This window comes from Salminus brasiliensis, chromosome 1, assembly GCF_030463535.1.
Source record: "Salminus brasiliensis chromosome 1, fSalBra1.hap2, whole genome shotgun sequence".
In the NCBI taxonomy this organism is placed as follows: Eukaryota; Metazoa; Chordata; class Actinopteri; order Characiformes; family Bryconidae; genus Salminus; species Salminus brasiliensis.
Genome location: NC_132878.1, coordinates 65,776,083 through 65,848,171, shown reverse-complemented (window position 1 = coordinate 65,848,171; position 72,089 = coordinate 65,776,083). Strand labels below are relative to the sequence as shown.

Genomic DNA, 72,089 nt, shown 5'->3' with positions numbered 1-72,089 from the left:
CACAGAGTCGTGGCTGGAGCTCAGTTCTGACTCACACAACCTTCAGGTGTCCATCACTGGGGAAAGTGGACCAGGTCGCCTGCAGGACTACCACGGTGATGAACGTGAGTGACCACTGTCCGCTGTTACTGTTTACCTGCTTGTTTTTGAGTGTGTCCTGAACAACTGACCTTATTCCTGCTCAGCTTTAAGATCAGAAACGCTGTACTTAACAAAGTGCATACCCCTGCTGTCCAATGAAAAACATGCATGTCCATTTTTGTCCGTTTTTTGTAGTGTCTTCTATTGTTTGAAGATTTAGAATAAGCTTTTATTTTACATTGACTTCAATTTAAAGTTAACATGTTTCCCTTCTGTAAAGTAATCATTTTGGAGATGCATGTTTTGCATTGGACAGCGACGACATTGCACTCAGAATCTGATTCTGCTTTTAATATGAAGTTATCATAATTGCATCATTTTTTAAATGAGACAAGAAGCAGACTGAAAGAGGGTTTGAGAGTTTTAGCAAGAAGTAGGTATTGGTTATGGTCAGAAAAGCACTTTTTCTGACCATAAATATGCGTTTTAAAATATGACCCAACTGTAGTCCTATTGCTGCAGGTCCTCCAACTGATGAGCTGGAGATGCTGTATTTTGACCTCAAACATGCCAGCCTGACGCCGTGTGGTGCATTGCAGCCTTTATCCAAGCGGGATTACAGGTCATCCTTTATTAGACGCTGCAAAAATGACACCATCAATGAGAAATTGCACCTGGTCAGGACACTTAACAGCACTTTAAAGGTAGGACTAGAAAAAGTGACCCACTCCTTTATTGGAGTATATATAAGTGACTCTCCTTTATTGCTCTCTTTTAAGTCCTAAGGTTTCATTTCCGAAATCAAAATAAAGTGTGTTCTGCTTTAGGCTAACTGTCTCTACTGTCCATGGATGGCCTGCTACTAGTTTTTGGAGCATTGCTGTGGGGATTTGATTGCATTCCACGACAAGAGTATTAGTGAGGCAACCCAAAAGTATTGAATGAAACCATCATTCCAGAGAACACTGCTCCACAGCTCATTGCTGGGGGGGCTTTATACACCTATTGCATTTGCCTGGCTTAAGACATGGTGCTAATAGGTTTATGTGTATCTGCTCCAGAGAGTCATATTGTATTGGCAGTGCTTCTCTACAGGGACTAGACAAGCTGTGTGTGTGCGTTTGCACATCTGTGTCAGCAATGGGTGCAACTTAAAGTAGCTGAGGGCATTCATTAGAAGAGGTGACCACAAACAAAAAAATAAAAAAAAATAAATCTATAAATAAAAGCTAAATGTATAAATAAATTAAATGAATCATACAATCCAGTATTGTAAATGGACTGTAATTGGGGGGGCTAATTTGATGAAAATATGAATATGGACCCTTTAAGGTTTCAAGAAAGGTGGAGTGTTCTGAGCTTTCTGTGTGTTGTTTTCCAGGCCAAAGAGGCTGACCTGCTGGCTATAGAGCAGGTTCTGGCTGATTCTGCTTTGGACGCAAGTAAATACCGTCAGTGGAGGAGTGCTAATGTGCTCTTGCTGGAGGACATCAGTCAGAAGGTTCAAACTGCAGAGGAAACACCCCAAACCCCACAGGTCGACCTGCCCGTTCAGACACATCCCCAGTGCTCCTCTCCAGCTGTATTCGCAGAGACCAGTCTGTGAGTGCAAAGACATTCTGGATGGTGGCTGAATTTTAACAGCTGCCTTTGCTATAAGGACCATTTTAACATTTGCATTTTAAGTTATATTTGAGCTTCTTACAGATTTGTTGTTTTTGAGTGTTGCTCTTGAAAGTGTCTTTATACAGGTCCTCTATTTATTTATTAAGTAAAGTTATTTGGGGCTCAAGTATTAAGTGATCCCTGCTTGGTCTTAAAGGTTGGAGATGTGGTCCGAGGCAGACAGCAGATGGCAGTATTGAGATTGTGTGGATGCTGAAAAAAATCTTCGCTGGGCGTTCACACTTGAGAATTGAAATATCACTGATTATTTACTTTATCCCAATAGATATTTAAATGCTACACTTTGCAGTTCAGATTCAGAGCAGCGTAAGCCATCCTGCACTCAAGTCCTATAAGGAGATACACATGCTACCTATCATTAAATGCTAATTTCAGAAAAACACTTCATCACGGTCACCTTCACAAATCTTCTGCTGTACTTGTGAATGCACAGTTGTGTTTGAGACATGGACATGGGCATTATTTGTGTTGTGTATAAGAAAATTAAACTCCAGGCCTAGCAGACTTGCGTTGGTTGACAGTCATGCTTAAAAAAACGGTTTAGCCTTTTGGACAGTAAATGTGTGACAGGCAGTGGGATGAGTGGAATTCTTATGAAACATAACTGGCAGAGAAAAAATGCATTTCTGTTTTTAGAATTTTAAATATGTGTTTTACTACTGTGAATAAATACTTGGTGTATTATATTCAGTATGTTGCTATAATGTATGTGGATGATTCTGCTGGTTTTGTTGACTTTTTTTAGTTTGTCTTTTAAATGCCTGTCATTGTGTAAAATAAATATTATCTGCTGATGACAAATATTAAATAATCCAGTTATAACCTTATATTGTGATCTATGTGAATGTCTGAAAGATGTTAGTGTCATTTCTACTAACACTGGTGGTGAATGGAACCAAATGTGTGAAGAGTTTAATACCTCAAATCTACAAAACAAAATTATTACACCCAGTGATAATGAATAATCTGCCTGATGCCTTATTTACGATCATTTTGAGAAGCAATTGACTTAAAGTGTATTTCTAACAATCATGCTGGAGTTCCTGAACTTATTAATTACTTAAATTATTAGTATTATTATTATTTTTAGTAGTAGTAGTAGTAGTAGTAGTAGTATACACTGTTATATAAACTGTGTATATAAATATAAAAATGTGTGTTTTTTTTGTAGTGGCCCCAAAAAGCATTTGGACACCATTTAACCACTGGAAGATCTGAAAGCGTTTTAGGTTCCCTCATTAAATGTTTAACAAAATGTATTTTGGGGAAAAAAAAAATTTTCATACAACATTGAACCACCGGTTTCCCAGACCAGTATTAAGCCTAGTCTTGGACTGCAGAGCATTTTGAATTCTGGTTCTTTAATAAAAGTCAAATTTTGTCTAGGACTAGGCTTAATCCCTGTCTGGAAAACCAGTCCTTTGTGTTGAGAGAGCCTGCAGAAGACTTCCAGCAGGACAGCACTGAGGGTAGTGTAAAGCACAGAGGTGGAAACATCGAAGCCTGGGTTTTTTATTAAGAGTGGTCCACGCACACTTGTGTTTCCCTTGATGGGATCATGAATATTGAACTATTAATATTTGGAATTGCAAAGGGAAAGCAGAGAAACTGATCAAATAACAATTAACTTCAACACACCAAGCCCAAATTAAAAGATCATTACATTTTTGTATTTCATATTTATCTTTGGTTTCCTTAAAATGTTTTTTAAATCATTTACCAACCCCTTTTTCTTAAAGACTTAAACAGGCCTTCTCTGCTACTAATGCAGTTAATAGGCAAAGTCACTAGTAAAATAGTTTAGCATTAGTACTCAGCAGCACTCAAACTCCTTTTTTTAATACGTTGAGGTAAATCCTGTATTTTTACTCTTTAAAGTGTGGCAGAAATTACCATGTACTTTTTGGAGTATATCCTCTCTGTCCAGTGAAAAACATGGATCTTCAAAATGGTTTTACTCCAGTTTACTCCAAGTGTGATTTAGAGCATTTCTATAGGTCTGTTCAGCTAGAGTTAGTTACACAGGGTACAGAGCAGCTACAGGGTTCAAAAGTTCAAAAACTGAAAATGGATTTTTCAGTGGTTTTGGGTGGTAAATAAATGGCTAAATTTGTTTTGTAGCCATGGTAGCCCCTGGTTCCTGTCACCCCCACTGTAAAGAAATCTGTGATGGTAAGTTTCTCTAGAATTGACCATTTCACACCAAACCCCCACTCATACGTATGTTTTAATAAGTTGCAGTAAAGTGACAGATTGATGAATGCTAGATTCCGCTGAATCCCAGGTACTCTGTGTAATGTTATGAAGTATCTGCAGTTATGGGATTACCATTATGACTTCCATAATAGATACAAGCTTATGCAGCAGTGCTTTTCTCATGGTTTAGCATGAGTCTTCACACAGGCCTTTCTCTGGAAATCTTTCTGAGCAGACAAGTAGATACAGAGGCCTTCTCAAACCATTACACAAAGCCAGTATGCACACCCAGTCCTCTGGTGGCCATCTGCAAGTGTGAGCTGAAGAAGAATGAATGGAAAAAGATTGCATATGAATACCCCAAAAAGATTCATCAATGGTGAGCTGAGGAACGTGGCTCTAGCATGCAGATCATACCCAGCCATCTGTTGCTGCCTTTTGTGTTGCAGCGAAAAGATCACTAAGCCTGGGCAATGCCGCTGACACTGATTTGAATGAGAATAGCAGTAGTCTGTGCAGTAGATGGCGCTGTGCAGTATCCTAGGGGTTTAACTGGTAGAAACAGTGTTAATGTGATGCTCACTTTGCCTTTTAGAAATGACCTCTGAGCTAAGAGGGTTTATGGGGAAACCCAGTCCTGATTAGGACCATCTACCGTGGGGTCGATCAGCATGACACAAGCAATCCTTAATATTTGGTGGCGTGTCCCACTTTTGCTTTAATGGCAACTTCACAACTTCATTAACTTCACAGGTTTGTGGAAAAGCCTCTAATGAGAAGATCAGACCCCCCTAATCTGAGAGTCACCTGAACACAAGCTTCAGTGGACGACATCTAACGCAGAACACATCTGTCCATTCTCATGGTTACACGTTTTATTATATTTTAATACTCACCCAGAGTGAATATTTTCTGTTCAGTCTACCTGTCTTCAATTTCTGCTGTATTCCTTTTGATGGTTTAAATAGGGGGAAAAATCCATCTGAGTTTTGGACCCTACAGACTTTGTATTTCCCACTGCTTCACCATGTTGAGTAACATTATCCCACCTCATCTGCTGAATCGAGTGTAGACAATGTGTGCAAAGAAAACAAGAATCATAGTCCTTGATCCACTGAAGAAAACTTGCACTGTTACTGGTACACTGGCCATTTTATCAGAAACACCTCCTGTATTCTGTAGGTGTAGAGTTATGGACTGTAACCCATCTGCACAATTTATCACTTATTATATTTCCTCCTGCATTATTATTTATTATAACCTCCAGCTCAAATTCACATCAGTGTAAAATTTAACTACTCACAAGCAAGAAGCACTACTACCCAACCAGCACAACTTCATACACAAACAAACCTTTAATTTAATTTTTACTTTTATACACTGTAGTATGTTTAATTGTCATATAGCTCATTATAGCTTTGTCCTTTTACTTTCACTTCAGTAGGATTTTGACAGCTGTCTGTGCTATTGCCACCTCTTCATGCCAGCGTCACTGCATGTAGGCCTCATTTCACACATGCTTACTGTGTTTAAGAACTCACACACACTCCAGGCCTTGCACAGCGTCTTTGGTTGTCCATCGTGGTCAGTAGACTACCACAGCTTTAGACTAAGCTAAACTGAGAGTGGCTTTCTTCTGTGGCACACAACAATGTGCAGTGCAGCGGTTCCAGGTCTGTGAGGGAGGACACGTTTACAGCCACTGTGCTACATTATGTTTCTATTTGTGCCTTTAGCTAGGGGTTGTCTTATCCGATCCTACGAAGCTTCCTTTCCCCATATAACTCTTAACCTGGAGCATCGGACGGCCGCCTTGCTCCCCAGTCTGGAACGTACATCCGTGGTTATGGAGCTGGAATTAGCTCAGCACTGTGTCCCCAGGGCCCAGAATAACAGCCTCTATTTACACTGGGGAAGCTAGTCGCAGGCTAACATGTGGCGGTGTTTCACACACAGTAGGGGTCAGGAAGAAGACAGTAGTGCTTAAACAGTGTTGTGTGTAGGTATAAAAAGGACTGTCACCACCGATTTCATGTTTACACATTTATTAGAGCAGGGGCGATTGTAGACTTAGAGGTTTAGGGGTGCACCCAAATGAATTGTCTCTACACTCATTGTCCGTTTAATCAGCTCCACTTGTCCTACAGGTGCACTCTGTAATTCTACAAGTACAGACTGTAGTTCATCTGTTTCTCTAGTTTCATACTTTATTATTCTCCTTTCACCTGTTTAATTATCAGGACCCTCACAAGACCACCACAGAGCAGCTATTATTGTGGTGGTTGATCATTCTCAGAACTGCAGTGACACTGATGTGGTGGTGGTGTGTCTAGATCAGACACAGAAGAGCTGGTGGAGGTTTTAAACACTATATTAGCTCACTCTCCATCTATACATCTTTGTAGATGTAAAATCAGTTCCTGCATAGTTTGCGTTGATCATCTTCTAGTTCTTTATCAGTGCTCACAGGATGGTGCCCACAGGTCACTGTTGGCTGGATAGTCTTGTTGGACCATTGTTTTAGTAGTGACCAGTAGTGACATTGCTTTTGTGTTTAAAAACATCAGCAGCTCTGCTGTGTCTGATCTACTCATACTGATGCAACACACACTAACACACCACACCCCCCCCCCTCTATTTTCATTCCTCCTTCTTTTAGCTGCTGAACAATTATCAAATACAACAATGAAACAATGAGTAATTTAACACATTCTCTCATTGAATATTGAGCTTCTGTGGGCTAGGATGACCAGATAAGAATGAGAAAGTCAGGGCATGAGACAGATTCTGAGCATATGATCAAGATCATGTTTGTCTTACTCTCTCACCTCAACCTGCCTTTTTTCTGGAAAAAGAATCAAATATCCATCCTGACTGACTGGTCACACACACGTTATAGTATCATCTCTTCTATCTTATCATTCTGTAACATTAATTAGCTAATACACATACAGACAGCACTGCTCTAGCACCTTTGCTTTAATAACATACAGGCCAACCAATGGCACAGCAGCTATAGCTTCTCTCACTCCTTTTTAAACAGTAAACAGACCAGCTGCATCATTAACCTGCTAAATATAAAATAAACCTGTCAGATTAAAGAGTGCGTCAGAAATATGGACTGCTGATGATGACTGCACTGTGTTGGTTCTGAGTGATAATGTACAAAAAATTGGTTAAATAATTGGTTTAACCATATCCTCTCTATAGGTTTAACATTTCCAGCTTGTCAGAGACAAATTAACTAAATTAACTTTTAATTAACAAAATGAGAGTGCTGGGACTCTTAAAAAAGGGCTAAAAAAAAAGGGGGGCTAGCTACGCCCCTGTATTAGAGTGTACAAAAAAGATGTTGGCTTGAAACTAGAGTGTTAGTTCAGGCCACTCTAAGCCATAGCTTTGGTTTAAAATATTGCACTTTTATTATGTTTACTGTTCAAATAAAAATAAACATTATCTATTTCCTTATTTTCTATATTTTCTCAATTATAAAATGTGTGTAATCGAGTTATTTATTTTAAATTCACATTTAAAGTTGTATATGTATGTATTTTTCCACGGCTATATTAACACCTAACCAAGGTAAATACTTATGGGATAAGGTAAGAATATTTAACATCATATACATCAAAGTTACAGCAATACACAAATATGTGATTGTGTTAAAAATAATTGGTACAGTATAAATCTGTGTGTGTGTGTGTGTGTGAGAGAGAGAGTTCCACCATCAATTTTTGGACAAAATCAGTCTAATCAATTGTAACTCGATCCACTTCTTTCAGTCCCTCACAAAGTATTGTGTGATGATCACACGGACATGAAGCAGATGGACAGAAGAGATCTCCTCATGAAGTTGATGGATGACCTCAGCTCTGTGGCTTTTAGCCAAAGCAGCAATAAAGCAGCCAAAGCAGTAAAGGCTCGTGTAACATACACTGCAAACATGCCAGACTAGCAGAGCAGCAGCTATGTTCAGTAGAGGACTTTACATGAATTACACCAACCTACCTACCCAATAGTTTTTTCCACAGTCAGCCACACTCAAAACACCCATAACTCCCCGAGTGCTCTCTACTCTCTCTCTCTCTCTCTCTCTCTCTCTCTCTCTCTCTCTCTCTCTCTCTCTTCTCTTTCTCTAAACGGCATGACAAACACTGTGTCTGTGCTGAAGAGGTTATTATTATTCCTCCCTGGCCTCATGTGTCCTGCAGTAGTGCAGTATTGTATACACACAGATAGCAGGAGACAGATGTGCACGTGACCCTCCTCGACTGTAGTTATATCACTCGAGAGTCTGGAGGCCCTCTCATCATACCACACTGTTATTTTTAAGCTTAAGGACTCACACACAGCCTTATTCTGGAATCTTCTTTGGCTATTCTTAGAAAGTCATATTAGTATGGAAACTTTGGGGGAGTAACATGTGTGTGCTGTTTTTTTTTAGGGGAGTGCACGTGATGTTATGCTGCACTACTGATCTTGTGCTTCTTACCAAGAGATGTTTTGCCTCCAGTTTAAGAAGCAAAGGGATCCCTATGACTCCACATTAGGGGCCCACATCCCACCTTTGTTGGGTAGTTTCTTCTCCCCTACAACTCCACTTAAACTGTCCCTTTAAATGGGCCTGAAAACGTCCAACTGTATTTTCCTGGGCATAGTTGATTCGTGAGAATTTGGTAGATGGAACTGACACACCATGAACCATAAACACTGTTTGACCTACACTGCTGTGACCCTGTCTGTTTCATATTAGCGAGCTTTGTCCAAAACATTTACAAACACCTAGCCAACTTGCAAAAGCCATCATAAAAGCTGGTAAAACCGTCAAATGCAACAGCAACAGGAGAATACGGTGTTGTTGATACTAGAGAGCAGCAGATCACCATTAGACTTTGCTAGTTAAGAGAAAAACAGGTTCCTATGCGAACCAAGGCCTCATTACCGTGACTTTTCCTTCGCCAGCATCCACAGAAGGGGAACTCAAACTCAGAACACACTGAAGAGAAAGCCAAGGAGAGCAAATGAGGCCAAAAGCTAATGGTAGCAAATGCTAGCCTTTATTATCTCTTCTCTTCATCATCTGCTGCCTTGAAAAAAACTGGACTACCTTAGCTGACAGCTGAAACACACATCAGAAGGAAAAGTACTAGCTCTTTTTACTGGTGAGACTCAGGAAACAGCAAGGAAAGGATAGCAACACTATCCGGCTGTTATATAGTGAAAACTATGATTTAATTTGTGGCTTTCACTTGTTCCATAAACTCTTTTTCACAAGCTCTCTGTACAAGTAAAATAACGGTAGTAAACAGACTGGTGAAACTGCATCTGAACTTCCAACCTAACCAAAGTCACATACTTATATTTATACATAATGCTTAAGACAGGGCACCTTAAAGACTAACTCAAGGACTCTGTTCTGATTGGATGCCCTGCATTGGGCCTAGTTAAAAAATCAGTCTGGGCTGAACACGAAACAAGATAAGATCAGACTGAAATCTAAGGCAGTCACTTCTTTCAGATGTGTGGAGGGCTGCTTCCTGACAGTTACTTAAACAACTCTGCTATAGACTGTCTGCAGGAACAACACTCTACATTACTTCAGCATGAACTTGCAGAGCTAATGTGCTGTAAGCTGAATGCTCAGTCATATGTGTAGTAGATATGTTCATAATTCTGACAACATAACCATGTCTCTTTCAGAATTGGCTAGTTTTGTAGCTGTTTCCATAAATGGACTAGAGCATGAAATGAACATTTTGAAGCTTTAACTGTTTACATATTTTAAGAATTTAGCTGTCCATCACACAGGGCCTTTAATAGAAGGCTTATTGCAGTATTGACTAAAATAATATGTAAATACTTTCATTATTGTAAGATGATTTTCCACCTTAGTTTCCATGTATGGACAGACTGGGGACTGAATGGTATGTCCTGGAACTATATTCATGTTCACATTATCAACAGCAAAGCCAACATCAAAGGAGAATTTGGGTTCACCAGTCTGATATTGGAGCCTTCATCTGACTAACCTCAAAAGCACACAGCCTGGCTCTGGAGCCGGTGAATCTGGGGGACGCCTTTCAGACTCTCGTATGGCCTGCAGAAAAGTGCACTTGGGTCTGAACCAAAGACTCTGTTCCATACATTCCTCAGGGTGACTGTGGTTTCTGAGCTGTGCTTGGACTGCCTGGAAGCCGCACAGAGAGAAAGCAACATAGAGAAGATTCAATCTAGCGGCCTTATCTTCACTTCAGAGCAAGAACAACACTCCTGTGTTTACTCCCATTAAAAAAAAAGGTTAAAACACAGCCTGCTACAAAGGCCTGTTGTTGCCATCTGCTAGTTTTGTAATGTAATTATGCCAAGAAATCATGTGATGGGTTGTGTTTGAGTTTGTGGAACCTCAGAAACAGGTTATAGGTCGATCACAGTTCCATAATATAACAAATAACCATCTATATGGATTGCTCTAAGTAGACAGACAACTGTAAAACTAATGAAAACTGTGGTTTGAATTGAAAAAGTGTTTTTATAAGGGGATGTCTCCTGGTCTCAAAATTCGTACCTCTTGTAAAAGTGCTATTGTCTTTGGATTAATACAGGCAATTGTATTATGTGAAGCTCTAATGTCTGTAGAATTGCAAAGAGCTTATGTGTAATGTATGACCTAACAATGCATTAATGTGCATGTAAAAAAAAAAAATAATAATAATAATAATAAATATATATATATATATATATATATATATATATATATATATATATATATATATATATATATATATATATATATGTATGTGTGTGTGTGTGTGTGTGTGTGTGTGTGTGTGTGTGTGTAAATATATATATATAGTGTTATTTTACAATGTGTTTTTACAAGAATTTACAGCACTAATCTCTTTAATGTCAAAGTGAAAACAGATTTCTACTAATGCAATGGCAATTAAATAAAAACATATAATGTAAAATAGTGACTGCATAAATGTATAGCCCTTTAAACTGAGAGGTTCAGGCAATTGGTGCTAGTACACTCACAGTTAGTGAAATGGAGATCTCCTGAGTGTAGTGAAAGTGCCTTTGTTTATTGTAGTATGAAGGCTCCTGTGTGGAAGGTCCCGTCACTTAGTCAGTGTTCCTGGCTACAAACACACCATGAAGACATAGTGTAAATCTGCCTAAAGCTGACCGATCTCACAAACTGAGTGACTGAGCGCAAGAAGGAGACTAGTGAAGGAGACCACCAAGACACCAGTGACTACTACTTGTTTACATTATAAATCAATACAGTCACTACAAAATGACCTAAAACAAGGTATCAAATTCTTTTTTTTTTTTTACATTAACGTCCATTTGTTTATACATATTTAAAAAATCCATCATAATTTGATAAAATCATATTTTTGTGATTCCAGTCTTAAGGTTTATCCCACTCCCATTGTTCTTAAGGCACAAATGAAGACACTGAAAAGTACTACAAGTCATTTTTCAGTTATTCACTTCTGAGATGTTCTCAGTGAGAAGAAGCTGAAACATTTCCTCAGACGTCGCAGAACAAAAGAAAAGCTGGGTATCTTCATCTGTATCCTTGAACTCTGTTCCTTGTCCCAGTGTGCAAATTCCAATCTGGCTTTATCCCCACTGTCAATAGCCCTCTTGATGGGTTTTCTGTGCCTCAGTGGACCAGTGTGAATAATAATGATATTTGGCCAATGGTGGCAAGTCTGTCTCCCCTGAGCATTCTCTCAGCGCTTCCTAAAGAGTGAAATGATTATATATCCCCCCTGTGTGGATCTCTAATACCAATGCCCCTCAGCTATGATTATGTAGAGTGAGCGCCTGCTACTTGTCTTCAGGAAGAGGTTGTGGAGGAGATGTTAATGGCGGATGGACGGGGATGAATGCACAGAGGAACTAAGGTGCTAATAGTGTTTGCCAATGTGTTATCTGCTGCCAGGCCCTGAGGCTAAAGCTGGAGGCTACATTTTGAGACATACTTGAAAGGGTCTCATGTAGCTTAAAAAGGGTCTCACGGTGGCCGCAGGGCAGCCGCAGATAAAACAGTGACCGGTCATGAGTGACATCAGTAACAAACTAAATGAATCAAACACAAACTGAATGAACCCAGAATGTCTGACTGGCTGATTAGCTTTGAGCCTGTGTGAGACATTTAGGTCAGGGTGCTCCAGGAGAAACGTGTTAATGCTGGTGTGAGTGTGTGTGTGTGTGTGTGTGTGTGTGTGTGTGTGTGTGCGCTTGCCTCGGCTGATAAAGTGGATCAGGTCAGGGCAGTAGGACACTGTCTCCATCATCTCTCTTTCTACACCACCTATATTTTCTTTCACAGAAAAGACACAAACACACACATAAACACACACACACACACACACACACACACAAAGAGTTTCATTTGCCTCACCTTTACTAACCCGTGTAACGAGGCAATAAAGGTTCAATATATCGTGCTAAAGAAAGCTTCCTTTGATACATAACATTAGAGAAGCCAGTTCCTCCATTGGAGATCCAACACTTGAAAACAATGAAAGTTTTACATGGATCTTTGAGTCGTCATGGCCCTATTTAGAACCAATACCTTTACTAAAGAACCCCATATGAATAGTAAAAGGTTGACCTTTTTAGCACTAGATAGAACCCTTTTAAAACTCCACCATCCAAGGACTGTTATAGGTGTAGGGTTTGGATTTGCCCAGCCAGGGAATCGAAACCCTCAGACGAAGGTGATGTTGTTAACCACTATGCTACACCAACCAGTTTCTCCATCAGAGGGAGAAGAACCATTTAACCAGTGTGTACACGTTTAGTCCCACAAACAGTCCTCTGTAGTATAATACCAAAATGGGGCTCCCATCACCATTGCTGAACCATTATAGGTGCTATGTAGAACCACTTTTTTGGTTCTTTTAAGAGCAATTTACAAGATGTGCTTCTGGAGGAGGTGTGGCAGTTAAACTTACTAAAGAACCCCTTAAAGAACCCCTTTTAATTTACATATTGTTACTTCATAGACCATTTACTGATGTCTTTCACATTGCTATAAAAGTAGGATGATTACAATTTTTCTTTTAAATGTATATTAATATAATTGCATTCGTCAAGTCGCATGGTAAGATAGATAGACCTCACTAGTAGCCAAAATAATAGCAACCGTAAAATCTGTGCTTTTCAAATTCATGACATTTGAATGCTGGATCTTTAACTGAGCTTTCCTTCAATTCTTTTACTGTAATATTAAGTCCCCTGATTTCATTCCTACACACAGAATGTGTGAACACATGGATTGACTAAAAGGCTTCAGCATTTCCAGCTTTTATTAGAGACAGCCAGACAGTGCAATGCTGTTAGAAAGAGATTTGGAGAAACAAGACGAGTAGTCTTAGAGTAAATTGAGATCAGGCTCATGTGGTTATAGAAGATAAAGAGCTAAATTGTGTTCACGGGGAAGCACAGAATGTTCCTGCCTTAAATAGGGTTGAGATTTAGATATAGTTTTTAATGAAGAAAGGTCTGTAATGCTGCAGGTTTCATGTGTAGAAGCGTACTTATTTTAATTCTCCCCAATTTCCCCAATAGTCATTTCCAATATCCATCCACTATCCAAGACTCCACCTATCACACGGCACTACCAGTAACTGGTAGGATAAAGAATAGCCTGTGCTTCCTCTGAGTTGTTTTAAAACTGCTAATGCACCAGCATTGCACGGCTGAACGTGCCTTTAGGAGAACATTAACTGCCAAATCTTTTACGGTGACCAGCATTGCTAGTGGGAGGAGCAATATTTAGGCATTTCTGACTGCTGACTAAAGGTGCAATTAGCAGGCCATCTACTATTCATAAGGAAACAATGTACAGGCGGGCAAGCTGACATCACAGGGTAGTGGAGTTATTTTATGTAATTGATCCAGTGAACTGGATCTTACTTGATATTGCCTTTGTTCACTTTAGTTGTAGGTCTTATCTTTAGGCAGACAACAGTGAATCGCTCTTTACAGACACTACAGCGTGACAGCCCTCCCTCTTCCCCATCACTCAACCTGAGGCTAACCAGTGTTGGCATCTGCTAGCTGACATGACAGAACTGTAACAGAACTGTAACAGAACTGACAGGTATGATTCTCCTCCCAGCTTCAACTGCAGTTTGAAAAAGACGCAGTGCTGCTTAATGTGTCTCTGAGGAAAAATGTCTTAGCCCTCAGCTCCCCAGTGCTTGCAACACTTTGTATATTAGACACAATAAATTAGGAATTAAATAAATGATAATAAAAATAACTAAAGCTTTTATTTTATAAATTATTTATAAATTAATTGACCTAAAGAAAGATCTAGCCTACACTGTAACATAAACATTTTCTAATTCCAGAGTCTTTTCAGGTGGGGTTGCTGTCCTCCCTGGGTCCTCCTGGTGTCCAGTCGGTACGGCATGCAGTTAGCTAGCTGGAGAGATTGTGGTAGCATGTAGTCGAGTGCCCGGCTAGCACTGAGTTGCTTTAATGGCTTCCCCTTGAAACATGGCTCTCCATACTTTTCCTATGGTCGGACCTTCACCAAGCAGCGCTTCATCCTGGTAGACTAGCGTTAGCTTTTAACCTTTCTTGCCTCACTTCCATGATCGCTGCGTTTGGCTACATTTGAATTTTTATTATTATTATTTTTTTCTTTATTATACTTATTTGATGAGGACAATACACCAGCAATGGAACTGCAACATACAGTTATGCATTAGAGCTAGATGTACTGTGATTAGTGTGATAAGTCATTTACACCGCTTTTCCTTTAGCCACAGTTTAACACATCTGCTAAAAACAGTCATCTTGAACTGCAATTTTAACAGTGTTGCTACTTTTTTACCCATTAAAAAAATAATTTAAAAAAAGATTACAAAATGGCTGTAGATTTATAATCCTTTACTTTTGTCAATTAAACATTACAAAGAAAAGATATTAACAATATAAAACCCCCACATTGAATAGTTAGACAATTTACTCCCTTTAAATCCACATCTTAGAAGTATATCTCAATTTTACCAATTTACAAACAGCCAGAGCATTTTATTTTTTTAATAAATCATCCCCCCCCTTTTTTTTTTACATAAAGCTCTGTAGTAGCGAGCTCACAGGCAAGTAGTGATGCTATCGCTAAATGTGATGGCTGTTGCTGTTCTTTATCTGAAACATGCACACAGGTTTTTGTGAGGGACTTAAAAGGTTAAAAACAATAAAATGATAAATGATGTTGATTTTACAGTCAAAATGAGCAAAAAACACTAAACCAGTGACCAAGGTTTTAGGCATCCCTGTGCCTGAAGTACGAAGAACCGTTCAGCTGAACACCCAATGCAGGAGAGTCGGTTCAGTAACTGAATCAATACTGCCATGGTTCAGATGTCTGTGTGTGTGTATGTGTACGAGGGGGTGTGGCCTCACCCCGGGATTGAATCCTGCGTGGCGGGCAGGGAGTCAGTGTCAGCGGAGGAGACGGGCAGCAGAGGCACTGACTCGGTTGAGCGTGTATGGACTAATAACGGAGAGACACTTCTGCCATCCTGCCTGTATTCAGCTTCCAGCAGCTGGTAAGCAGAAACCCGGCCTTTTCTCCACTACTCTCTTCTCTGTCGTGTTGTGTTTGGGTTGCTGGGAATGTAGAGTTGTAAGTGTAGCTGCCTCCCAGTTTCTGTTTTTCTTGGTGTGAGTGCAGCTGTGAGTCTGTGAGAGTTTTGCGTGGCGGTCACTCTGAGTGCTGGCCTCAGAGTAAGACTCTTCAGGTTATTGAGTTAGTAGTGAATGCTCTGTGATCTCGCTGGGCATTTCCCCTGGTGTGTAGAGCACTTCAGTCTGACAGGGCAGCGCTGCATCTCCTGTGGGATCAGTGGGCAAGCAGAAACGAGCATACTCCCATCTGAAGGTTAGTAAGACGCACAGGCTTTCCATGTGCTTTTGGGTAATATGACAGGTAAGTGCACTTCCTTAAAATAGGATAAAGTGCAGCCTGCTTCTCTTAGCAGCTCATTAGTATGGGGCTACCCCAGTCCCCTGTGGACTGTGGACCAGTTACAAAGCAGTGAAGACCCACAGAGCCTGACCTCCCCCCATTCATTCTTTTGGCTCAAGAAACACCTGCTACTCTCTGCATAATCATTTTACCAATACAGACCCCTGTATACTCTCCCTGTCTCTCTTTATCTCTCACACACAAACAAACCTATCTATCTATCTGTCTATCTATCTATATATCTATCTATCTATCTATCCATCTATCTATCTATCTATCTATCTATCTATCGATCTATCTATCGATCTGTCTATCTATCTATATATCTATCTATCTATCTACTATCTATCTATCTACAGTGCTCTCTATCTATCTATCTATCTATCTATCTGTCTATCTATCTATCTATCTATCTATCGATCTGTCTATCTATCTATATATCTATCTATCTACTATCTATCTATCTATATATCTATCTATCTACTATCTACTATCTATCTATCTATCTGTCTATCTATCTATCTATCTATCTATATATCTATCTATCTACTATCTATCTATCTATCTACTATCTATCTATCTATCTATATATCTATCTATCATTCTATCTATCTATCTACAGCACTCTCTATCTGTCTGTCTGTCTGTGTATTTTATTAATCTCATTGATCATTGTGTTTGCAGTATTTATATAGCACCACTCTCATGCAAAAACCTTATATCTTCAACATGGCAACCTTACAGCAGCAGGGGAGTTTTTTTTATTACATTTATTAATTATAAAGTAATTCTGTCATTTCTATTGGTCCAATCATCATGGAATTATGACACAATGTAAAACACAAATGTCAGATTCACATCATATATAAGGGCGAATTGGCGAAAAGTTGACTATATATGACATCTAATTAATCATCTAACACCTAAATTATAATCAGCTCAATATATACAAATAAACAAATAAAGAAAAAAGCATTAGAAATGTAAACGTGTTGCCCTAAACATGTAGAAATTTCAGCTATTAAAATAACACACACCTTCTCAACCATCCTCGACTGTTTCCTTGCCTGCTGAAGTCAATGAACACCAGGATTTTAATGCTTCCAAATACGTGTTTTACACAGCGCAAAAAACACAGCCTGTTGCCCATAAAGTGCCCTCATGCATCTTCATTGTGTCTCAAAGTGGCTTCTATTCCCCTTCCCCCTGGCCATGCGCATGTGTGTGTGTGAGTCTTTTGTTGTGCTCTGGAGGAGTATGTGACACAGCAGGTTGCTAAAGAGTACACAAAAGGTTGGCTGGAGTCGTGGAGTGTGGCGCTGGAGAGTGGCCCAGAAGGTAAAGCTGATCTTAGATCAGTTCCAAAGCAGCAACTTCACCCAGTGCTACTGCATATGGCACAAAGAAAGCTCTGTTGTGGAAACACTAGCCCATAATCACCAGTCTCTCACTCTGCCTTCACCAGTCCCTGCCTCTACATATGCCTGGCCCTTTTGATCAGGATGGCCACATCATGGAGGAATGCAGTCCCTGCTGTATTTTCTACTTCTGCTTGGAGTTTTGCCTACAACAGCGTACACTTGAAATGCTATATTTGACCAGTCCGGACCAGTCCAGCGGTTAAAAACGGAATGAACTTCTTGTGTGTCCTCAGGATGCTGAACGGATATGGAAATGAAGACCTCCATGGAAATGGTCATAAAAACACACAGAAGCAAGTTTAAAACTTGTCTAAAGGAATATCAAATGTACACAGTTTTCCCCTTTTCCTTTAATGGACAGCCAAGACATGTTTGCCGTCTGACGTTGCACAGTGCTAATTGATGCTGTTAAAGCAGAAGGAGTCACCCAGAGTGGGGCATTGGTGTGAAATGGCTCACTCTAAAGAAACAATACATTTCTACCAGGCTTTGCCATGACTACAACTCAAATACATCCAATTTATATACCACCAATGGATCTACATGTGTCTTCTGCGTTTTACCAAATACCAAATATCAAATTCACCATACCAAATAACCACAAATCCATTTTATGGCCAAAATCTTATCTCAAAACTAGTCTAGTAGTTTTTTTTGGTGAATGTAATATTTTTGTTTTTCAAAAATAAGACATAGAATAAACAAACACATTGACGCACCACAATGAGGCTGAGAGAGAAAAATATAAATGTATATAAATAAATAAGAATACACTACATGAGATCCAATTTTACACCACACACAGCTTCATGTCTGATTAGACAAATCTCTAACAAAGTCAATAGCCTCGGATCACAGTTGAACTGTGGCTGCCCCTGATATAAAGTAATATAAAGACAGTAATATAAAGAAAAAGGAAATCCCTGATTCAGCAGAGAAGATCAGAGAAGAGTGTTACAAAACCCCCAAAATTGTTTGATTGGAGGATATTACCAATTGTAATAACTTTATGTGATGTAGCTTTTAGCTTAATGGTTTAATTTATTCACAAATTTTAAAACATCAAGTTTCCATTATTTTTTAGCTACATTAGCTTCTTTGCTGACTTTTGGAGTATATAGGGAAAAAAACGATATATATATTTTGTTGTTGAACTATTGCTTTAACAGAAGCCACCTGGCACAGGACGTGCACTCAGCACTTTGCACAATCTCTTGATTGCAACAAATCAGCCTTGCTGTTTGGTTTGAAGGGAGTGCATGCCTATGGTATTTCCATGCGCTTATCTGGCCCAGCGGTTTGGCAATGCCAGGTCCAGCCGCTGGTGTTAGTCCACCTGGTGAGTATTGTTAGACTGCAAGCACATGGAGCTAAAGCGTGGCTGTGGAATGCTGTGTTCAGTCCAGCGTCTCTGAATCTGAGTTGTGTCCAGAGCCATTAGAGTCTGTGTTTTCTTTATGCTGACGAGCTCTCCCGGAAAGTCTCAGCTTTCATATGGGAACCCATCCTGTCTGTGCGGGAGCAGGCACTGTCTCTGTTATTCCATGGTGCGGTTTCGGTCTAGTCAGTTCATATGCTAATTCTAATCAAGTCAAAACGTAAGCGTGTTTGTTATGTCTGCTTCTTCAACCTGACATTGTTCAAAGAGGCCTGTTTTGGAAAGTGAAACCAACCAGCAGGACCTGAAAATGTGCTGCTGTACCCTCAGCCCTCAGCGAATAGACCTACAGGTTAAAAACGTTAGGATTTAGTTTGAACGCAGTGCTGTCCAGGACAGACACATCTGGCTTCATACTGTCACCTCGTTCCATCTCCACCCTAGTCCAGCCTGTTTCACGTGTCTTACCTGTATCTGGTCAGCTGGTCAGCTGGTATAACCCCTACGTATTTCATGGTTAGTCTCAGTGTGCTTATACCACAGTCTCTTTGTTTGGTACAACCTTATGTGACCGTCTGTTCGTTCGCCTTGGTTGTCTTACCTAGTCAGAAAGTTTTCTTACCTTGCCATTGATACTCATTGATACATTTTTATTTTTAAACTAATATTTTATATGTATTATTCGCATCATCTGTCTGTAGCGTTTATTTCAAGACCCATGGAAACCAAGTGGCATTATCACGTATCCTTTTAAGCAGCCTCTTGAGACCACACCCCATAGCCTACCCTTCTCAAGGGACTATAGATGAAGTGACCACCCTTGCGTTCCAAAGGTCACAAAGCGACCATATGGCCAATAGACAGCCCAGTTATTGTTTGACTGATTAGGGCCTACACCTAGTTAAGCTTTGTTTAAAACTGGCTTTGTTTAAAACAACTAAGCGTAGTTTCAATGGGTTTACTCTTTTATGACTAATTATAAATATGACACATTTGAGACCATGAGAAGGCATCAGAATTAGGTGATTATAATTAATTGACCTATCCAGCTTGTACGTTTTCTCAAAGCTGGCTCTCGAAATGGTGTCCAGGCTTCACAGAATATCCGCTAATGAGATTCTGGTGGATTTTGGCTGAAGAAACCCCTCAGAAGAAGCCCCTCTCTGGATATTGTGTATCAGACTTGCCTCTAGCTGCATCTTTATTGTAGAAGATATGTGTAGCTTGATTACACACCGACAAAAGCAGCCTGTAAAGTGTGACCTTTCACAAAATTAAAAACAAATTCACACAAGTTATATTTTTGTTTCACAAACATAATGTAGTTTGAAATTATTAAATTGATAGATTAAATTAATCTGGGTTTTCTGACAAGAAAAGCTGTGCTACAGTTTCCTATTAGGTATATTAGGTTAAAAAGGATTTTGGATTTTGAAGTGTTAATGTAAATCTTGTCCAACTTTGCAATGCACTTAAATAGTGACAGTGTTTCTTAAAATAGACACATTAACTAATAGTTTAACTCCAAATGAGTTTGCAGCAGGTTTCTACTGAGGAAGTAAGAATGCTAGCTACTGAAGTGTGGATTTCCTAATAATATCATGCAACCAGACATTTGTCATTTAATGTAACCAGTTAATTCCCATTCAGATCTATATTTACATGTTAAGTTTCTAAAATCTTTAATCAAAATATATTTAACTGAATTTAATTTATTTGTCCACTAAGAGTGATTCGTACTGGGCAATGCTTACTTAAGGTGATGGATCCATAAAATACAAAAATGTTTTGTATGCCTGTTTTTGTCTTCATTTTAATTTTTGTTTTGTTTTAGGTCTCTGGTAAACCAAAAAAAAACAGCGGCAGAAATTAGTATATTACTAATATCATTTCAGAGGTATGAACTATTGTAACAACAGCATCAGTGTATGCTTATGTGTTGTTGGTCATATTAACTTCTGGTACGCAGAGGTAACTCGAGGTAAAGATTTAGAACGAGATATGATAAGGCTAAGTGACCTGCACTGCAATCGCGTTGACCAGCATTCATCTAAGTAAGTCTTGGTGGTTCCTCCTCTGAACTGAATTAGCAACGGACCTGCTGTCACAGCTAGAAAATGTGATGCAAAGAGGGCTGAGCAGTATGACATTAAACAGCAAGGGTGTAGTTTTTGTTTTAGAAGTGTGGGTGCACTATGAAGATGGAGCGTTGCCATGGAAATGGGTGTAGCCCATTGGTGTAAATCTATTACAGCCCATTGTTCTGTTTTTTATTAGCCAGGGTGATGCATATTAGTTCATATGAATTTAATATCAATCTCAGCTTCTAAACTGTAGCGTGGACCAGTCATTACTGCATTAGAGCATAATTGCTCTTGTGTTGCATCATTTTAACTCAAATCATAAGCTTGGTAGTCAACAGCTGGTGAATGATATAATAGTAATATAGCTAACAGTAATATAACAGTAATATAGCTAATTTATTAGCTAGGCACAACCACCAGTGAATGTACACATGTCTTCTGGGTTTTATATGTAATGTTGATGACAGCAAAATTCTTTATGGACTATTTTGTCTTTGCCCATCCTGAATGTACCTTTTTGCCATAAATTGGATTTAAAATGAGCAAAAACTACTGTAGAAGATACAGAAAACATATTATTTTCAGAATATTTAAAGATTTTTTAATACATTTTATTTACACACTAATTATCATAATATGATGACATGCAGATAAAAAAGCAATGGGACTGAATGGGACATTTGGTTCCATTTATCAACCGTGTGAACAATTCTGTAATTTGCTCAGATAGTTTCACACCAAACCACTCTCAAACATTTAATTATATTAATAATTTTTGGTGGAATACCCCTTTAAGCCGTGTTCATTCTCAGGCCTAAGAAATGGAAAACATGAAGTACTGGGACAGGCACCAGTGGCCTTGACGTTACACTGAGTCATATTAACGATGCCCTGTTGGTGTTAATCTGCGTCTGCAAGTTTCTTTTTTTCTGTTGGCCATCTCCTGTGGGCAGAGTGAGGCTCATCGTGCATGAAACCAGGGAGAGTACGAGAGAAGTAAAGAAGCATCACTGGTCTACTGCGTTAATTTTTTCCATTGCTGGTCACTGTTGGCTTGACTACATCCCTAATCGAGTTCTGAAAGTGCCTTCATGTCTTTTGTGGGCAAATGTAGAAGAAGGGCCTTCTGTTTCCAGCTGTCTGAACTGCTGCCGTGCGGAATTTGCGGTGGATTTTCTACCTAATTAACCTCCATTTTCTCGTGCAAAGGGACGCCTTTTTTCAGATGGAGGAATGTGATATGGCTTTAGTGCTCCTTGCGTTTGGTTATTTTCTCTAAGCCTGGCTCACGCGCAACATTAGCCTGCTTGTTTGGGCCCAGCGGAACCGTGTAATTCCACAAAGGCAGTGTAGACTCTACAGCTCTGGAGATGTGGAGGGGGCTGCGATAACATCTTCACAGTTTATTTTAGCCAAACTCGACTCAATTCGCCGCACTGCATGCCAGCGACCTGCACCACCAAAGCAAAGCCTTGGTACCTGAGGCAGCAGAATGTAGAACATTAGAACCATTTTTGCAGTGATTGTTGTTGTTCTATCTATGTGTCATTTGTAAGTCGTTTATAGTCATATTATGTTATAAGCACTTTTGGTTCCATAAAGAACCGTGTTTGTAGAAGAGAAGAGTGTGAGTGTGGTAAAGAACCTGTACATTTAGTGATGCACTCACACATCTCTGTAGGGGATTTTGAATAGATATTCAGTATTCACTACTCAACATTTAGTATGGGAGGGACTGTTGATTTTCTCATATGCAACACAATAGACATGCAGGGAGAACCACCAAAGAGATTACTAATGTGAGCTGGATAGAAGGATGAATTCATTCATAATTAACAGTGCAAAATACTCTTTTTCACTTGTATGCTGCTACATGTACACTTACTAATCACGTAATCTAGGGGAAAAAAGTGATCAGTATTTCAAACCAGTATTTGATTTTATTTCTTGAACTACTGAAGTTGAAACAACTTTGAATTTATTGTTGCTTCAGTGATTGAAAGGAGTCCAGGCCTTAGGGCAGCAAAGCAGCCCCAAACCAATGCTCACTACACCATGCTTGACAGTTGGGATCAGTTAGGATGAGGTGTTGGTGTGTTCTTTTTCCTCCAAACATAGCGCATTTGTGCATTTGTGCTATCTATCCATAGATTATTTGGAGCATCCAGGTGGTATTGGACAAATTTGAGACAGGCCACCGTTTTTGGACAGCAGCAGATTCCTTGTTTAGTCTTGTTTGGTTTGCTAATAGTGGACATATGAACAAAGGTTTTTGCAGATACCCTTGGGTTCTCTCTCACTTCATTCAGAATTAACTATAGCAATTTATTTTCATTTGCAGACAGTTCCAACCAGGGATTGATGTAGTTAGCAATGATTGGCTAGCCTTTTGTATTTCTTAAAAGGCAGGGTTTTTATGGCTTTATGTAATGGGCAATACCCATGTGAAACCCACATTTCCAAACCTGTTATCTACATTATGTAAAACTAAGTAAAAGAACTTTAGGCACCAAACCTGCCTTAACCTATTGACAATTAGGTTGAGAATTACCTGCCTCTGGTCAATGTAATATTTCAATAAGGTTACTTAGCATTGGTCTAAATATTCTGTTATTATTGCTGCTATCGCTGTCTAATAAGTGTCTAAATCTGTAGATTGAAACAGTATTAACTCAGCCAAGTTGTTGTACAGCTGTTCTCTATGCTATGTGTACACCTGTGTGTATGTGTGTTTATGAAAAACATGGCACATGCCCCCAGCTGCTCAGCTGAAAACCCACAGGTTGGGAAAGCAAAGAGCCACTAAGCATCAGTGCGTTTTTGCTGCTGAACGTCAGGCCACAGAGGAAGGGAAGGGTCCTCACTTGGAGCAGACATTCACCCAAAATAAACAGAGCCTACATTGTCCTTGGCAAGCCCAACACCCCCTCTCCATTTTTTAACTTGAGGAAAAGCCAATGTGGATTTAGCTGAATGTGCAGAGTTGTAGGTCTGGACTCGGCCCATGCTAAGGCATCAATTCAGAAGGTGCTACTGCAACTGACTAACACTGCTAAGACTGCTAAGACTTCTAAATTCATTTTCCTCTGTGGACGAAATGAATGAGTTTCCTCTCTGTCTCCAGCTGTGCTCTGAAGCACTTACACTTAGTCTCACTTTCAAGCCTTGCTATAATACAGGGTACAGAAGGAATTGGTCTTTTTGCCTCACCATTAATAGGTGGCTAAATATCAGTTCTATATGAACAGTTCTGATTACTACTACTAAAAACATTTATCATTATGTATCATGTATATTTGTGAGTATTTACTGTCCGTTTTGTTGCTCCTGGATGGAGCTTTAGCCTTTTATTTCAGGCTACAAAAGAAGAAAAAAATCTTAACACTTCAGTTCTAATGCTGAGAGATGCTGGAAGTACCAAGAAGTTCTGGCATCTGTACTTCTTTGTTTTGCTGCGTATGTGAATAGTTCTGCACACTGACTCAAATTGGTTTTGGGGAGCTATTTCTACTTGAGGCATTATTTTAGTTACTAGGCTTGGCATGGTTTTAGGCTACTTTTTTACCCTACTTTACACTATAGTCCTATGGTCCACTTGCCTCTTAGGACATAGTCGTCTCATCTTCAGGAAATAGGAAACTTTCAGCCCAAAGCAAATGATAAGTGCCCACCACTGTAACTTGGTGACTCGTACTTCTGTATATTTCTACTTGGCTAAACTTTGAACTGAAGGGGTCACATGCTGGATTCAGAACAGGCACTATTGTGTTCTACAGTTCTACAGACTGCTACACATACACATACAGGTCAGTGCTAGTCCATTACTATGTGCACTCATGTTACTGGGTACAGCAATTAGGTAGCATTTTTGTTTAGTTTAGTGCTTGAAGTATTGTTCTAGACTTCATACAGGGATTTAGGGGTTGTGTATGCAGAACATGAATGACCTCTCATAGGCTACCATGGAAGATAGATTGAGAATGTAATACTACCCCACTTTATAACATTTGGTAATGAACAGAATATGTCAAATTGGGTCTGTTTAATGCCCCTTCCTGTGGCAGGCCGGTGTTTGATTCCCCATCCAGGCAAGAACACCATACTTCACCAATAAAAGCCACTGGATTAGAATCTTAACATGTTGAACATTACAACAGCAGAAGAGCATGCCTTGTTCTACCTCCGTCAGAAAAGAACAGAGAGCTGAGGCTGTAGCAACCACAGGCTTGCTGAAACCTGGCAGTTAAAGAGTGGAAAAACATAGCCTGGTCTGATGAATCCTGATTTCTGCTGAAGCACACAGATGATAGGGTCAGACTTTGACACGAACTTGTTGGGTTAACAGTCCAGGCTGATGTAGGTGGTGGAATGGTGTGGGGAATGTTTTCTGGACACACCTTGGGTCCGTTAACACCAATCAATCATGGCTTGAATGCCACAGCCTGTTTAACTGATGACCTTGTACGTCCCTTCATGACCACAATTCTCCCTTCTTCTAACGGCTACTTCAGCATGATAATGCACCATGTCGTAAAGCAAAAGTCATCTCAAACAGGTTTCATAAACAACGACCGGTGTTCTTCAGTGGGCACTAGAATCTAGTAGAACACCTTTGGGATGTGGTAGAGCGTGAGATATAATTAATGGGCTCTTAATGGGCAACGGGCATAATTCATACTGGGTGTCATCCTCCCACTGATGCTGAATACGCCTCTTCTGTGAGTCATGCTGTTTTCAAGCACTGGACAGAACAGAAAAAAAAGTTGACGCCAGTTTAATTGCTTGCTTTCTTCAGTGCGTCTTCAGAGAACGGCCACAGACTGAGATCGACTCAGTGCCAATCCCTCCCTTTGGTTTGGTTGGTTAAGCAGGCACTTTTTCCTGTTTGTTTCAGAGTGACTTTACAGTTCAGTTCACTGCCCATAGCATGATCTTTTTCTTCACGATAACCTCCTCATGACATCACCCTGCTGTTTCTTCCCAGGCATTCCCCTCCGATAATGAGAGGCCTTGTCCCACAGCTGCGTTTAATTGCAGATACTCCTCCATTTCCGTGTTTTATTTCTCCGTTGTTCCCAGAAGAGAGATATAGGCCTGATGCACTCTTTCATCAGTGCAATCACTTACTTGCACATTTAAAGAAGACGCAGTCGGCACAGCATTTGATGTAGAGTCTTACACACACACATTTGATTTGTCATTGAGTATTTGTTTTTATTCAGTTTGAGAATGTTAGTGATGTCAGAATGTTGGGTGATCACCACCCCACCTTATCACCAACTCCTCAACTCATCCCAAAAGTACTGGGTGAAACACCGTCATCATTCCAGAGAACCACAGTTTCTCTGCTCCACACCTCAATGCTGGGGTGCATTATTCCCCTCTAGCCCACGTCTGGCATTAGGCTTGGTGCCAATAGGTTGATGTTTATCTGCTCCAGAGAGCCATGATCTATTGGCAGTATTTTTCTACAGGGACTAGACAAGCTGTGTGTGTGCATTTGCACATTTATGTCAGCAATGCATGGAATTTAAAAAGTAGCTTAATGCGTCCCCCACATGTCTCACATTGGACATACAGTGTATATAGTTTATACACAGGATACTGTGCTCTTATGTATAAAATATATAAAAGTATCAGAATGCAATAAGAATTTTCAAAGCCCATACCTATTCTTAACCTCAGGAAGTGAAAGAAATGGTTGTACCGTCAGTTCAAGAAATCAGTTGTGTATAAAGGACTTTATTATTGGTTCTTTAGGTTTGGCCTTTTTTGCCTGGAACAAGCACACGCACACTCTCACATACACAATTCAGTTTACTCATTTGTGTTTTCCTGTGAGGGATCCATTCATTTCTCAAATGTCCCCTGTAAGAGATGTGTGTTTAAACTGTGTGTGTATGAGTGCGTGTCTGCAGTAATATGCCACCACTCGTAGACATTGCTCAGCCTGTGTCTGTAGGGGAGTAGGCTTTATGGGGTAAATTGTAAGCGGCTTGAAATCCCTCACGATTAAGGCTTTAACATGCTGAGAACACAAGGCCTTCTTTTCCCAAGGCTTTATGTGAACTTCACTGACCTATAATGCATTTCCCTCTTACGTTTGGGCACTGGGAGATGATGGGATCCTGAATGTTTCAGGAGCTATAAAAGCAGTGATGGATGCAGATGTTTTCTTTACGAGCGTCTGTGCGTTAGATGGAGGTGGAGGCAGGAATAGCTGGAATAATGGCCTTTAACTGAGATGAGAAGACTTTCCACTAGATGTGTGAATGTTGCTACAGGGATTTGCTCCTGCTCTGCCCTGAGAGCATAAGTGAGATCAGTATTGATGATGGCTGTACAGATGTGGATCAATAATGGAGCCCCAACACATGTAAGAAGCTTCAGCATTTCAACTAATCCCAGAGGCTTTTCCACAAAAATCAATTACTCAATCTGTGGAGTAGAACTTCATCGCTTTAGAAGTGTTCAGTAAAGAGTCATCACTTCAATTCACTCTAGAGGTGTTCAGTAAAGCGTCATCACTTCAGCTCACTCTAGAGGTGTTCAGTAAAGCATCATCACTTCAGCTCACTCTAGAGGTGTTCAGTAAAGCATCATCACTTCAGCTCACTCTAGAGGTGTTCAGTAAAGCGTCATCACTTCAACTCACTCTAGAGGTGTTCAGTAAAGCGTCATCACTTCAACTCACTCTAGAGGTGTTCAGTAAAGCATCATCACTTCAACTCACTCTAGAGGTGTTCAGTAAAGCATCATCACTTCAACTCACTCTAGAGGTGTTCAGTAAAGCGTCATCACTTCAACTCACTCTAGAGATGTTCAGTAAAGTGCCATCACTTCAACTCACTCTAGAGGTGTTCAGTTAAGTATTATCACCTCAGCTCACTCTAGAGGTGTTCAGTAAAGCGTCATCACTTCAACTCACTCTAGAGGTGTTCAGTAAAGCGTCATCACTTCAACTCACTCTAGAGGTGTTCAGTAAAGAGTAATCACTTCAGCTCACTCTAGAGGTGTTCAGTAAAGCGTCATCACTTCAACTCACTCTAGAGGTGTTCAGTAAAGAGTAATCACTTCAGCTCACTCTAGAGGTGTTCAACTCACTCTAGAGGTGTTCAGTTAAGTATTATTACTTCAGCTCACTCTAGAGGTGTTCAACTCACTCTAGAGGTGTTCAGTTAAGTATTATCACTTCAGCTCACTCTAGAGGTGTTCAGTAAAGAGTCATCACTTCAACTCACTCTAGAGGTGTTCAGTAAAGCGTCATCACTTCAGCTCACTCTAGAGGTGTTCAGTAAAGCGTCATCACTTCAGCTCACTCTAGAGGTGTTCAGTAAAGCGCCATCACTTCAACTCACTCTAGAGGTGTTCAGTAAAGAGTCATCACTTCAGCTCACTCTAGAGGTGTTCAGTAAAGCGTCATCACTTCAGCTCACTCTAGAGGTGTTCAGTAAAGCGTCATCACTTCAGCTCACTAGAGGTGTTCAGTAAAGCGTCATCACTTCAGCTCACTAGAGGTGTTCAGTAAAGCGTCATCACTTCAACTCACTCTAGAGGTGTTCAGTAAAGCGTCATCACTTCAGCTCACTAGAGGTGTTCAGTAAAGCGTCATCACTTCAGCTCACTCTAGAGGTGTTCAGTAAAGCGTCATCACTTCAGCTCACTCTAGAGGTGTTCAGTAAAGCATCATCACTTCAACTCACTCTAGAGGTGTTCAGTAAAGCGTCATCACTTCAACTCACTCTAGAGGTGTTCAGTTAAGTATTATCACTTCAACTCACTCTAGAGGTGTTCAGTAAAGCGTCATCACTTCAACTCACTCTAGAGGTGTTCAGTAAAGCGTCATCACTTCAGCTCACTCTAGAGGTGTTCAGTAAAGCATCATCACTTCAACTCACTCTAGAGGTGTTTAGTAAAGCGTCATCACTTCAACTCACTCTAGAGGTGTTCAGTAAAGCGTCATCACTTCAACTCACTCTAGAGGTGTTTAGTAAAGCGTCATCACTTCAACTCACTCTAGAGGTGTTCAGTAAAGCGTCATCACTTCAACTCACTCTAGAGGTGTTCAGTAAAGCGTCATCACTTCAGCTCACTCTAGAGGTGTTCAGTAAAGCGTCATCACTTCAACTCACTCTAGAGGTGTTCAGTAAAGCGTCATCACTTCGGCTCACTCTAGAGGTGTTCAGTAAAGCGTCATCACTTCAGCTCACTCTAGAGGTGTTCAGTAAAGCGTCATCACTTCAGCTCACTCTAGAGGTGTTCAGTAAAGCATCATCACTTCAACTCACTCTAGAGGTGTTCAGTAAAGAGTCATCACTTCAGCTCACTCTAGAGGTGTTCAGTAAAGCATCATCACTTCAACTCACTCTAGAGGTGTTCAGTAAAGAGTCATCACTTCAGCTCACTAGAGGTGTTCAGTAAAGCATCATCACTTTAACAGAGATGCTCCATCACTCCAGCATATTTGAAGCTGATGGGTAGCTGCTGATGTGCATGTATGCAGTGAGTGGGTGCAGTTGATTGAGGCTGATAAAGCTGAATTCCTTAATGAGAAACAATGTCTGGATAGTTTTGGACACATGGTGTAGATTTCCATGCCTGCACACATACAGTGATGCATAAGGCAGCTCTGCCTGTGGAAGCTTTTGTCCATCATTGTTTTCCATGTGCTCCGGCGCTTGTGAGCCTCTCCCACTGTTGCATAACAGGCATGGCTCTTAAATTCCCGGTGGTGAGATCAGTTTCTGTGGCACGGAGCTGAAGTTTTGAGCTGAAGTTATGTAAGAAAGCGAGGAGTTTGCTGCTTTCCTCCTGTTTACATGATCCTCTGGCCTGGAGGAAAACGTTTTAGGGAGGAGAATGACTGACTTTCAGAACAACTTCTGCTGCTTAAACTTGGAACTGGATGGGCGGCTGGGCAGTGGCAAGCCTGGGTGTGCCTGCAAATCTCACGCCTTTATGTATTTCTGTGGTAAACATGTGCCAGATAGGGAGCCAAAATGGGAGGTTGAGGTGGATTTTCCACTGTTTGTGTGTCTGTGGATGTTGTCAAGGCTTGGGGTGGAGATTGTCTCTTGTACACTGTAAATAAATTGGTGCCTTATCTTATCTTAAAAAAGTTAGTAAACTGGTTGATTGACTGTCCTACACGTAGCTTGGCTCTTGGTAGATGTGGGATGGGCACTTGGCAGTGCTAAATGGCAAGCGCAGGAAAGGGCTAAAGAACAATACATGGCCAAAGGAAACCACTTTTCTTAGCAGATTTATAAGAGTGCATGTGTGAGAAAGAGCCAGAATAAAAAGGGTGGAGAGAAAGATGGAGGGATGCTGATAATTGTCCAGTTCTTCTTGCATAGTCATGGCCATGAGTCAGACGGTGTGTTTTTTTTCATCGGCGATCAGGCAGAAAAAACATTTCTCACATAACCATCATTTCCAGTGCTGTGGGCTCCAAGATGGAGCACTACTGATCCTGCATCAGTTCTGCGTTGTAAATTGGTTGCTAATCCTTACCACAATTTCAGTGGTCAAAGTCAAAGTGTTGCACTAAAATTAGGGGGGAGTCCTTTAGGCATGATGTACATAATGTCATAATGTTACATGCATTTCTGGACGAGCTGAGCTGAGCTATATAGAAAAGCATATGGTAATCGCAGTATGTGTGCATGCAGCCCTATCTTGCAGTAGGCCAGACCTCACAGTCTGAAAATAAAACACTAGCAGCAACAATTGGTGGATGTGGCCCGGCTGCTTTTGGCTGGGTGGATTTATTTTCTTCATACAGTTCACTTTTAAGCTTTCACATTCCTTTCAGGGAGCACATCCAGCTGAACTTTGACACATTCTATCAAGCATTAACTCCTACAGGCTTGCTATTTTGCTATTAATTTAATTTAAGCTAAGTGAGTAAGGGTTTAAAGTGTTAATTGTACTGCTGTCAATGAATTGTGTAATGTCTGTTCATGTGTATGTATATATATATATATATATATATATATATATATATATATATATATCTTCCACCAAGACATAAGGAGCAGATCTTTAAGTACTGTAAGTTGTGAGATGGGACCTCAATGGATCGCATCAGTGAGCCTTCCTTGGAAAAGTGTGTCCTTCTTTGGACCAGTACTGTAGGTACTGACCACTGCATATCAAATAAACCCCACAAGACCTTCCTGATGTTTTAGAGATGCTCTTACCCAGTCGTCTAGCCTTCAAGAATTGCCCCCTTGTCAAAGTGGCTCAGGTTCTTATGCTTGACCATTTTCCTGCCTTTAACACATCAAAGCATCCAAAACCTCAGAAATACAGAATGAGGTGGTTTACAGTAAACTGCAATGATTTTCTTTGCTGCAGTGAAGCTAGCCAAAACCTGTTTATTGAGTTTAGGGATGTCCAGCATTAAAAGATCATATCATATCAAGACAGGTATGATCGCAGGCATTGCAGGTGAGTTTCATTTTCTGCAATGCTGTGTGATTACTGGGTTGTGTGACACAGACCCTCTGGCAGCTGCGTGGGAGCCTTTATAGGATTACAGTAAAGTTACTCTTTCTATACTAAACCTAATAAACTCAGACAGCTCACCTTTTTAATAGAACATTTAAATTAGAGAGGCTAAATTGACTATTCCTTTTTGTGTTTGAATTATGTTTGAAAATATTTGTTATGTTAATGTTTTCCTTTTCAGTATATTAGGCAGTTCATTCTAATTGTAAACATAAATAAAAGCTGTGCAATGTAGTGTCACAGTCTAACGCTCTCTCATGCTATATGATACAGTACAGTACTTTTGTACAGCATTGTTGTTAGATCCCTCCGACTTTGATGCACAACACAACCTGTTCATTCATCTTCACTGTAGTCACTGGGGATCCACCGATAGCACTTTTTCCTTTCCAATACCAGGGTTTCAAGTATATGCCGATAGCGATACAGACACTGACTTACATTTATAGGTTGTACTTTTATATATCTTATATCTAATTCACATTTCAGATCATGGGGAAAAAGTTCCAATAAATGTCTGTTTAATGGTAATAACTATTTATGACGGACTTTTACTAGTTGTTTAAATGTTTGGTTTCATAACAAAGTATGCAAAAATGAAAGTAGGGCGTCAGTAAGCTTCATAGTATTGGTGCTCTCTATTGCCGATCCTGGTTTGGTGTCTAAGTGCCAGTATCAGCGCAGATACAGATGCGGTATTGGGATCGTCATCAGCACCATTTATCAGTCAGTTCACTCCAGTTCACGTTCAGACCTTATTCAGCTCTTAGCGTGGCTTGTAGCATAGCTCTATAAACTGGTTTGTTTGTGTTGTAGCATGTGTCTGTGTGTGCAGTTTGTTTGTGGTATTGGTGTGTTTACTCAGGCTTAGCACTAACCGCAGCGTCCTGCCCATTAGTGGCCAGCAGATGCATTTACGTGTGTGTGGACATTCTGGAAGGAGGCCGGTAATATAAGCAGCACAGGCTCACTTTCAGCTCTCACAGGTAGAAAGCATCAGCAAGCTGCAACTGCACTTCAAGCTGCACTTAGACATACAGACTGTCAGGTGAAGGTGTCATTAATCTGCTATTGTGTTTTTCCTTCACTCCAAGGGTCTACTTCAGGGAATTCTGTACAAACTGGTGGGGCTATTCTTTGGTAATAGAAGTTTGTAATAACACTCGCCCCGCTGGTGGGCCATGGGCTTTTATAGGCTGTTATTAAACAGCTTGCTAAATTTTGGGTACACTGGAAATGACTGACTGTCAAGTCAAGTCAAGTCAGATTTATTTGTATAGCGCTTTTTACAACTGTTGTCGACACAAAGCAGCTTTACATGAATAGTTATTAATAAAAGAGACAGAGACAAAGAAAAAAGAAGAAAATAACGTAAGACATGAAGGACTATGTGTAAATAAAAAAAAAACTTGCCGGATGCTGCAGCCCCCTCAGCACTTCCCGTATCCCTGCATCGAACAGGCTGTTTACCATCACTTTTCTTTAACATGCCTTTTCTAGGATTAGATCTTGTTGCAATTTAACTTGACTCAGCTTGAACAGTTACTGCAAACAAGGACAACATGCTCACATACAATAAAAACATACTGAAAAAAAAAACTGCCCCCAAACTTTTGATGGAACTCTCCGCATGCTGAGAGACAGTGCCCCTCCCAACGCTGAACACAGTGGCGCTGCTGTAGCATCTCTGCTGGAGTTTAATCTCGTTGGCATTGATGGATGGCTGCCGGACCAGATCACCTGTGTGATGCGGGGGCATCTGGACGCTGAATAATCAGCCTGCGCCGGGCACTTGTCCTGCATTGTGCTGTCTCGTCCCTCTCTTGTCCCTCTCTTTCCTGAGGAACAAAGGAGCAGAATAAAAGAGCGTGTTTCGCCGGGGGGACTGGATCTCCCAGCATGAGTGACAAGTTTAGAAAGCTGTGACAGCTAAGCAACTAATGTCTAAATCTCACCAGATGTGAATCAGTAATGAGCCGTCTATTGAACCACGAATATCCTTCAGAGTAGACTTTCAGTTATCCTGAACAGCCCTCTTCCAGTATGAATGAAGTTTGTTTTGTTTATTGAATGTTAAGAATAGACACTGTCACATGCTTTTTTATTCAGTACACTACCTCCACCATCTGCCCACTGTTGTGGCCAAACCCAGATCAAACGTATGCAGTTAAAGAAGAATCCCAGACCCAATTGAGTGACTTTAAAGTCATCCAGAAATCAGAGTAGACCTTTTTTATCAGTCTGTTTATGTCCTTGGAACAGTCCGCTCTCTATTAACGGGCTTTGACATTTGGTTACATCACAGTGCATCAGTGACAAGGAATATTATAGCAACTAATCATATGAACTAAGCATTTTGATTAATACAGTCAAGAGTTTTTCAGTCAAGTCTTAGTCAAAGAAGATTTTCATGCAGATGAAATAAATGACCAAAATAAAAAAATACACCATTCATACATTTGTTCATAAAAAGCCTATGTAGAAGCTAGCAGATGGACGCAATACAGCTGACATTTCGGCTGAATTACATTAAGAAAGTTGCCTTGCTCCACATACAGCTGTGGTGATTACTATACAACTAATGCTGTATGATTTTATGTACAATGAAATAAGCCCCAAAATCACTATTTAAAATCACTAGACCCTCAGGGCCTTATAGGCCTTCAAAGAAGACCTAATGATTCCTGAGAAAGAAACAAAAAAGATCTGTGCGGTTGTAGTTCACTTTTATTCATCCATTTGGGCTCATGACATTCCCACAGGAACATTACACCAATTAGCCATACCTTTAAAATCATTTCCATAATATTAAGTGGGTTCCCTTTATTCCACCACAACAGATCTGACTCGCCAAGGCATGGTCTCCTGTGCTTTTTGGCACAAAAACGTTAGCAGTAGATCCTGTAAGTCCTGTAAGTTGTGAGGTTGGATCTTTATGGATCACATCAGTGAACTTTAAATGACCATGACCCTGTTGTTGGTTCACACGTTATTCTTCCCTGGATCACTTTTGGTAGGAGATCTGCCGTTTTGGAGATGCTCTGACTCTAGCTATTACAATTTTTTCTTTGTCAAAGTGGCTGAGATTCTTACGCTTGCCCATTTTACCTTCTTTTAACACAAACTTCACCTAACTGTTCACTGCCTAATATATCCACCCCTTGACAGAAGCCACTGTAGATAAGATTTTCTAATGTTATGGCTGATCAGTGTAGCTAATATATATATATATATATATATATATAATAACTGGAGCTAAAATATTCCTTGGATATTAAAAATTTATTATCTAGCTTATGTCTTACAGTTTAGTCCTACAGTTGTTGCAACAAAAAAAGCAGTACTAAATCAGGAATTCTGTCAAAACAGTGAGGCTAAGAGAGACAGTGTCTCACTGTACTGCTTAACATATTAAACACTCATTTAATGTGGAAATGCCCCTCTAAACTCCAGTGTGCTCTGTTCTGTGGACAAAGAGGAACAAAAAGACCTTTCAAGGTGCTTGGTCTAGTGTTCATGTTTATGGAGGAAGAGGAAAAAGCCCATAGCACCACACGGAAGCAGCTGCAGGGTCACACCCAGCGCTGTTCTGCTCCCCACCTGAAGTAAGCAGAGCTCCACCCGTCTGAATACAGCAGGAGTACAAGGGCTCCCCTCAGGCAGCAGGAGAGAGTCAGGTCAGCCTGACTTCCTGTGGTCTACACTGCCATTTCTCACATTCCCAACACGAGGGTGTACATCTCTGACCTCACCACTGTTCAATCTGGTTACGGTTCTATTCTTTAGGAAATGAATCAGTGCCTCATGACATCTTAAATTCCAGCGGGATTCGATTCATATTTTTTATTTTAGATTTTAAAAACTTCAGACACAAATGCAAGTTGAGGAATTGTTTATGTATTTATTACGGGAATTATTTATATAGTTTTATTTTTTATTTATTTTAAATATATTATAATTGTACTAGGGCCAAAACAAAATACTGTATAAAAGATCTAATATACCGCACGTATACCTACCTACTTTTGTAATTTACTTGAATTTAATTAAAAATAGCCTTTAAAACCCGGCCAAAAAACAAGCCTGTCATAATTACAATTCCTCAAAATCACATCTGAATTGAAGCAGTTGAATCACCACCTTTAGATGTGCTTTTACACCCCTACTTATCACAGCTTCTTTGTTCCCATGGGAAGTCTCTGCTCTACATCTGTAAAACCAGCCCTTGGCCAGACCTTCCTGTGGGCCGGGCCAGCTATACCTCAGCTGCCCCCCAGCATTCAGCTTTTCCTTCCTCTCCGGATAGTTCTGTGACGCATGCGGCCAACTTTCCTGTCGTGATATGATGAAGGAGTGTACAGTGTCAGCTTTTTGTTTTCCAGTTGTAAGATCAGTCATTCTGAGATCACTGGATCTCCTTTTTTTTTTAGTTTGCAATCTATATAAACCCAAATATTTCATGGAATTTCAGGTTTGTAGACACCTTCTCCTCTAGTACTTCTGAAATCAAGAGTACCCCCCCTTCATAACTGCCTCTACTCTTATTGGATGTCTTTACACTACATATTGGTGCATTGTGGAGAGAACTTGATGGCACTAAACCAAGTGTAGGGTAAATGTGTAGCAGCTCCAGTGCTTCAAGCCCAGTGCTGGGGGGAGATCATGCAAGCTGTATCAGCAATGTGTTAGACCTGTATGGATACTTTTGGGTATACACTATTTATTGCACATTGCACAACTTGCACACTACCGTCATTATTTATTATTCTCTGGTCTGTACTGTGTTGTGTTGTCTGTCCGCACTTGTTTGTTTGTGTTGCACTTGTGTTCTGTATGCACTGTCTATGTTGCACCATGGTCCTGGAGGAACGTTGTTTCGTTTCACTGTGTACTCTGTATGTAGTTGAAATGACAATAAAACCCACTTGACTTGACTTGACTTGAGCTGGGCAATGTGACAATATTTTATCATATTGTGATAAATTTTGTTATGGTGATAACAGTATGTATTTCTAAGCATATGAAGGATACTGTTAGTGCTTATTAAACACTGATCAGCTAAAGGTTTCATTCCTAACAGTGTAATTAGACTGATTTAATTGGATGAAGTGCAGCAGATGCTGAAAAATCACTCTGAATAGTATGTGAATAGTTGTTTATAAGAATCTAATGATTTAGTCTGTGATTACATGTATCGTGACAAATATTATGTATCGCGAAAAAAGTCTTTAAATACTTTTGGTATTTTGACCATATGGTATGATATTTTTTACCATATCGCCCAACCCTAGTATACATCATAAATCAGTGCTAGGTTGCTAGAGCTACATCACAGCAACTTTGAAGCTTCAGCTGTTCTTTCCATTAGTCAATAATTCAGTAATATCTTCTTTAAACTGCTTACTTGTCTTGAATACTTCTTTGCATGGTTATACAAAGGACAGTTTGCTTTAAGGGTGATCAATATTAATAAAATAACAACTATTTGTATAAAATAATGAAAAATTATAAAACAAATGCCTTTAAATACATTTTTGCCTTATTTGCCTCACCCCAATTCCCCCCAAATGTCTTTGCCTGTGGTTTATCAATGTGATCTGCTGTGTTTGTGTTTTAGCATATGCAGCCTGTATGTGCATCAGCTTTGAAGTATTAGCCACCACATGAACCTTAAAGTAGTTCAGCTTTTAGTTTTCTGCCTTTAAAACCAGCAGTCTGCATGTTCTCTCACTGGCGACATTTAGCATTGCCAGTTAATGCAAGCTAATGCCAGGAGCAGGAGAACTGTCCTTGACAGTTGTGAAGTCCTGTGGGAGTTGAGAGGTGTTTCTGTTTTCCTCTCTTCATAATGTATCTTTTTCCTTTTCCGCTCTCCGGAGCTCCAGCAGATGCACCTCTATTTTAATCTCTCCCAGAGCTCCATCATCTTCATACCAGCACTGATTTATTCCATTTTCCAGCTACAAAAGTCACTAATATCACATCTTTTTCCATTTGGATCATGTTTTTCCTTTACGTGTGTTCAATAAAATAGGTAAATGTAGCAGCTTGGTGGATAATCACTTTCCGAGATAAAACTCTCCCACCAGATTTATCACATGATTTATTATTTGATACCTGCTTTACCTGTAGCACTGTGTTAAAAATCACATCATATCATTTTAATAATATGTTATGCTGAAAGAAAACAATCCTGTTAACCTTGTACTGACCATAGAAGTCATGAGACAGTTGCTGAATTCTATGAATAAATGTTTGTGGTGTGTAAATGTGTAACATAAATATGAAACTACAGCCAGTATACCCTCACTGTACACATTCAGGATGAGAGAGACATTTGAATGTCCTTTAAAAAAAGGCCTGCTACGTTCAAGACTGGAGCAAAACTGTAAACAGACCATTCCTGTTACTTTCACTTTCCCTAAGGCCACCCACACCACTATGCTAGTAAAGTGCAACATAGATTTACAGCTTCATTTATAAATACCATTGAGTGAAGAATTAATTGACATGTGCCCTGAAATGTATTTATTACACTTTAATAAACCAGGAAAATCTCATTGATATTTAAACTGTGTTACAGCTATTGAGTATCCTGGCCAAGACAGGCAGCAGCACTTTTCACAATTAGTTCCAGCATCAGCAGGACTAGCATTAGTAGCAGCATCCCTTAAAGTGTGTTTTCCCAATTCTGGACACACAGTAGGAATCTTAACAACATACACCTTTTGAGAAATGCCTCAGTAAAAAATGATATATTTTATAAAAATACAGAATGCAAAAGAATAAAGCATGACAAGGAATTATCTAAATAGATAGATAGACAAAGAACCTACCTTAATAATACTTACTTCACATTAACATTGATTGACAGTAATCAGCAGCTGTCCAATAACGTCTGTTACAAATGTGTTTTGATTTTTTTTCTTTTACAGGACACAGAAATATGTGATGAATATATTGTTTATTGAAATCAACCATACACTACAGATGCAACAGACAGTGCTTAGGTTGGAAAATGGTGGAGTACATCTTCAAACATATTAGAAACTACTTTAGATTATGTTAATTGTGCCAGTTACAAAATCAACAAAAACTTAGATATAAGAATCAATAAGAGATTCTTATGCAGGTTTGTGCAGTTTATTCTGACATCAATAAATAAAATTATTAAATGTAAACCTGTTGATACAGTTTTTAGAACAGCAAATATGTGATTATTTTATTCTCATCATTTTAAACCTTTATACTTGAACAAGTGCTTCTCAATAGAGACAACAAACGCAAAAAAGGTCTCTTTCCATTTAAATTCTGACACACAGAATCTCAGACATATCATCCTTGTCCAGTCCGTAATGATTTCATTGGTTGAAATAAGAATGTGGCACTTTTAAAGGCATCGCAGTGCATCCAACAATAAAGGCAGCATGAAGCTTTTTTATACGGTGACAGAAACACTAAGAAAGCTCCACTTCCCTATGCTGATCAATTTTACTAGGACTAACGTGGACATACAGCTCACACACTACTCTGGGGGCTCATGAAAACAAGGTAAAGAAGACAAACACCCTGTATGGATCACCAATGAGATGTTACGTGTGTAGAACTCTCTCCATGCTGAGGTTGAACTTGTCATATATGGAGTAATAGCACACATATGCCACGACTGGTCTCTGCGTTAGAGTTAATGAATGAAAGTCTGGAATCAAGAGCAGATGGAATTCCAGCACACACACACACACACACACACACACTGCAAAGAAACTCAACAAGTGCATTTGACCCATCAGATGGGGTCTGTCCAGGAGTGTTGTCTCATTTTCTGCACGGCTGCATTCCAGTGCAATATGGCACTCTGGAAGTTCGGAGGTCAGGGGTGTCAGAGCACCTCTCTGAAGCAGCAGATGGCCACTGATACCAGCACACACTCACAAGCGCGCACACACACAAGCACACATGCACACAAACAAAAAGGACCCGCAGACCGAGGCGTATCCATTCACACCATTCAAATCAGCTTGTTGGAGACCATAGAGACAGACGTCCCACAGTGCACTTGTTCCGCCTCTGTAGACGTTCGTGTCTGAAGCACATTTCGCCTGATTGGCTGCTTCTGCACAGCCCTCTTCTGAAAAGCTCACTGTTGTTCATCGCATCGTCCCGCCTGCTGCCGATTATCATAATGAACCAGTGATCCACCCCCCCCTCCATTCACCATCACCACCACTGCCATTCACAATTAACACAGACAGATTCAGATGGACTGACGATTTACTAGATGATATTTAAAAGGGATAGATGCACAGTGCTTGTATTATGGAATGTTACCCAGTCACTGCAACCACATAAGTAAGTCTATTAGAGATGATTTATTTAGACATTATCCAACCAGACATTCAAAACTCTCTTCTTATGATGTATCTCGAAGGTGGGCGGAACTACAGCCGCTCTGAGGTTCCTGTGGAGCAGTGGAACTGTGTTCTTTTGAATAATGGTTCGCCATCTCATACTTTTGTTAAGGATGAGGTGGGGTGGTGATCCTCCACCATCCTGACCTCACTAACGCTCATGTAATCAAATCCTCACAGCAATGCTCCAAAAATGTAGTACAAAGTCTTCCCTGGAAAGTAGAGACAGTAACTCATGTTTAATACCCTTGATTTCAGAAGAAACTGTAAAAAAGCAGGTGTCCTAATATTTTTGTCCATATAGTGTAGTCTCATATCACTGCAAAAGAGGTAGACAGAATTGGACAGAATTCCAACGATTTTCTTTAGCTTGGAGATAACCAGAAGTGTAGACTTCAATATGGCCACTCATGTTTATGTCTTACAGTAATTTTTACCAAGATTGTAGTCAGCTTACTAGCGATTAAGCAGTAAGGCAGCAGTATCTGAATCACAACAGGTAACGCTATAAAGCTATTCCCTATTTTGTAACATTATAATAAGGTATAATTATAAGGTATTATAATGGTTTCATTACTCATGCAACCTACTGATATTAGTGTAGCCTTACGATGGATATTGGTCTAGCATAATGATGGATTGTAGTGTAACCATGGAAACTGCTGCAGTATAGCCATGGAAATGGGTGTAATGTAACTATTTAAGAGGGTGTAGTGTAACCATGGAAATGGAGGCAGTATAATCATGGAATTTGGTGTTGGGCAGTCATGAAAATGAGTGTACTGTAACCATGGATACTGGTATAGTGTAACCATGGAAATGAGTGCAGCAAAATCTTGGAAAGTGGTGTTATAATAGAAGTAGTTATATGAAAACTGGGAATGGATGTTAATGTAACCATGGAAATGAGTATAGTTTAACCATGGAAATGACTTTGACTAACCGAGGACATTGGTGTAGTGTAGTTTTCAAAGTGCAGTAGCTCACAGATGAGGATTAGGTCGGTGATGAGGATTAGGTCAGCTGAGTTTTTTTATCTTAAGATTTCTTCTGTGTGTTTGTGTGTGTATGGTTGTAACCAGCTGCCTGTTTCATTGGATACACAGAGGGCTTTTTGGTGTGTGTGTGTGTGTGTGTGTGTGTGTGTGTGTGTGTGTGTGTGTGTGTGAGTATATAATGGCTGTAATAGTGGCTGTATTCAACTCTGGACACCTCCTTTCAAATTCTTTGACCCTCGTTTCAGGGTCAAAGGTCAGGGATGTGTTTCATGGTGGTGCGTATTGAACCCAGGAGAGGATGGGTGTTGATGTGTTTGGCTGCAGCTGTACCCTGCTGGCCCCCACATTCGCTCAGTTACAAGATATGAAAACTCCCCAAGCAGCCTGCATGACTTCTTCCACTGAAGACGTGTCTAGTTGTGCACTATGGAAACAAGTTCTCAGATAGTTAAATTATTTAGGCTCAGGTCTGGCCCACATTTCCCATCACCATCCTCCCCACTAACCACATGGATTGGCGGCGGTCCATTCCCGGTTACCAACCAGTACACCCCACATATACACCACAGTCAGGCCACATACTGCATGAAGTGCAGTGGCATTTTTACACAGTGTAGCTTCCACATAAGTGTGCACACCTAAATTAACATCCAAAAGGCACCATATTATGATATGATATAATATAATTTTGACTTAAAGAAACTATCATTCTAAATTAAGAGGTTTTAGTCACATAGACTAATAGCTGTCCCGTCAGATGTCTTCAGGAAGGCTTTCACGTGGAGTCTTGTTTGGACGTATCTTGTTACCTTTTAGTCATTATGGTTACAGGCACACGAAAATGAATGAAAATTGTTTGGAATTTCCAAAGCTGAAAATAAACAGCAGGACAGAATGAAGTCTGCTCTTGTAGAGCCTTGTTGCGGTACGTCATGGAACCGTGGAGCAGCCAGAAGGAAAGCGTGAGTGCTGTTTGGATTTGGGGAAGGAGGGGGGGGGCTTCCCACCACATAGCACACACACACACACACACACAAGGGCTGGCTGTGTTTCTGACACATGCCCCTCCCTCTTCTGTTTCCCTACAGATGAGCAAGAGAGACCACAGAACAGCTAGAGAGAGAGAGAGAGAGAGAGAGAGAGAGAGAGAGAGAGAGAGAGAAAGAGAGAGAGAGAGATCGTAAGTCTAGAAGTCCTCACAGGACCAGTGAAGTGAAGGATTGCACAGAGGAGGATAACAGAACAGCAGCAGAACAGCAGGACTATCTGAACACTGCAATGAGGAATATGAGGAGTTACTACTCTTGATCCTGAGGACCTGAATAACAGCTGGTAAATACACCTACTGCTACTAAAGAGTGCTTGTGACAGAGTGAGCAAAAGAGAGAGAGCGAGAGTGAGAGAGAATGAGTCTCAGAGTGAGTGAGAGAGAGCATTATGAGAGTGTGAGTGAGAGAGCATGGGTTAGAAGAAGAGTTTCTGCCGAAATGTTAACTTTTACTGTGCTGCTGATCTCTTCATGCTCCGTCCACAAATGTGTTCTTTAATAGCAACAGTTACTAGGTTGGACAGTCTTTACAGAAGATTGCTGCTAAAGTCACTGAAGGTAGAAGGGAACCAAGGTGGTGGTACCAAACCTCGAAAAGGGGAGGGGCAATGTTGACTGGCAAAACTACAACTGCAACTGATATTTATGAAATCAGCATTACCTAGCAAGTTTACCTTTTAATAACAGGTTCATATCAATATTCCACTGAGTTGTAATAGGCAGAATAGTGTCTCCTAGCATCCACTCCTGTAATATTATACTCAGTCCTTCTTCCACTTCACTACTCTTCAGCTTGTCAACAAATGTACGTGTACAGCTGTCCATGAGATGTGCTCAAAGCATGGTTTAGATTCCTGACAGTGGTGGAAAAATCTATTACACTACACAAAGCAATGAGCAAAAAAACAATGGTGCACCCCAATTGTGTACTAATTAATAATACTAACTAGGTTTATAGTATGTATTATAGATAGAAGTTTCAAAGTTGAGTATCCTCAAAAGTCCATGATGCACAGTTAGAACCTTTTGTTTTTAAATATGGTTTTAATGGACATTAGTGTTGTCCCACAATACAATGTGAAACCGAAAGGGAGAAGCAACTCACATCATAGCAACGTTTAATTACTTTCTGTTAGTATGAAATGAGTTAGCATGTTCAAATGTTGTGTACTAACCTGCCAAGCCTACACTATTAAGATTAGTATACACTATATATATATATATATATATATATATATATATATATATATATATATATATATATATATATATACAGCCAAGATCAAATCTTTACCCTAAATTATATTTAAAAATTAGTACCAGTTTTTCAATCCTGGACGTTGTTCTCATTGGAAGTTAAGAGAACAGTTATTAGTAATTGATTGGCCATTTAGTGTCATACCTACCAAGGATTACCAGGACTACCCGGACTGGAAACTAGATTCAAGGCCTAGATTTGAAAGACCTCTGCCATATAGTATTAATGTGCAGTACACAGTTGGGATGCACCCCAATTCTTGTATAATGCTGCTTTAACTTTCACACAGTGTGGAAAGAGAACATGGAGATATTGATTGCTTCTGCCACTGAGTATGACAGGGGTGGGGGATCGCTACAGTAGTTTGAAAAGTGTCCTTGTTATTCTAGAGACCACTTACTGTATAGTAACAATACCGACACTGACCCCGTTTACACCTGGTCACTTCATGTGACTAGTGTCTGGATTGTATCTAGAAAAAAATATTTTAGCCACATGCATTTACATTTCACAGTCTCCGGTTAGTCAGAATGAAATTCAGTCGCTGTCTGAGACGGAATATGCAAATTTGCTAGTTGTGCTGCGATTGGTGTTTCAGTTGTACTGGAGGAGCATTGGTTGTCAAATGCGTGTTGAAGAGATGGATGCATTTACACTGTTGTAACATGTGGTTCAAATGCGTCTCAGATCACCTCCTGAAGTATTTGTATCTGTCTAAATGCATCCTGGGTTCGTTAACACTGGCATTTTTTATGTGGTTTGGTCTTGTTCAGATATAATCCTGGTACTCATGACTCATGATAAAGTGACCAGTAGTAAATGGGTCATTAAAACTTAAAATGTATTTTTGTACAAGGATACACAGTGTCATTGATGCAAAGCACCAAAAGCTTTTTGGATACCCATAGCACCCCTTGTGGAGAAGTGTCAGTCTGTTAAACATGAGTGAGTAAGTGAATGAGATTCTGCTAAAATACGTTAATTTGGGGTGTGTTACTCAATTTCATAAGAAGAGTGTCATGAAGATTCACTTTTTAAACCCTGATTGATCATATATCATTCATATAGTTTCCTCACTAGTTATAATACTATTATATCAGTTCCAGTCATTGCTGATGGACCTCTTTGTTTGTTTCTGTTTGTGGTCACAGATCAGAATGGGGAACACGGACAGTCAGTACAGCAGCTTCATCATTCCCAGCAAGTCCCGGCCCTGCTCTTTGAAGATAAACCCCTCCAGAGAGGAAACCCTGTCCCCCCACAGCTGGTGGAGGAGTGCAGGAGGAGGTGCGCCGACCTATAAGACCCACAGCTCCTCCAGGAACAGCTCAAACCAGCACAAAAATGGCCAGTCGTACACCTCGCGCCACTGTGAATACATCAAAAGCAACAACAACAACAAGCAGCAGCAGCACAGCTCCATGCCAAACAACAGCAAGCTGGACTATGAGTGTCACCTGGCTCAGCAGAACGGCTGCTATGTGTAATTATGTCTATTTATTACATGCTGTTATTACAGACATTTTATGCCACTTTAGCCTCTGTATGATTAATGAAGTACAATGAGAACAATGATGCATTTAATGTGAGGGATGCAAAGCTCATAGAAATGAGCGACATTTTACTTCTAATTTTATATTATCTTTAATTAATTCATATATAACAATTCATATATTACATATTATGACATTCATAAAAGTCCAGCTCTGAACCCCTTAACGCAGCAAGGCTTATTACACACTAAGGTGTGTTATTCAGTAACTACAGGGACTTCTGTACAAACTGGTAGGACTTTCTTTGGTAATAGAAGCTTGTTATAAAACTGTCGGCCCACCAGCAGGCCATAGGCTTTTTAAGGGTTTAAAATGGTATGTAAATATAATCATTAGGAGTCTAGTTTAAGCACTTTTATTAGTATGGAGGAGATGTTCTTGTCTGGATGCGCAGTGTTCTGCAGTTTGTGAGGCCATGTTTGATGTTATCCATGGTGGACATTGTGGTATCGTGATCCATTTCAGTAAGTTTTAATGGAAAATGAATGGAAAAACCCACCACTTGTGGCTACCTTCTAAAACATAGCACGTCCATAAAACAATTACCTTTGGTTCCCTAAAGAATCTTTCAGCTGATGCTTCTTTAAAAAAACACAGTTGAAACCACTTAACTAAAGGTTTCCTTAGGGGACCAAAAGTGCACTGCTCCAAACCTTTCTGGTGCATTGATTTTTAGGTGTTTATAAATGTGAGTGTATCTATTATTGGCTGTAATTATTATCTGTAATTCAAATATTATAATTACAGACTTAAATTACACATCAATTAGAATTACATCACAGGTAACATTCATGTTTAAATCTTCATGTTAAGATTGTGCACCACTGCTAACCATGTGTTCATACTTTTGATAGCCAGGGCAGTAGTCCCCGACCCTCAGCCAAAAGCTCTGGCTCTGAAGCTCTTCACAGCAGAAGCAGTCCCAAGGTGCTTTTCAGGCAGGATGGAAGCTTGAGGGTTGAATTTACCAACAGCAGATCAGAGCTGGACGATGTCCCTAAAGACTCTACGCTGAGAGACAGCAAAGGCAGCTCCCTCAGCTCTGAGGCATCCTGGTACGACTCTCCGTGGGGCACTGGGACAGATCTCTGTGATAACGTCTTTACCACTGGTCAGCCTTCGGACAACAGCAGCGGCTACACCACTCTGTCCTCCACACGAACTGACGACTTTGGCTCCTGCCCTACAGCCCAACTGGATGGACATGTGACTGATCTCCTCCACCAGGTAGAGCTGCATGATGATGTCGTCTGTTTATCATATTGCAAAAATACTCATATTACAAAAGACTGCAATATGCAGATGCATAGCTTCTATAGCCCTATTGGGACTGGGTTAGTTTCACCTGAGGAGATCCGGTATGAGTTTGCAGAGGTTATTTGGGGCTATCGCACTGTAATTAGCTAAATAACTGTAATGTGGCAATGTATTTCTTTTGTGCAGCCCTATCTCCAGGCCAGGATGAACAACAGCCAGTACAGCAGCAACGGCTACATAACCAGTTATTCTGGACGCACTGAGGAGGACAGCGGCATTGGGGACTCTGTCTTGCTCTCCATAGAGCAGAAAGACTTTGGATTGACCTCTTTCACTGACCTCTACACTAACCCAAACTTAACCGGGCCATTTCCCACGACCGGAATACTGCCGACAGTTCAGGTCCAGGACATGCCTGACCTCCAAGAAGAGAGTCCAGAAAACCTAGCGTTTTCTTCCCTCACATTACCTTGCAGAAAACCCATAGCTGACAGCAACAGCAGGAAGGACTCGCTCAAGAGCCGCATACGCCGCCTCAGCGACTGGACAGGCAGTCTAAGCAGAAAGAAACGGAGGCTGCAGGTGAGGAAATGACAAAAGGGGCTGATGCGGGCGGACACAAGCCACCACTACCAGCGTCTCTGTGCCATTGTGCTATTGTCCGCGTCATGCAAAACACACATGCTGCTTTCACGCCTGCCTGACTGGTATCAGATGAATGCAGGCTTTTGAATCTTGCTTCACATCTGTGTGTAATTTTGCCATTAGCTGAGTCTCTAAGCTCTGCTCTGCTTAGGTTTGGATGTCTTTTCAGTATAAAATGACAAGATGAATATTACTCTTGATTTTCTAAATAGATTGTATATTTTCCTTAAACTTGAGGTTTACTTCCGTAGTTTCTTGGCTGCTACCTGTTAATCTCAGGTCCTTTTGATTTTACTTATACAGACAACAGTGTCATTTGTAGTAATTTATTTTTCTAAGGTTTGACCAATATGTCTAATACTGATTAGCCAAAACTGATATTGATTATTAGTACACCGATCATGGTAATTTGAAATGTAAAATGTGGACATTTATTATTAATGTTTAATAACATACTAACTCTGAACAGTTTAAACTGAAAAACAGTACAAATGTGGAATTAAAGATAGGAAGACTTTTTAATACACTAAAACTAAGCATTTTAATAAACTCAGTAGACCCCAACTCCCCAGAATTAGGCACAGAGCGCATGAGAGGCTTTAATTTAAGCTATAAAGTGTGATTAGCACCTGAATTTAGCGTGCATCAAAGCCTGCCTTATGTTTCTCTTTTTTTTTTTGCAGTTCTGACAGGTTGTCAGAACCTAGCTCATAATTGGTTGCCCCCTAATGTTTTCACGACACCACTGTTTAACTGAATTTACAGATGTACTTGACCTGCCAGCACTGGAACTACAGTGCTAGTGTGGATAGCGAGTAGTAGCAGCTTGTACGTGAAAACAGATATTTGGTATTCTTGGCCTGACAGCTCCTTTGAGTTGCCTTTTAAGGGGGAATAAAAGAAAGTGTGTAACAGCACTTAGAGCCCTGTTGATGCAGTGTTAGCTTGGTAATGTGAGTGTGTGTTAATGTTTACTCTCCTCTTTATCACTTCAGTGTGTATTTCTGCTTCTTTCCTCTGTCAGGAGCCGAGCACTCTGGAAGCCTTCGAGCCATTCAGCAGTGGAGTGGATGGCCTGCTGGGGGACTCCAGCCTTCAGCTGGGTGGCGGCCCGTATTGGAGCAGCCTCGTATGCAGCCAGACGCAGTCGGCCTGCTCTCTAACAGACCCGTACGTGCACTGCAAAACAATCAAGTGTTCCCCATGCTCAACAGCATTCAAAGCAGCGGTTTACACAGATCTTTTTACATCAGCATAATTTTGCATTAAATAAAAAAAAGAAAACAAAACAGAGTAAAGAAAAATGAAGAGCATAAAATAAATGTTGTTTCAAATAGTTTATATGGTTTTAATATTTGCAGTATTATGTTACACACTTCATCCAGTAATGACCAGATAATGAACTACAAAGATAAATGTTATTTTTTATATCACTTTTTCTGTTTTTTATATATGGTAAGGTATGGTAAAAGTTCACAGCTCATACATTTTACTAATGTATTCAGTTAAATGTAGTTCAAAAAGTAAGTGAATCCTTTGGAATTACCTGTATTTCAGCATTATTTACTAATGAAATCATTGACAAACTATCACACAACCAGTTCATGTCCAGTGCATTAAGTAAACATCCAGTAAACAAAGAAAAATGCTCAAAATACAAATCTATTGCTCAAACGACTATGTATGAATTACAGTGTGCAGCAAAGTCTGAGACAGAACGTCTATGAGAACTTCAAGCAGGAGCTGGAACCAGGTGGCGGTTGCAGCACTACACTGTCGGATGCTCTGCAGGCGTGGGAAGGTGATGGGGAGCAGGGTGAAACCAGCAGTGGCTCTCTGGGTTCTCTGGAGCAGATGGAGCTACTGTTTGAGAAAGAGCAGGGCGTGGTGCGCAGGGCTGGCTGGCTGGCCTTCAAACCGCTCATCAGCCTGCATAAGGAGCGCAAACTGGAGCTGGTGACTCGCCGAAGGTGGAGGCAGTACTGGGTCACACTTAAAGGTGAGAATGACTCTACTGAATGCAGTTCTGGTCCAGGAGTAGCTCTGGCCTGCACATTTTAGTGCTTTCCTGCTTCAACACACCTGACTCAAGTAATCAGCTCATTAACAAGCCGTTCCTGAGTTGAAGTGGGTGTTTTACAGGGAAACGCTTATAAGTAAATTGTTGGTGTGGGGGACCACTGGTGGGTGGAGGGCTGCAACTTAGGCTTTTACTTTTACCCAAGGAAAGTCTTTTTATCGTTGTTCCGCTCCTGCAGGTTGTACGCTCTTGCTGAGTGAGGCCAATGGTAAAGGATGTCCAGAGCAGGAGGCTGGCCCACGTTACGCCCTGCAGGCTGAGGACAGCATCGTACAGGCCGTCCCAGAACACCCCAAGAAGGAGCATGTCTTCTGTTTGAGCAATGCTTATGGAGACGTCTACCTGTTTCAGGTTTGGATCCAATAACTTCATGTACTACATTCTGAGCACTTTGGAGTGCTTACCTCAAACACTCGTCGATCAGCCAGGACTTGTTTGATGATAGAAGTTTAAATTATTATGTTTCAAGCGCTGCTGAATTGTTAGGTAATCTCAAATAGTCTTGCTTGCTTAGACTTGCGTTGGGTCTGAGGTAAGTGTGTGATATTTCAGAATGCAGTTCGCACAGTGCTAACTGGTGAGGCGTGAGCTTTCCTTACTTGGGAGCTACATTATCCTCGTAACTCCAGCCCCGAACTAACAAAGCAAACATCTTTTTCCAAACTATTCCTTTAACACAGCACTTGTCCCCTCTCCCCCTGCAAACCTAGTTCTATCTCCTGGTTAAACAGTCAGCTTTTCCCAGCCCTACCACAGAATATGAAGGATTTTGAAGTCTTATATTATTCCCAGTGACTGTCCGCTAACTTGTAGCAGGATCACGCTCGGAAAACCACTCTGTGCTTCACAGCGTATTTTATTTGTTGCTACTCTAGCTCATAATGACTACGTTGGTCTACATAATATGTTCTCTCGCTGCCAGTTTCATAACGATGTCTTGGTAAACTCTGTACTGTAATGAAAAATTGGCTGTGCGTGTCTCAGCTGGAGGGATGTGTGCTCTCATGTTTTGTTGGCCTTGTTTTTCCATGGGAAGAGAAGAAAGCCCTGTTGTGCTAAGCGTCAACGTTCTGCTTTAAATCATATAGCCCTCTGTGCTTCATACATGCATGCATACACAAAGTGCAAAGGCAGCCATTGCAATGGTTAGAGCAGCAGTCTCTGTGCTCTATGATGTCCTGCTGATTCACATGTCACGTTTCGCAGACAGAAATCATACCACTGGTTCACCTCCAAACATCACCACCACAGAACCAGGGCAGCTTGCCCTACCATAGTTCCAGTTGCCGTCCAAAGAGTTTGCAGCAGCCTGGCTTTCAATGCTGTGTTCTCTGTGGAGATGTGTGTGTAATTTTCTTCATTTTCCAGACACAAAAGTCCTGACTTTGTATAAAAAGCAGAGAAACACAGGACCAAAACAATGCTTAAAATGTAGTAGTGCTTTTAACAAAAACGGTTTAATGTTCTAAGACTGAAAGAGCAAAACCATATCTGTCATGTTACTTAGGTTGGTGTCCACATGATGTAAGGGCTGTCCACAAACATTTGGACATCATCACTGTCCTAAACATGACTACCTCATAAAGCACACTCTCTTTCTCCGGCAGGCTGCTAATCAAACAGACCTGGAGAACTGGGTGACGGCCATCCACTCAGCCAGCGCATCGCACCTGGCCAAACGTCAGGGCAAAGAGGACACGGTGCGGCTGCTGAGGAGCCAGAGCAAAACCCTGCTGCAGAAAATCGACATGGACAGTAAGATGAAGAAGATGGCTGAGCTGCAGCTGACCGTCATTAGTGACCAGAAGAACAGGAAAGCTGTGGAGAGCCAGGTGAGGGCCACAGAGGAAACGCCAAGATTCTTTTAGGAAGTAGAGGGTTTTGGGTGTGTGTGTGTGTGTGTGTGTGTTTTCATAGGAAACTTACTTAGTTTTTTATTTTTTGTGTGTGCAGATCCAGCAGTGGGAACAGAACCTGGAGAAGTTTAATATGGAGCTCTTCCGCATGCGCTGTTACCTGGCCAGCCTGCAGGGCAGCGAGCCGCCCAACCCAAAGAGCCTGCTTGCTGCCGCTGGACGCCCGTCCAAGATGGCACTCAGTCGTCTGGGAATTTTCTCAGTGTCATCCTTCCACGCCCTGGTAAATAATAACCAGCACTGCCTATCTTTCCTTGTTATTGCAGTGCTGTACAATAGAGATCTACAGGCAGACTTCTGTTACACTTGCTGCCATGTAAAAAGAAGATTTAGCAATGCAGATATGTATATGATATATTCTGTGATATGATTAGACTGTATTGCAGTGTATTTTCAACTTTGTAGTCCACTCAGATGTCATTTGGCTGTATGAAAATGTTCTCTGTCTGCTCCTTCCATGTTCTGGTGAATAGTAACCAGCACTCACTTATTAAAGTAAAGTGACTTTCCTTAAAAACAGCAGCAGAGCTAATTAAGAGAGAACCCAGAGCTCAGTATAGCAAGCTGATGACATTCCCATGAAATGTCATTGGGCTCTAATACAATTTATCTCATATCTTTCTAAATCTGGCTCTTAAATATGTTCTAAAAGTATGTCCTAAAATTGCATTCTGTGTGTGTTTGTGTGTGTGTGTCTTTCTAGATGTGCACTCGTGACGAGGCCACTCTGAAAAGGCGCTCTCGCTCTCAGTGTCGGGGCGTACGGAGTAAACGGGGAATTTTCTCCTCTCAGAAAGGGCTGGACAGCCTGACAAGACGAAACCATGAAAAGAGACAGTCTCTGTCCCAGGTAGGGCTTCATGTACGGTTAAAAGCTGACACTGAGTCCCTGAGTGCTCCAGTGGATTAAGGCGCAGACACTATGACCAGAGGATCGCTAGTTCGAATGCTGCTGACCACCGGCAGCCAGGGCCCCAAGAGAGCACAATTGGCCTTGCTCTCGCCAGGGTGGGCAGATGGCACTTTCTCCCCAAATCACTCCAGTGCAATGCTGGGCAGCACTAGCATCTGCTGGCCGACGCATCTGAGCTGGGCGGTGCTTTTCTCAGAGCATGTTGGCTACCCAGTTACGTAGGCAGTTCAGAAAAAAAGAGTCGCTTGCTCCCAGAACCAGGGCTGGTTTCCAGTGTCGGGAGCATTGCATGTGATAGGAAAGAATATGTATGGGGGAGTTAATGTACAATGGTCATGTACACTTTCAGAAAAAAATTAACTGCTTTTTTTTGTTGTTTCTTAGTTTTGGTTTTGGTCTGTCAGGTTGTAGAGGAAAACTCTCTTACTTTGCCTTTTTTACCTATATAAACAACTCTTTATGAGTGTGTGCCTGGCCCCTGGCGCAGTAGCACATTTCTGAAGCCCCTCTGTTTGAAACAGAGTGCCTGGCTGATAAATCTTTTGGAAAACACAGGTTTCTGGAATGCGCTTTAACACTCTTTATAAGGCGTGACCTGCAAATCCCCCCTGCCCTTGCTGTTTCGCCAATAATCTTTTCATCTGTCTAATTGCTAAGCCATTGGTCATGAGTGTGTTTGGGAGCAGTTCAGCATTGGGAGTTTTGCTCTGTTTAGGTATTGGTGGCTGCCTGGCTGGATGTGTGACTGGTGTGTATCATATACTGTTGTTATTTACAAACGTGGACAAACCATATAGTCTAATAGTCCAATAGAGACTGATGAAAAACTTAATCCTAAATGTGACAATATTTATGAGTTTGCCTGATGATAATTTGTTAGTGGTGTCTTTACTGACCAACTACATGGTCAGTAAGAGATTCAGGATAAGACTGTGTAAAATTATAGCATCATTTCTAGTTTATTTCAAAAATATAAACTTGCATAATCAACTCAATTTACTACACTCCTACCACAGTGTGGTAATACAGAGATGTAGAGACATCTGTTTTGTCCACTTGTTGCTCTTTTACTTAGGACTACAGCTGCTAGCCTGAGCTGGCAGGTCAGGAAATGCTATAACCCCCGCAGGGGTATTACAAACTCCCACCACTTCACTCACCAGCACTCACACTGGAGCTCAAACAGTAGGAAAACACAAGAGCGTTGTTCATTTCAGCTCAAAGCTCCAAATCCACACACATGATTCCTGCCTGACTCACGTGCGATTGAAGGCAATTGCTCAGCTCCTCCAACCTGGTAATGACCCAGAGCAGCTTAATCTCGGCCAAACGACCCCTAATAACACACCCCCTCCAACAGGGCAGTTACCATAAGCCACATGTGGTTAATTGCTGCAAGCTGGAGAGAGCAGGAGAGAAACAGAAGGTTTGTGTAAAACCACGCTGTCCACTTAGATATCACACAGCTGGAAAAACTGCCCTTCTGTCGTCTGAAGTCTGCCCGGCTCTGGTCAGCAGTAGACACGGCCGTGGGGAATTTGAGGGTCTGAGTCTGTGTGATTATTTCCAGAAGGCTTTGATGACTTAGTTGAGTCGAGTTAGCATCAATGACCCCCAGCAAGCAGTGAACTGCTCCAGATGCTGCGCCACTTCATCGGATAAGCTAATGCTAATCCGTAGCAACTCGAAATACATTTGTTGCATCGCAGTAACACACTTTATTTTAGCTTTTAAAACTTATCTTATCTGCACTAGGTCTACCTGACTAACCCAGCAAGATGCCTTTCATACAAGTCATGACATTTACAATTTATTACAACAAGAATATCCCACCAGGCTCATTTAAAGGGCTGGTATCATAAAAGACTCCTCAGTTTTTGCAAGTTTAATAGAGTTTAGAGTAAATAATCAGTCTTAAAAGCACATTAACGAACCAGTCTGGGATGGGTTTCATTAAAAGGTCAAGTGAGCATCATACTGAAAACTCTACCTACCAGATAAACACCTGAAGTGTGAACAATAAGAACCTCAAGGGGAAAAATAACATACAAGGCAGATTTAATTTTTCTTTATTTTGATTTATTTATCTCTCTCATTCGCTAAATAAACAAATGAATGAATTAAATCAATTAAAGGTTTGGGGACATCTAGTGTTTCTGAATGTTTTTGATGCAAAATAATGCAGTAGCTTTATTAGTTTCACTCTGTGCTAATAAAGTTGAGCCAAGCAAGACACTTTTCTGAGCATGAAGTGTGAGTGTTGAATGGCACACTGCTGGTGCTTTTTCTGACTTCATTGAAAAGTACCAGTGAGAAGATTCTTATTTCAAAAGAAAGCAACGTTCAGTGGAAAGCGTAGAAGCTGGTGTGAGCTGTGTGGTCAGTGTGCATCTTTCTGAGGTGCCTTGGAGGAGGATGATAGTGGCTGATTGAGGACAGACGGGCGTCTGGGTGAGGGAGACAGTGGCTCGTGCTGATGAAGGCTGCTGCATTAGGCTGCCCACACTGAGCTGTAATTACAGCATCACTCCGAGCTTTGATTATTTCCTTCCAAACCTCAGAACCCCGCTCCGTTCCGATCCGGGGGGAAGAAAATAGTATCAAAGCTGCTGACTCAGATGTTTGGGTTGTAATTAAGGGCATAGATAGAAGCTGTGCTGCTTTTCTTGGACATGGATGTTATGCTGGGTGTATTCTAATGTTTGTATCTGTGTGTCTTTTAAATGTTGCAGATATTTGAGGGACAGCCCCCTGGAACTCTTTGCCACCCAGCAATGCAAAGCAGCTCTGAGGTACTACACGAGAGCCTTAAGAATTACGCTTACTTTATTGCTTTATTGTTTATCATTTTTTGCATCAGCTTTGTACAGTATGTACAATTAGATGATTTAATAAAAGTAGTCCAACATTACTTAGATTAAGTCCACGTCCACACTAATATGTCTTCATTTTACACATGCAATCTCAAACAGAAGCACTCTTCATCCAGACGAGCATTTTAACTTCGTATTAGAGCTTATCTTCATCAACAAGGGCAACAAAGCTGTTTATTCAGTATGTATGTTGTGTTAATCGCTGCGAGTCGATTCTCTTTGTTTTCATATGGAAAATGATCACATGATAGAGGCCAAGAGTCTCAGTTTGTGCCCGTCCACACTAAAACACACCCAGCAGTGTCTCACCGGTGTCACAGTTTTCAAAAGAACATGTTGTAGTGAGGACATAGCCTAAAGCAAACACCAGAGTTATTGTAGTATGTTGAGATGAGATGGCGGACATTAGTGGAAAGTGCTGAAAAGAATGAATCTAATTGGATCTCATACTTATATTGAGTGAAGAAACAGCTCATTTGAAGAATTACTAGTTTTTATAGTTTCCCCCCAATTTGTCTTTAATTGATGTCCAGTTCCCACCCACTAGCTAGATCTCTTCCCCCCACTCAATGTACCAGCGCTAGGAGGGTGAATGCTAGCACGTACTGCTTATGAGATGTGTAATTCACCACCACAACTTTTTGAACTGCTGTTAATGCAACCTTATTGGAGCTCAACGCGCTTGATGGCCAGTTCAGTTATAACAGCTAACTATAATGAGTGATTGGTGGGGGGCTGAAGTGAAGGCATACCTGTTCGTATACGACAAAGCCTAGACTACAGTGAAAACACACCACTACAGACATTAGTATGCATTTAAAGCACTTCTTCGGTAAAAAACAAAAAGTAGCTAACTCCATCACCCTGCACACAGTCTGAAACACCACTGTTATTCTAGTATTATCACCCTGGCCACGCTCACATGACTGCATGCTGACCGCTATGACCGCTTTTCAACATATACAAACACCTTCAAATTCTACACTCTGGTATCTACACCACTAGGAAGTCTGGATGCTGCTGCATAATGCACATACCATTATACCAGTATGTGCAAACGTGCAGCAGGTGCTCCACCGGGAAACTTTCTCCACCAAATGGTGCCAAGTTTTCCCAGTGTTTTTATTTAGAGCCCCATGCTGTGCCGGGCCCAGGTGCCAGCAGTATTGTTGGACAGGAGCATTCTCACCCCTCTAATCCTCTGAAGGAGGGAAGGGGAGTGTGTCCCTGAGAGTGGGAGGGGTGGGTTCTCTGTTCTCCGGGGACCGGGCTTACACAGCTGTCCCAACAGCCTGCTGCTCTGTTGACACTACGCTTTGTAAACAGGCCAGCGGCATCTGAAGAACCCTCCAAAGAGGGGGGAGGGGCTTCGATTCATTACTGCGTCTATTGTCAGATGAACTCTGACCTCAGCGAGGTGTTGCCATGGGGAGTCAGCTCTATTAGCATGACTTGTTGCATCTGCACGTCAGTATTTTAATATACTTCCAGACATTTTACATAGGGAAGGATATGGAATCACTTTTTATATTAATATAGTTGCTTATTTAATAGACAGTTTGGGCACCAAAGTCCATGCTATTGATTTTATGAATAAAAATAAGTGAACTAATCCTCTATAGGTTGCACATTTTAGTCCCAATTTCTATTAACTGCATTGAAATGTTTGCAATTATAAACATAACATGTACTCTGTCGATATTCGGCACGCAACACATGAAATTAAGTTTCTGCTGTAGAACTACAACAGAACTACAGAATCCACAGGAGTGAGCAACTATTTACAACTTCATTAAATACTGCAAACTACACAACAAATGTAGATAAGGTAAAGGTGCACGTATTTGTCACTGTACAGCGAAATGTGTCCTCCGCATTTAACCCATCTGGTAGCAAACACACACTCACACACACTCATGTGTTAGGGGCAATGAGCACACACACACACACCCAGAGCAGTGGGCAGCCAACTCCAGCGCCCGGGGAGCAGAGAGGGTAAAGGGCCTTGCTCAAGGACCCAACAATGGCAGCTTGCCGAGCCCAGGAATCGAACCCACAACCCTGTTATCAATATCCCAGTGCTCTAACCGCTGAGCCACTTAGATGTATTTAATATTCAAAATATTTTGATGAAAATGCTATGCTATTCAGGGGTAAATAATATACTGTTATTATCTATTTATAGGATATTTGTCTTCCTGATGATGACAGCGGCTTTTACTATTTATTTGTGATTCTATAACCTATAAACTTGCAAAGGACAAGTATATTACATAATGTGCATCTGGCAATATTGAAAAATTAATTCCAGACTTTTGAACACTCCTGATCGACACTGCTGCTTGCTGCTTTATTCAAACAAATGTTTCAATATTTTAATTTTTTTATATATAATATTAATATAATACAAAACATATTGCAGTTCAAATCAGATATTACTTTGATGGACAGTGTTTAGGCAATGAAGAATTTTAAATAATGCTGTCACCATCTAACTAGTAATGCATAGCAGATGAGCTTTGTGAGATTCACTTTCCTCATTTGTTTGTCATTTTTCATGTCCAGCAGAGACTGGATGGTTTAGCCAAACTGCATTCTACAGCGCCTCCCGAAGGCCACTCCTGGGACTGTCCTGTAGAAACCCAAGTGTTGGTCTCCATGCCAGAGGGCCATGTCCTCAGCGTTCCTGTGAAGCAGGATTTCCTAGTGGCCGACCTCCTCTGCGTGGCCTGCAAGGTAACCACTGCCTCAAACACAATTTAACACATTCAGGAAACTTCTAAAGGACCTTCTTTTGCTTCTGAGTCAGCACTTTTCTCTCTGCCTGCTCTCCTGTGGTTACCAAGAATGTAATGAAAGCAAAGGAAGCGAGAGAACAAACTTGCTTAAAGCGATCTTTGCCTCTGCAGTAATTGCCTCAGATTCTTCAATGTTTAATCATGTATTCTGTTTGAAGCCGTTCCTCTCTTCCTCTTCATGCATCCACCAAAAAAAAAATCAGCCAAGACATGTTTAGTGTCTTTAGTGTGAAGTTTGATCCTTTAGTTTTACACTGAAGCTACAAGACTCTTGTAACTAATAAGTTATGGAAATGGAAGTAGCCTAACATCATATAGACTACATTTAAATTATGGTACACTTGCCTCAAAACACAAGCTCAGTAATTTCCAACAGACTTGTTTATGTGGTTTCCGACACTGAATGGCTCCCTGTAATCTGTAAACATGGACATTTTCTAGGCCTCAGAATAGCTAATACACTGTGTATTCTCTTTTCTCCATGTTTATAGATAGCAGTGTGTCCTTTAGTGTCAGAAACTTCATAAGCAAGTCTAGTACTAATAGACTGAATCATTCCATTACTTTCATAACTTGTAACATCAGTAACTGTAGAAGCAAACCTAGCAAACATGTCTTGGCAGATTATATTTGTAGTATGGAGCGGATAAAACTATGTAAATCTTGGCCAAACTGTCACTATCCAGTGTACAGTGTAAAAGTCCAGCTAATCCTTGGCCCTCTGAATGTGTGCAGGGAAAGCAGCTGGACCCGATGCTACATTGCTTGCGTGTGAAGAGGCGTTTAGGTCAGGATGTGGAGTCCAGCACACCAGCGCCCACTGACCTACTGAGAGAGCTGGTAAGACCTTCAATAAAAATGGTATACTTGACTTTGGGTACATTTCTATTCATCATATCATCATGAAATGTTCACTTAATTTAAAAGACAACAGTTAATTTAACTGAATTGAGTTCAATATCACTCTGTTATGTGCTTTCATTTCCCAGGTGTATGATGAACTGGAAGTTTGCCCTCTCAGTGTGTTCACCGTAAACATGTCACGTCAAGACACAGCCACTGATTTTGGTGAGTTGCAGGGCATGAAGTGGATATTACGGTCATGTTGCATATAATATTTGATGCTAGATTTAGCATTCACCCTTAGATTAGTTATTATTATCATTTTTCTGTACTGAATACTGTACTGTCAGCACTTTTGACTTTTGCCCATCAAAAAAATAACAAAAACACATCAATTATGACATGTTTGTACAAACATCCAGTGCCATCAAACTCATAACATAATAAATCATCTCCTTCAATACTTGAGAACACCAACAGGGTATAGACTGAAAGTTCAGAATCAACAGAATTTCTTTGCTTATTTCAAATGAGCTACAAGACAGAAACAACTAAACCAAACATAAGAAATGGTATTTCAAGTTGTGTACACCATGATGGACACTGAATGATTGAAGATGATTCCTCCATTCCAGCACTGGAGGCTCTGGTTGGTCTCTTTTTTGCGGGTCTTGGATCTAAAGGAAGGTTGAATAAAGGCTAAATACTGAAACTCTTGTAGGATTAGCTGCTCAGTTTCAGCACCAGTGAAAACCTGCTGTGTTAAAACCCTGCCTCATGAGTTATGATTGGTAAATCTCACTCTTGTCTCTTCCTTATCTCTGGCTTATCTGATATATATCTGCAGGGTTTGCAGTAACGGGGCATGTGGACGGCTCGAGGCGGAGTCACATCTACGTTAGTGAGGTGCATGCAGAAGGCCTGGCGTTCACTGAGGGTAATCCATCTCTGTAATCTGATCTGTCATGACAGTACTAAATATACATTCTCTTAGTGGATGATAAACAGTGTGCTGGAATGCACTAGAGTACACTGATGTGATGAATTGGGTGTAAGTTCTGATTACAGATTTGGGAGCCAGATTCACAAAAGCATCTTAAAAAGCATCATCTATTATTGAATCGTACATTATCTTTGCATTAGTTTAAGGTTGCCAAGTTAAGATCTTAGAACTGTAATTTCAAATAACATACAAAAATACAATGTAGTTAGTACTGACTTTCTTTAGAAGCTCCTAAAGCAGGTATTAGTACTTATTTTTTCACTTTCCATCATTAAAGCATGTCTACAACACACACTCCTACACATATTAGTACTCTGCTGTTTAATTTCTCAGTTTTTAAACATTTGGTTACTTTTTTATGTCTGTTATTCAGTTGTTCTGTTATTCCATTATTTTTTCTGTGTTGTCCTCAAGCAGTAAGTAAATTATACCAAATGAATAATCTAGCTTTTGCCTACCTAATAACTTACTGAAGCCTTTCTCAACCAGTATGTGCTTGTGTTCGGCATGTGCAGGGCTAAGGGCTGGAGATGAGATCTTGGCTGTGAACAGTGTGAGTGTATCCACTCTGGACCTGGGTCTCTTACACACCTTCTTCAGCCAGAACGCCCTGCAGCTGGTCCTGAGGCGAGAGGAATCCATATCCGATGATCAGAGCATCATCTGGCCGGAGTGTGACCCCGCTGACCACTATTGCCCTCCACCACTGAGCCAAAGCCATCCACGGCTGGGCTCTTCAGGTATGACTTCAGAGGCTTAATTTTGACAACACTCAGAATCTACACTTATATCAGGTTAATCCTTTAGCATACATACATAGGTTTGGGTATACGGTACACTTCCATTACTTGTTAGCTACATTAGCCTGATATCTCCAGTACAAAACTAAAGAAGCAAGTTTTAGACACCAAACATGTTTAGGCTGATCAGATCAGGGAACTGCAGCAATGAGATTTTCCTTAAAGGAAAATCAATATGAACCCGTAATGCTGGTCTGATACTCTCAGAACGAGGAGCCATGGACCCTTTATCTTAACCAAAGGGTTAGGCCCTCCTGCTGCTCATCTTTGAATGATCATGACTGACATGCTTCACAGCAAGACTGTCAGAACAAAGCATACGTCAACACTTACTTGTTCGGCCCTGAGCATGAAGAAAGGGCTTTCATCAGGAATTCTGCTTGAAGTATTTTCCTGTAGAGAGTGAGTAACATTATTCTACACTGAAATGGTTGGTATGCTAATCACGTTTCTACACAGTATGTACAAAAGACCAAGATATTTCAAGATGGTGTTTAAATTTTACAATTACAGTATGTTATACTGGAAAACTACAGGAAGCAAAATGTCCCTGCTAAATTAACACCTACAGTCTTGGAATAAATAACACTGTTAAATCCAGCTGGGTATAAATGAAGACTGCGAGTGTTATTTAAACACTGGGTTTTTTTTGGTAGCCCTGCTGAATTTGTCTTATTTAAAGTGGCAGCCAACTGAACTGAACTGTGCGCTTTACCCGGAGTCATGCAGGGGTCTCCCTTGGCGATATGCCAGGTTGTGTGGAAAGAGAGAACAGGCTGAATGAATTGCCTCAGCAAGACCATTAGTGAAATCAGATCAATGCTGGTTTGCACCAGTCAAGTGCACTTACTGTCTAGCTGCCTCCCTTGAGGCTTAACCAAAGTAAAACCATCTTTAACGGCTAGTTCTGTCACAGTTTCTCTCAGGCTCAATCGATCAAATTATCTCCATAAACTCTATAGGCTATCTCTATAACTCTATAGCCTAATTCTCATAATTACATAACTTTATTAGGCACTCAGTAACAGTAATAATGACAATACGCTGTACAGCCATGTCTTTTAGCAGTCTTTGTTATGCCATTAGCATGAGGTGTATTGGAACACTATTGGTGCTATCATCACTGAACTAGCTTTGGGTTTAGCCAATTATAAACCAACTTTTAATCCTGTTATTTATTACTGTCAACAATGACATAACTACTGTCAGACTGTATACTCTACACACACTGCAGATTCATACTGGATTAAACCACTCTACAATTATTACTGTCAGACTGTATACTCTACACACGCTGCAGATTCATACTGGATTAAACCACTCTACAATTATTACTGTCAGACTGTATACTCTACACACGCTGCAGATTCATACTGGATTAAACCACTCTACTATTATTACTGTCAGACTGTATACTCTACACACGCTGCAGATTCATACCGGATTAAACCACTCTACAATTATTACTGTCAGACTGTATACTCTACACACACTGCAGATTCATACTGGATTAAACCACTCTACAATTATTACTGTCAGACTGTATACTCTACACACGCTGCAGATTCATACTGGATTAAACCACTCTACAATTATTACTGTCAGACTGTATACTCTACACACGCTGCAGATTCATACTGGATTAAACCACTCTACAATTATTACTGTCAGACTGTATACTCTACACACGCTGCAGATTCATACTGGATTAAACCACTCTACAATTATTACTGTCAGACTGTATACTCTACACACGCTGCAGATTCATACTGGATTAAACCACTCTACTATTATTACTGTCAGACTGTATACTCTACACACGCTGCAGATTCATACCGGATTAAACCACTCTACAATTATTACTGTCAGACTGTATACTCTACACACGCTGCAGATTCATACCGGATTAAACCACTCTACAATTATTACTGTCAGACTGTATACTCTACACACGCTGCAGATTCATACTGGATTAAACCACTCTACAATTATTACTGTCAGACTGTATACTCTACACACGCTGCAGATTCATACTGGATTAAACCACTCTACAATTATTACTGTCAGACTGTATACTCTACACACGCTGCAGATTCATACTGGATTAAACCACTCTACAATTATTACTGTCAGACTGTATACTCTACACACGCTGCAGATTCATACTGGATTAAACCACTCTACAATTATTACTGTCAGACTGTATACTCTACACACACTGCAGATTCATACTGGATTAAACCACTCTACAATTATTACTGTCAGACTGTATACTCCACACACACCGCAGATTCATACTGGATTAAACCACTCTACAATTATTACTGTCAGACTGTATATTCTACACACACTGCAGATTCATACTGGATTTAAATCACTCTACAATTATTACTGTCAGACTGTATACTCTACACACGCTGCAGATTCATACTGGATTAAACCACTCTACAATTATTACTGTCAGACTGTATACTCCACACACACCGCAGATTCATACTGGATTAAACCACTCTACAATTATTACTGTCAGACTGTATATTCTACACACACTGCAGATTCATACTGGATTTAAACCACTCTACAATTATTACTGTCAGACTGTATACTCTACACACGCTGCAGATTCATACTGGATTAAACCACTCTACAATTGTTACTGTCAGACTGTATACTCTACACACGCTGCAGATTCATATTGGATTAAGCCTGCAGTTTATGACGTGTTTCTTCCCCCTTTTCCCTCTTTCCTAGATGTGTCTCAGTTGCTGGAAGTTCCAGGAGATTCAATGCCTTTTTTGGAGGAGGCGCGTGATAAGGCTGAGTGCTGCAGGAAGGTAAGCTGGAGGAGTGAAAGCCAGGGCAATGTGTTATCTCTGTGCTGGGAGGGGTCAGGGGACAGAGTGTGAGATGTAGGAGGTGAGTGGTGAAAGTGTGCCTAGTGAACGCTGCATTAGTCTTGAGTGTCAGAAGGTCAGGTGGAAGGACTGCTTTGATTTACGTTAGTGGAAGCCTCAGGCCAGAAACATACACCAAACAAGAACACAATTGCAACAACAACAAATAATAATAATAATAATAATAATAATAATAATAAAATGCCCTTTTAGTCTGTAAATTATGTACACATTTTAATTCAGTGCATCATTGTTTCTCGATGTATTGAAACAACGACATACACAATATTACCAGTATACTCTTGACTCTAAAGGTTTGTGGTTAGTGTTCACCTAACAAAGCTGTTTGAACTCGCTATGAGTCCAGAAAATAAATGCATTTCTTTATTTATATGTGAAATTATTTTCAACGTTTTGGTGCCTTTTTGGGGTTTTCTATTCTCATGGTGTTGAAAACAGCCCTACCACGCAGCACAATGGCCTCCCTGGGGAATATATCAGTTTGTCAGCACTTTATTACTCTCTGGCAGGACAGATTATGATGACAAATGGCTGGATTTCTGCTCGAGACGCTGCAGTCTGTCCGCAGCACTGAAGGTGGACCATGTGTGTCTCTGAGATAAAGCTCCAGAAGCTCATTGTCATTCAGTTGTCCTTTCACTGTGTGCCAAACTGCACTCTTTAGCCATAGTAGGGTTGTCTGAATAGGTCTGATTATTTAGCTAATGGCTAAAAACAGTGGTAGTTTATGCCTTAAATTTGTCTGTAATTTTGTGATGGTACCATTTTTTGTGCATTTTCTTTCCCAATGCCCAAACAGAAATTGTATTTTTACTATCTTGCTTGAAAAGAGAAATCAGGGTACTCTATTTCCCACTCAGGTTTTTTCCATTTTATTTTGGTAGTGGTGTCAGGGAGGTCTGAGGAATTTTTACATAGTTAACCTATAACATACAGCAAAAGAAGACGACCCAACATTAACAGCTAAATATAATAAACATTATATTTGACAGTTTGTGCATCTTACATCTAAAAGTTTAATTTTATATAGTTTAATAGTTTTGCAATCCAGCATTTTCTGTTGATATTGATCCAATATCCATCTGTACCGATATGCTGTCTTTAATTTTTATACACATGACAGTATGCTATCCTTGGTTTACACAGTTTTGGTAATGCTATATAATACTCTACAATGTCAGCATATCCGGATACCCTATTCTCTAATCTGTACTGAATGGTAAAGGTGCGTAATAAGAGCCAGCATCTCCCAGACCTGTAAAGGACGCTGTGTAATGGTAGATGTTCCTCCTTCTTTTCTCCAGACTGTGGAGACCACATGCTCACTGTACCAGCCTTTCCCAGAAGATCAAGGCCTTACTGTGGACGGCTACAGAAACCCTTACTCCACTGACAGCGCCCCTGCCAGAGGCAGCCCGCGCCACATGTCCGTCACCGAGAGACTGCGCAAGGTCATTCAGGAGCTGGTGGACACAGAGAAGTCGTACGTGAAGGTATGACGTCAGATGGTGCTCAGATGCTCATTTGTATTGTGGTGATCATTTCTTGATGTTATTAATGTTTAAGGCTATATTTCACTCTTACCATTTATTGACAAGCATAGAGCTTAATTGCTGCCAAACATCTGATACGCATGGTAAGACAATGTGGAACTGTCGAGTTATCAGATGGGTTTTATATACACCAGTGAGGGGTGTTTTTGAGCATGTTTTCTCGGTTGGAAGGCAATCACTTGTAATTATAATATAATAAAATGTGAAACCTTGCAAACAAAGCCAAAAATGACGTCAGCACGCTTCAGCACGTAAACTTTCCATGTGTTTTAACCAGTGTTAGGGTTGTCGCAATATCAGACAACGGTTTTGATCCTGATACTAAGTGCAGTATCACACTTCTTAATACCAAATAACTATTGCAAAACTTTAAAAACACTCGGGACTGTCTGAACACCAGATTCCTATTGGTTTGAACACAAATGTTGAAAATATTTATAGCAGTTTATTAACATGTAATCAAATTAGCATGCACAGTTGGATTTGTCGGTCAGTTCCTAAATAGAACATTTCTAACATGAAAACCATTGAAATAGTTGTAGAAACTTTACATTGTAGAGTTTAAATGTTCCTCACATTCTCACATTTCTTTTACAAGAAGGGTCTGAGGCTGCCTTTAGAGTAGAATTGTTCACAACGTTCTTCACTTCATATACCTGGCGCAACTTTTGCTAACTTGTGCAAATATAGTTTTTATATATATAATCCGTAATATAGTTTCAATATGAAGTGATTTCAGAAGTAAGATAATAGAAGTGGGAAAGCGCTCATACTAAATGTTAACAAAACCTTTGCTGGTATTGTTTCTTTCCTTTTTAAAAGTAACAAAGTAAAAAATTGAACATTGAGCATTACTCCAACCTCCATATAGGTTGGTAGTGTACAAGTCAGTAACCCCTGTCCCACTGTTCCATGCCTGTCTTCGTTTGTGTTTTCTAAAGGATCTGGGCTGTCTGTTTAAGATCTATCTGAAGCCTTTAGAGGGACAGACTTTCCTCAGCCATGGAGAGGTGAGTGGCCTACAGAGGCCTACTGAGCTCTAGAGAACACCTACACAAAGATAAATAGAACCAAGGCACTGAGTACTGTCAGCTCCAGCGTCAGTTTTCTGTTCCTCCCACTAGATGGAGTCTCTGTTTGGCAGTCTCCCGGAGATGCTGGACTTCCAGAGGATATTCCTGCAGACACTGGAAGAGAGAACTACCTCATCTCCAGACTTCAGGACACTGGAGACACCAGAGCAGCTTAAGGTAAATCAGTGTATGAATCTTCTTTAGGTGCACATATACCGATCAGCCATAACATGTAAAGATAAGTGAATAATATTGATCATCTTGCTCTGATGGCATTTGTCAAGGAGTGGGACGCTTATATTAGGCAGCAAGTGAACAGTCAGTTCTTGAAGTCGATGTGTTGGAAACAGGAAACATGGTCAAGCTTTAGGAACTCGATCACTTTGACAAAAGACAAATTGTGATGGATAGAGGACTGGGTCAGAACATCTCTAAAACATCTTGCAGGTGTGGTCAGTACCTACCAAAGGTTCTCCAAGGAATGACAACCAGTGAACCGGTAACATGGTCATGGCTGCCCAAGGCTCACTGATGCGTGTGGGGAGCGAAGGCTTGCCTGTCTGCCGGGATCTCACAGACGGCCCACTGTAACATAAATTACTGAAAAAGTTAATGCTGGCTTTGTCTTGTGGAGTCCATGCCTTGACAGGTCCGAGCTTTTTTGGAGGCACAAGGTGGACCTACATAATATTAGACAGGTGTTTTTTATGTATGGTTGATCGGTATCAGCATATGTACACATAGTTGGAGTTGGAGGTTCCCTGGAACTCCTTTTGGCCAGTGCTCAAATTGCTTAATCATGTAAAAATTTGAGATTGGATTTTGGAATAGTAGAGTCTGAGCATGATCACCTACTTTTAGACACTGACCTTAAATGAATTTACTCAAACTCTGCCTATGTACAGTACATACACTCACTGTCATGTACTGTAACTCTTGCATGTTGTATTTTCTAATTCCTTTTATTTTTCTGCCCTTGTCAAATCCAGAGATTGCTTTTCTCGCTGGGTGGATCCTTCCTGTACTACGCCGACCACTTTAAGCTCTACAGTGGCTTCTGCGCCAACCATATCAAAGTCCAGAAAGTTTTAGAGCGAGGTAAAGCAACTTCTTCATTTGCATCCTGTTGGCTCACACGTGCAACAACACACTTCAGGCCCTTATCATTCTTCTTGCTGTTTGTTCCACATCTTTCTTCCTCTGATCCCATTTGCAGCAAAGACAGACAGGGCATTCAAAGAGTTCCTGGAGGCAAGGAACCCCACCAAACAGCACTCGTCCACCCTCGAGTCCTACCTCATCAAGCCTGTGCAGAGAGTGCTGAAATACCCTCTGCTGCTGAGAGAGCTGGTGTCCCTGACTGACCCTGACAGTGAGGAGCACAGCCATCTCACAGGTGCCACATCACACTTTCTAAACCATTTAAACCATAAACGTTACCAGGAAATCTGGGACTTTTTTAAAGACATGCAGTAAATCAGGCCGGCCTTTGACACTACATCGCTTATTTCCATTGAGCCCAGTGGTTACTACTAGCATGCTAACTCTTCCATCCTGTTGCAGAGGCTTTGAGGGCGATGGAGAAGGTGGCCAGTCACATCAATGAGATGCAGAAGATCTATGAAGATTATGGCACTGTGTTCGACCAGCTGGTGGCAGAGCAGAGCAGTACAGAGAGAGAGGTGTGTGTGTGTGTAAATCACAATCAGATTTGGGTTTACTGGTGAGAGTAGTACTGTATCACGCGTCAAGTCCAGTGTATGTACCGTACTGTTCAGGCAATCACAAAATTAGGTAACTTACCATAGATCATATAAATGTAGAATAAATACATGTATGACACTGTATGGATTTGTTCAGTAGTACCAGCAGCTCACCTGATTTTGTCTGTATTTGAACTATTTAAAAGCAGAATGAGAAGTGAGTGATAGAAAAAGATGAAAAATTAGTGGAGATACTAAATGCTGTAATGTGTGTATTTTAGGTGACGGAGATCTCCATGGGAGAATTCATCATTCATAGCTCTGCACTATGGCTGAACCCCATGCCCTCACTGGGCCGCATGAGGAAAGACCCCCAGCTTACACTCTTTAGTGAGTATGACTCTGTGAGAAAGTGAAAACCAGTCTTGTTAACTGCTACTATTGCCATATCAACTGCCATATTAATAACGCCTTTTCCTTACCACAGTCTTTAAGAGAGCAGTAATTTTGGTGTATCGTGAGAGCAGCAAGCTGAAGAAAAGAATGGTGAGTGTGGAAAATCAGTAAATACTCTGTATGTGTCATACTTTGACTAAAAAATTAAACTTGCTCAAATTCCCACTTACCTCAAATGTTCTCAAATCACAGACATGTTTAGTGTCTGAAGCTTCCTTATTTAGACCCTGTTTACACCTGGTCACTTCATGTGTCTTGTATCTGGATTGTATTCTGATAAGATTTGAGATATGCATACACTTGCATAAACTTGGCAGTCAAATGTGTGGACAGAATAAGCTAATTTGTGACCAGGTATAAACAGGGTCCTAGTTTTAGACTGGAGCTATAAGGCTAATATAGCCAACAAATAAAGGAAGTCCCCCCCCAGCTTGCAGCAGTTCAGTAATGACTAATACAAGGGCTCTCATATCTTCTGCAGCATGATTATCATGAGATTTACTGACAGATGATTGTAGTGGCATTGTGTCATAACTTATAGCATGTTTTTTTTTAGCTTATATTGATGTTTATATTGGTTCAGATGACCAATTATGTTAAACGTCACTGACCCCTGGAGGGTCACTATATGACACACTGTTCTCTTTGAACATGGTCAGTAGTATGAACAAAATTCTGGCTACTACTACAGTTTTTAGCCCCCCCCCCCATCTCCCCAACATGTCATAAATGTCATAATTTGAGGTAATAAGGAAATAAATTGATGTAAAAGTGTACAATTTATTTCAGATTGAACTATATTTTAAAGTTTAGTTGTTCTAATGTTTTTGTTCCCATTTGTTTGCTCCTCATGCTTGCTTAAGCAGACTAGCTCCCGCTCTGGAGATCTGGACCCTTTTAAATTCCGCTGGCTCATTCCTGCCTCATCTGTGCAGGTTCGCCCTGGAAACTCAGCAGGTGAGCGTCTCTCATTTTAAGTGCCGTTCAAAATTACAAGACCAGGTGTCTGTAAAGATTCTCGGTTCATTTGGCTTAACTTGTTCTAACACGGCTGCAGCTGCAGAGCAAGCAAGGCCTGTCTAAATGCTAAGGTGTCTCCAACCCTGCTTTCCTCACTCTCACAGGATCTGAGGAGCCTTGTCTTTGGGAATTAATTCACACCAAGTCAGAAGTGGAAGGAAGGCCAGAAACTGTTTTCCAGCTCTGCAGCAGGTAAGAGGGTTGTTTTTGCATTTTAGAAAAGTAAAACCTTATACCTTAGAGCTAAAACAGACTCAACAGATGTAATGATGGCAGCAGAACAATGACTGGAGGATGAAAGCATTGTAGCTAGGGCATCAAAATAAAGGCCATTACAATGGAGTCAGGTGTACACTGCGTGATTTTAGCCTGTTTGTAATCCCATTTTGGATCTGTCTGATTTATACAACGGTTAGTTTCTGGTTCTAAAAACTAATCGGCTGATTTCAAACCTGGAGTACAATACACAATATATGCGCACTGATGACCAAATCACATAATCTGAATTTCATATTAATGCGCCACTGTTTTAAACACAGTCAGTTAGACGCAGAATATTACAAATGGAAACCTTTGGGAGCTAAGCAGCCCATCAGGAAAAGTTTATAATAAGTTATATATGAAAACTATTAATCTCATAGTTTGCATTGACTGGTGGAGCGGACACTGTTGTTACCGTTATGGTTAGAAACAGAGTAAATCTGTGGGAAGAATGGCAGATGATGTTGCTGCTGGAACATAGGAGACTGACCTAAAGCATGTTTTACTTGAAAGAATTCAAAACAGTATGAATGAAATAATGGATGGAATCAAATCATGATGAAATTTGCAATTTTGTGACACACTATCACAATACACATTTACTTTTACACAGTAATGTAAATGCAGTTCTCTAACCATATGTCTTCGTCTTTTCATGCATGTTCTATACAGTAGTTTGGAGAACAAGGCCAATGCAGTGAAGGCCATCCGCTCCATCCTGAGAGAAAATGCCAAAAGGAATACTCCAGCTGAGCGGGGATCCAGAGACAACCTAACGTTTCCCAGGAGGAGCCACCCAGCAGCAGTCAGAACCAGCTCCTGGCTCCAGAGGCTCCAGCTGCCCTCAGATGGACTTAAACGCAGTCCACTAGACACAGATGAGGGCAGACTGCTTGGTGGAGACACACACTCAGAGCCTGCATGTGCTCCCAGAACTGACAGCGCTTCTCTCAGCAAGAGGGCCCGCCTGTGCTCCCTGACCAGCTCACTGGAGGCCCAGCTCCAGAGACTGAGCTTCATGGACTCACAGGAGGCCAGCCACAGAAACCCCAGCAGCCTGCAGGCCAGTCAGTTGACCCTGCTGGAGGATTCTTCTGCAGTGGACCTCAACAGCCTGCTGGCTAGAGACTGCAGTGTACAGAACCTGAGCTCTGTCGCAAATGAAGACTGCTTCTACGATACGGTCATGGGCATCCAGAAAGCTGCAATCCCCACACTGTAGATTGATCAGGGGTCGTCGGTTCTGGTCCTGGAGGGTCTTAGTCCAGCAGTACAGTGATTTCTCAAACCTGTAGTTCATTAACAGTTGGGATGCAACCAGTAACATATGTATGATCTTATCGCCCCCCTATACAAATATTTACTTCAAATAATAGAACAAAAGTCATGGATGTAATAATGCAGTTGGGAGTAAGGGGTCCAGTCAATATTTTTTACTGGGATTGGTCACAATGGACTAACCTGTGCTACAGGCCCCACTCACACTTCTGGTAGTTATGCCACTGGCTGTAATGATAGGGATTTTAAGCAGCAACAAGTGGCTCCCTGTCTTTGTAGCCTGCAGTTGTGTTTTCAGTGTAAGTACAAAACAACATAACATTGCTTCTCCAATGAGTTCAGAACAAACTTTTAAAAGACACTGGATAAAGAAGTCATTTTTTTCTGTAAAGGTTATGCCATAGCCATATTACACACAGTTAGAATTGTAATGCAGATTTTTATCCAGTTGTGGTAGCCCTTCTTCCAGGTGGTTGCTTAAAGTCTCCAATTAATTGGCAATAGCTACACTTTCTTAGACATCCTGTGCCAATTCGCGATACATTCAAAAAACGTTTTAGTGATAGAAATGACATATTTCATTAAAAAAAACACCCCCGCAATTTCTATGGCTTCTCTGACATCTCCACTGATTGTATTAAAGCAGTTTAGCTGGGGTTAAGCAGAAATAAATGTTTTACATTAAAATAAATAAATAAAATAAAAACTTAAATGTTAAACTCCTTATTCTGTGATATGCCCTCCATTTAAAATGCAAACCTAGGTGAATTTTGTTTGTACCAACATTTCAAAACTGATTTTACAAATTACTTACATAAAAATTTGTGAATAAATGCAAAAATAAATCATGAATGAAGCCATATGCATAGTTTCCCTAAAAGCAAAAGTGCTTTGTAGCGTACATATAATCCACAAAGTCATTCTGACAAACTGTAATACACTACAGGAAGCATAGGGGGCGATATGGTAGCACAAACAAAGAAATTGCTTGTCACACAGATTTGCCAATGCAGTGGGAATTAGAGAAGTGGAAGAAGTCATAGTGGTTTAATTAATCAAAAATAAGTTGATATAATTTGAATACAAACATAGTTATTAGTTTGATCTCTCAATTTCAGTTTTTTGTGTGAGCAGATAATTCACCAAACTGTGTTGGACTTCAGTACTCCAGGAGGACCAGAACTGCGCTCTCCTGCTGTAGAGGCACTGGTGCCTTGGCTTAAACAGAATACGCACAGCTTGCTTTAGCATACGCTAAAATAGCCAATGGCTTTTGGCACAGATTGTGCATGGATCTAAGAGCATTACGGAAAGACCAGCTACAGCGTGCGTGTTGGTCTGAGAACTCACTGCCTTGCATTCTGAACACTAAAAACACAGGTTGCCTTGATTAGACACTTTCTTGATACACACACCACAAGTGTGCAAGCCAAGAAGATTTAGTGTTTGTGAATAGCGTCTTTATATTTATACTGCTTTCTGACAAAGGCTTTTCTTAGTTCAGTACTGGAACAGCTCGATTTCCTCATGTTTTTTATGAACAAGAGAATTTGAACATTTCTAAATTATAAATGTATATCTGTTAAGTAATGTGATTGTGATTTTTTTTTTCTTTTTCAGCATTCACATGTTTTTTGTGATGGATGTAGCATGACTCTCATTCCTAAAGTTGAATAGCTTGGAATACATTTCTCTGTTGTTTACTGTAATTTACTGTATTTAAAGTACCTCCTAAACTATACTGTCTTTTGTAGTGTTGTGTAATTTATTTGTACAAATATGCTATATTCACTACCTGACCAGCTCTTGACCTTAAAAATAATAAGCTTATATTGTACTATTTAATAAAGTCTGTCTTCTACTCTTCCATTTCTGCTTGGTAACTGGGTCTCATTTTTGCAAAGCTGCAGTTACGCTGGCACATTACAGCTCGTACCCCTGTGCCTGCCAGTCTGATGGGAGCTGATGAGAAACGAGATTCATTTGAAAGGGGGTGGAGACGCACTGGCACAGAGAGTAGTTTGAATCAGTGCTTTTATGCTGTATCTCTGGGCGCAGAAACAAACTGGATCTAA

General features: G+C 40.6%; 2 protein-coding genes across 5 annotated transcripts in view; both read left to right on the top strand.

Moving 5' to 3' along the window:
* ipcef1 (interaction protein for cytohesin exchange factors 1) overlaps window positions 1-2,627 on the top strand; it is a 9,582-nt gene extending 6,955 nt beyond the window's left edge. Inside the window, exons 7-10 of the mRNA XM_072686836.1 lie at window positions 1-104; window positions 604-785; window positions 1,463-1,683; window positions 1,904-2,627. The exon at window positions 1-104 is cut by the window's left edge and continues 98 nt beyond it. Of these exons, the coding sequence (XP_072542937.1) occupies window positions 1-104; window positions 604-785; window positions 1,463-1,683; window positions 1,904-1,946 (550 nt within the window). The 3' untranslated portion in view covers window positions 1,947-2,627. The remainder of the gene's footprint in view (window positions 105-603; window positions 786-1,462; window positions 1,684-1,903) is intronic.
* Window positions 2,628-15,445: 12,818 nt separating this feature from the next.
* Window positions 15,446-71,883, top strand: tiam2b (TIAM Rac1 associated GEF 2b). Of its 4 annotated transcripts, none has more exons than XM_072686808.1 (28): window positions 15,446-15,548; window positions 44,226-44,557; window positions 45,482-45,854; window positions 46,071-46,466; window positions 47,554-47,699; window positions 48,224-48,528; window positions 48,788-48,960; window positions 50,217-50,441; window positions 50,563-50,748; window positions 51,229-51,375; window positions 54,171-54,230; window positions 56,880-57,047; window positions 57,845-57,949; window positions 58,099-58,177; window positions 58,800-58,889; window positions 59,471-59,695; window positions 62,507-62,589; window positions 63,975-64,163; window positions 65,165-65,233; window positions 65,348-65,473; window positions 66,286-66,394; window positions 66,513-66,692; window positions 66,860-66,978; window positions 67,281-67,389; window positions 67,487-67,545; window positions 68,322-68,412; window positions 68,580-68,667; window positions 69,409-71,883. In XM_072686808.1, the coding sequence occupies exons 2-28, from the start codon at window positions 44,232-44,234 to the stop codon at window positions 69,956-69,958; spliced, it is 4,776 nt and encodes a 1,591-aa protein (XP_072542909.1). In that variant the 5' UTR covers window positions 15,446-15,548; window positions 44,226-44,231; the 3' UTR covers window positions 69,959-71,883. The 4 variants fall into 4 exon arrangements, with proteins under 4 accessions (XP_072542909.1, XP_072542916.1, XP_072542893.1 ...); XM_072686815.1 differs by having other exon boundaries at window positions 56,877-57,047; window positions 69,412-71,883; XM_072686792.1 differs by having other exon boundaries at window positions 56,877-57,047.
* The last annotated feature ends 206 nt before the right edge of the window (window positions 71,884-72,089 follow it).

Excerpts from the sequence above, each read along its gene's own strand:
- tiam2b (XM_072686792.1), top strand. The coding sequence starts at position 44,232 with ATGGGGAACACGGACAGTCAGTACAGCAGCTTCATCATTCCCAGCAAG. Across the intron at positions 48,529-48,787 it reads GTACTGGGTCACACTTAAAG|GTTGTACGCTCTTGCTGAGT; the intron begins GTGAGAATGACT and ends CCGCTCCTGCAG. Across the intron at positions 62,590-63,974 it reads AGGCTGAGTGCTGCAGGAAG|ACTGTGGAGACCACATGCTC; the intron begins GTAAGCTGGAGG and ends TCTTTTCTCCAG.